This window comes from Hibiscus syriacus, unplaced genomic scaffold, assembly GCF_006381635.1.
Source record: "Hibiscus syriacus cultivar Baekdansim isolate YM2019G1 unplaced genomic scaffold, ASM638163v2 tig00110597_pilon, whole genome shotgun sequence".
Taxonomy (NCBI): Eukaryota; Viridiplantae; Streptophyta; class Magnoliopsida; order Malvales; family Malvaceae; genus Hibiscus; species Hibiscus syriacus.
The window spans coordinates 300836-372924 of NW_024062795.1; the positions used below are offsets into that span (position 1 = coordinate 300836).

General features: G+C 34.1%; 2 protein-coding genes and 4 pseudogenes across 2 annotated transcripts; 2 read left to right on the top strand and 4 right to left on the bottom strand.

Annotated features, from left to right (window-relative positions):
- Window positions 1-1850: 1850 nt before the first annotated feature.
- Window positions 1851-2490, bottom strand: LOC120134163 (annotated as a pseudogene).
- Window positions 2491-7886: 5396 nt separating this feature from the next.
- LOC120134702 (13 kDa ribonucleoprotein-associated protein-like) lies at window positions 7887-10723 on the bottom strand. The gene is made up of 6 exons (XM_039151143.1): window positions 10483-10723; window positions 9470-9481; window positions 9362-9382; window positions 9181-9284; window positions 8263-8391; window positions 7887-8171 (listed from the first exon to the last, which is right to left on the bottom strand). The coding sequence occupies exons 1-6, from the start codon at window positions 10721-10723 to the stop codon at window positions 8145-8147; spliced, it is 534 nt and encodes a 177-aa protein (XP_039007074.1). The 3' UTR covers window positions 7887-8144.
- Window positions 10724-15836: 5113 nt separating this feature from the next.
- LOC120134761 lies at window positions 15837-50388 on the top strand (annotated as a pseudogene).
- A 3759-nt stretch (window positions 50389-54147) lies between these two features.
- On the bottom strand, window positions 54148-56854 carry LOC120134765 (annotated as a pseudogene).
- Window positions 56855-58271: 1417 nt separating this feature from the next.
- LOC120134762 (ABC transporter C family member 3-like) lies at window positions 58272-65099 on the top strand. Its single transcript, XM_039151195.1, has 16 exons — window positions 58272-58366; window positions 58869-58980; window positions 59437-59498; window positions 59620-59707; window positions 59837-59898; window positions 59976-60072; window positions 60268-62094; window positions 62284-62370; window positions 62465-63082; window positions 63159-63323; window positions 63418-63712; window positions 63795-64009; window positions 64085-64390; window positions 64480-64543; window positions 64641-64880; window positions 64964-65099. Exons 2-16 carry the CDS (start codon window positions 58882-58884, stop codon window positions 65059-65061), a joined length of 4323 nt encoding a protein of 1440 aa, XP_039007126.1. The 5' UTR covers window positions 58272-58366; window positions 58869-58881; the 3' UTR covers window positions 65062-65099.
- Window positions 65100-68850: 3751 nt separating this feature from the next.
- Window positions 68851-71553, bottom strand: LOC120134764 (annotated as a pseudogene).
- Window positions 71554-72089: the final 536 nt, after the last annotated feature.

The following is a 72089-nucleotide window of genomic DNA, read 5'->3' on the forward strand; positions in this document are numbered from 1 at the left end:
ACTATTTTCTATTATTTATATCATTTTTAAAAATAATTATAAAATAATATTTACTTAGAATTTTTCAATTAATTAATAATCACATCGACTTACTTACCACAATTTTTTGAACCGTTTCATATAATTTTTCTTATGCCAATTCCAAAGACTATTTTCTGGAAGATGAGTAAAGCTCGATAACAAGGCTGACGGTCCAAATTATTTTGGGATGAAAATTTAATTATAAAGTTTTGGGACTTCAAAATGATTTACTATTTTATATTAACTAAAAAGATTAAACGATGAGTTTACCATTTTTCTAGAGAGACCTACCGTCCTTGCTCGACTATCAGAGGAGGCCAGGAAAACCTTGCCCCCAAACTTTTGGAAAATTTGCATTAAATTCTTAAAATTTTGAAAATTTTAATTAAATCCCCAATTTAAAAACAGAATAAACCCTTCAAAATCTTTGAAAATTTTAATTACACTTTCAAATTATGAAAGCTTAATTAGAACTCAAATAGTTTTATCAAGATTCACCATTATCGAGAATTAATTGAATGATTTCAGTAGTTAAAATGAGTGTTATCCCTTTAGATTTCAAGTTTGAGCACCAACATCTACTAGTTATATGTGCGCGTTATCGATTGTTAAGAAAGATTATGAACAAATACTGAATTATAATCACCTAGAATATTGAAGAAAAAAAAAACACCATCATCAAGAATGACACCATTGTTTTTGCTTCTCTTTGAAATTACACTTTTAAATTGATCTCGTAGATCCAGACAGATACATGAATGTTGAAACACATAGTAATATAAGCGTAAGGGATGAACCACCCACTCCTTCCATCCAATGTCACTGCTAATCTGCCGTGTTCGATAAAATTAACGTCTTTCAGGATAGCTGATAACATATGAAGCAGATCTGTCACACAAAAATGGAAAAAAATACGAATAACAAACACGAGTTAACAGAAACAATCGATATGCTACTTCTAATATTCATTTTCCCTGAAGTATTGTATCCAAAACCCACCTGCAACTCATTTTCAGACATTAGTATTAGATATTATCGTCCATATAGAAAACATAAAGAACGAGCTCATGCACTTGATCAATAGTCACCCTAGCCCAAGTAACATTGTGGCCAAAAAAATGCTTACATATACATAGAATATTAATCAAAATTAACAGCAGTTAAGCAATCGAACATCAAGCGGGTGGAATCAAATCTTCCCAGATTTGAAGTTCAAATTAAAACCCACCAAATCAAACCCAGAATAAATCTAAAATTAGCAACAATTCACAGCTCAAACCCACAAATAAAACCATAACAAAATAAGTAGTTGCTAATAAAATCTTCAAAAATATCATCTTGAGTAACCAAAGGGCAATCAGAGGCACTCAAGTTAATAAACCAATCCCAGTGACCAGCTTCCTTGAACAAAATGGCAGCAGCATGAAGGGTATTGGTAACCATGGTAGGCCCTCTATAAGTCACAAGATTCAATCTACTGATCATCCTGACATTCCCAAATCTCCTAAAAATTGGCTCATTTACCACAAACTCGCCACCTCCGAAATCAATGCGATGTTTACCGGTTCCTGGGATGGTACAAAACTTCCAACGTCCTCAGCAAGCTGATCCCATCACCGGCCGAGCCGGAGATGGGGTAAGCGAGTCAAGGAACCAGGATGGGAGGAGCTGGAGCCACATGAAGCTAGATTCCACGAACTAGGGAAGTGGGGCCTTGGGTTTACGCGAACGGGTGTAGTTTAGAAGACATGAAGTGGAAGAAGTTAAACCAAATAAGTTCCGGGAAATTGATAAAATTATGAAGATTAAACTAATAAATATAAGCCCAATTTGAACCAACTAAACATAAGACCTTAATTAAAATTCCACCATACATCCAGATCTTGCCGAGAAAGCAAATTACACCATACGAAACGAAACCCTAGATTTTTCCTAATTTTATACTAAATCGAGTAGATACAATCAATCTAAGCTCTTTCGCCTCTAATTCTCCTAGCTAGCTGGATATCCTTGGGCATGATTGTAACCCTCTTAGCATGGATAGCACAGATTAGTGTCTTCAAAGAGTCCAACGAGATAAGCTTCAGCCGCTTCTTGCAGAGCAGCGACGGCGCTGCTTTGGAACCTCAGATCGGTCTTGAAATCTTGAGCGATTTCCCTCACCAGCCTCTGAAAGGGAAGCTTCCTGATCAACAATTCTGTACTCTTCTGATACTTACGGATTTCTCTCAAAGCCACGGTTCCTGGCCTGAAACGATGAGGCTTCTTCACTCCGCCAGTAGCCGGAGCCGACTTCCGAGCGGCCTTTGTTGCAAGCTGCTTCCTTGGAGCTTTTCCTCCGGTTGATTTTCTAGCTGTTTGCTTGGTACGAGCCATTGCTACGACGACTTTAAGATGAATTGAGAGCGTTTAATTTGCCAGAAAGTGCGGTATTTTTTAAGAAAGAGTTTTGATGGCGGAGATGGATAGATTATGGGTTATAATATATAGGGGGTAATTGGAAAGCAGCGGGAATAAGTGAAATTTTAAATTTTGTTCTTTTTACTGAATATTCTATCGGAACCGTCGATTAATTGAGCTATGGACGGCTGATGTTTTATTCAATGGATGATCCGTGTGTGATGGGAAATGACAAATAAGATTCGTTCTTTTAATCGGTTTTGTTGAGAACTGCAGGATACGATCTCAGCCGTCCATTGACTGAATCAAAGATGCCGATCCGTGGGATATCCAGCCAACCAATGGGATTCTCCCATTATATTTCAAGTAATTTTTTCTAATTCAATCATTTCACGCAGTAGTTTTATTTATTTTTGAAAGATAAACTTAGTAGATTTCATATCAAAAAGGGCACATTGCCTAAAACGTGACATCAACGTGTAGAAATAGGGATGGACATAGTACCTGAATCTGATGGGTTTCGATACAAACTGATTCGAGTTTGGATCGGGTCATATTTTTTAAAAGAAATGTTCAGGCCAAGTTAGATTTGAATTTAGGGTGAAAAATATATGACCCGACCTAACTCGAAAAAATATAATTTTACATTATATTTAGGAATAATTACAATAACATACCTCTACATTTTATTTTTTTCAATTAAATCACTATTTTTTGAATAAAAATAATATTTTATTATTCAAGTCGGGTCAGATCAGATTGAATTTTATCTCAAAAAATCGGGTTAGGATCGAGTCTGGTGGAGGGTATATATTTAGGTCATGTCGGGTCGGGTTGGTCGAAACCCAACTCATGTCCATCCCTATGTAGAAATAACATAAAATTAGGGTATGTTTATTTTACATAAAATATTTTATGAAAAAAATAGTCGGTGAAAATCATTCTACAAGTTAACGTAGCAATTTTTTTTCAAAAAAATGACTTGTCAATTTATTTCCTATAAATCATTTTAGGGTAATATACTAGTGCCTTTATTTTTGTTCTATTGCATTTTGGTCACCAATTTTTAAAAGTTTTGTTTTGGACACTTAACATTTTCGAATTATAACCTTTTGGTCACTCGGACATTAACATCTGTTAGATTGTTGACATGACAAGTCAACAAAATTGTTAACTTTTTTCACCCTTTCTAAACAAACAAAAACTTGAAATCTTTTTTCTTGAAAATTTCTCCTCCTCTCTAACCTTCTCTTTATTGGTAGTGACGGATCCACGTGTGAATGATGAAGAAGGCAGTGGAGATGTGAGTTGCATCGTTTATGTTTTTTATTCCTAATTTGGAGTATCAAGAAATCAAGTTTAATTTTGATAAGGATTAAATTGTGAACTTTGAAAAAATAGGGGTTGGAGCCCGTGTAACTCGTATTTCTTGTAATATTTTCCTAACATGTTAATTAATTTATTTAACTATTTTTAACAATATTTACTTATCTATTTATCTTGTGTATTATAATATTATTAACACTTTATTGTTTTATTTTGAAAAACGATATCACATTTGACCCAGTTAAAGATATTAATTTTAATCGTTGCGAGGATGCTTTAAACTTTCCCACGTATAATTGATTCCTAAATCTGATTTTAATCATGATGTTAGACGTAGGGCTGTAAATGATACGAAATAGATCGTGAGTTACTCGAGATCGACTCGATCAAGGCTCGATAAATACTCGGATCGTATGGACTCGACTCGAGCTCGAGCTCGACTTGATTTCTTAACGAGCCGAAATGAGCTACTCGATATTCAACTCGAAAAGCTCGTGAGCAGCTCGAAAAATTTATATTTTTAAAAATTACATTATAAAAAATTTATTAAAAATACATTATTGATATTAAAAATTCTATAAAACAACTATTCTCAAATTTTAATTTTTTTAATTAAGCAACTCAAGTCCAATTGTTACATTGTATATTACTAAAACAAAAATAAAAGCTCATTTAATTAACCACATGTTAGATTACATCCTAAACCCTAAACCCTAAATTCTAATCCCTAATCCCTAAGCCCTAAGCTCTTAATCTAATTATGTGATAGGGTTTTAAAAGAAAAATAAAAGCTTATTTAATTAAGCACGTGTTAGATTACACCCTAAACCCAAACCCTAAACCCTAAGCCCTATATCTTAAATCCTAAACCCTAAACTCTTAATATAATTATGTGATAGGGTACTAAAAGAAAAATAAAAGCTCATTTAATTAAACACATGTTAGATTACCCTAAACCTTAAGCCCTAAACCCTAAACACTTAATCTAATTATGTGATAGGGGTTAAGTTATGCACATGAAGGTAGCATACAAATTATGCAAAATGAAATTAATGAAATTAACAAGGGTTATATGTAAATAAACTAATAAATCACACTTGGTCAAATCAATCAATAGGTTCATTATCAAAACAACGGTGATCAAAACATAAAATAAAAATAAATTAACAACTCGAATCATAAAAAAGTAAACTTTGATCAATGACGAAATCAGAAGATTACAAATATAGCAGGTCCTAAAATGCTAATAATTCGTTTTGGTGCTGATTAAAGCTACGTCGTTTTGGTCGCTGGAATATATTGGAAGATTAGGGTGAAACGCTTAACCTAAATCATTTCATCTCTCCTCAACGAGACACAACTCGTCGCTCTCTCATCCCTACCTTCTATCATTTTCGACGCTCAACCCTAACAGAGACCCACAGCCGTGGCTTCAGCCGCCTAGTGCTCCGATGTGGAACTTAAATTTCACCTAAACAGATTCTGGTGACAACCTTCATAAAAAACATCCCCAAAACCTTAAACTTAAACCTAGAATACCCTCGTAAATACCCAACTTCACCACCCCGTAACCCTGCCAGACCACGACCACCGCGACCTTTGCCGTCCCAACAGGCTCTGATGAAGAGCCCTAACGGCCGGACCACTCTTTCTCACTAGCCTAGGCAAGAAACCCAAACTTATTGAACCTCTCCTCTCCCCATAAACCCCAACGACTAACCTAGAAAACCCCTCAAATCCCTAAAACCCACAATTTGAATCCAACATGCACGACTGGAAAACCGTAAAAGATGAAGGGTGTACCTTCCCCTAGATGAGATAGTGGTTCCTAGCGAAGACGACGATAGGTTATGGGTTAGAAAAATAAGTTTCTGTTATGATCTTGGCTCATATTTGGGTCTCAAGATTATAGTTCCGTTTGATCTATTGATTTCCATTTATCCCTTTGAGTTCATATTCTGCTGTTTAACCTTTCATTTTCTCTTGGGTGGGTTCCTGCTTCTCATTAATGTTACATTACCTGAACAGGGGAAGATTTAATAGCCATTGCAGCAGATCAACCCTTCCGATTCCCTGCCACATTCACATTTGTTGTCAGATCATTTTCAGGTAATGCATTAACCTGGTTGCTTCATTTATATTTGTGATGTATTGAACAAGAACTTAAGCACAACGTATTATTTCGCCTGCAATATTAGATGGCATAGGGAAGGGCCTTGATCCTCGGTTTGACATAAATGAGATTACAAAACCGTGAGTGTGGTTTTATCCTTAAGATCCTTATAATTTTACTTACTTTATTATGGTTTAGTCATTCATTCTTTTCTGTATATCTGATTATATTGCTCTTTATTGCTTCTAGCTATGCACTGGAGTTGTTAAGATTCTGTGAAACTGGGGTTGAAGTTGCCTTGAAGGTAATGTTCTAATCTTCGATTCTAGATTTGAGTTGTATTTTTCATGATAAAGTTCTATTTTCATGAAAACCTACATAAATATTTCAGGACTTTAGAAAGAGATGGGACAGATAGAGTTGATATGCTTGCTGAAACCATCCAAAGATTGGTAGGGTTGGAGATTCCTTCTAATATCTTCTGAAAGGTTAAAATAATTGTCGTGTTAAACTGTTGTTGCAAAATGCTGCATATTACAGGAACAAGGTGATATGAAGCTTAGAGTGCGGACTTTGGGAGCTGAAAGGGCTTTCCAACGTGTTGCTGCTGTTCAGAAGACAGTGGGAAGTGTGAGTTAAATTTTATAATTATATATATAATTTTTTTTCTTTTTGTCTAATTTAATAGTTTCATATATGTTTCTAACCATGAAACCATTTAAAATTCCTTTTATCGTTATTTTGCACTGTTGAATTATTGACTATCCCACATTTCCAAGTGAATGCAAGAAGTTTCTTGTTCTTTGGGTAACAATAAGTTCTCATATATGCGAGTAAAGCTAACTGGTTGACATGTTGCAATCTTTTGTAAGTAAACTTGACATGTTGCAATCTCTTGTAAGTAAACTTGACATGTTGATGCCATCTTTTGTAAGTAAGCTTAACTGGTAGAAATCATTTTTTGTATTATTTTTTAAGTAAATATGCAACTATCATGATATTGTTATCTTTTGCAAGGAAAATAGTGTCATCTTGTATAAATTTGGATATGTTGTCATATTTGTCATTTTTATAAATTTAGATGTGTTGCCATGTTTTGTAAACTTTCAATACATTTGAAGTTTTAAAAACTTCAAAGCTTATATTAATTATCCTAAATTTCTTATAATTGTATTTTTATTTTTAGATTTTTTATAGTTCATACATTCATATTATAATGTATTGGTGATGGTTGATTAAAGGGAAAATTATTTATATATTTTAAATGTAATAAAAGATTTTTGTAGGTTCAAATTCGAGTTTGAGTTCGAGCTTGAATCGAGTTCGAGCTTGAATCGAGCTCAAATTCGAGTTCGAGCTTGAATCGAGCTCAAAATCGAGCTTCAATCGAGCTTGAGTCTCGAGCTACAATCGAGCTCTTAAATTTTTTTTGAGTTCGAGCCTTTTCGAGTTCGAGTCGAGTTTCAATATTTTCTTTCGAGTTCGAGTCGAGCTTGAAAATTTTAGGCTCGCGAGTTTTCGAGTCGAGCCTACATTTAAAGTTTTCGAGTTCGAGTCGAGCTCGGCAATACTCGAGCTCGACTCGGCTCGTTTACACCCCTAGTTAGACGTAAACCATATTTATGATAATCCATCGTACCTAACCCAAAATGAAGACTCAACTAAACGCCACAGAGCAATTTCGACAATCATTGATTCAAGTTCATGTGTTTAACAATTGAAGTAAGTTATCAGTTAGTTTAAGGATCAAAGAAGATAACTAAATTTTCAATTTTAATAAAGTAGATGGAATACATTCTTATTGAATGATCATGGAGATTATTAGGAAAATCTTGTTAAAATGGCCACCGGGGAGGAGGGTTGAAGTTTAGCAAACAGTGTCCTTGACCAATGCACCAGACAATACCTTTTTTTGGGTCTTATGGAATACATTTTAATCGATCAGATAAATTAAATAAAAAACCTAAAATCCAAAATTAATTCGATCAATTAAATCGAAAATATGAAACTGCAACAGTACAAACGGAACATATTTAACAAATTCAGACAAACATTAATTCATAACATGATTCATACTTAGTTGAGCTAAACATCAAACTTAAAATTACCCTTTCTTCTCTCAGTTCATAAGAAAACATAATAAGACACAACAATGGCATTTTATAAGATCAAACATTAAAAGACCGGCTCAATAGAGGCTCGACTTCATCAGTCAAAGCCTCTAAAGGAGAAACCACCAAATTCCAAGAGGGCTATCACACCGAATACGAGTTACATAATATCTTTAGATTAGGAGCTTCTCAATGGCATCCTGCATTTCACAAACAAACAGCATAAGCAAGCGCAAAAAGTATGAAGAAACACATGAGCCGTAACATATTCTTTCAGAAAGTAAAGTATACCTTGAGCTGTTGTATTTGTGATTTCAATTGGCTTCCTTCATTTGTTGTGACGGAGCAGGCGATTACAGGTCTCGTCACACCACATGCGCCAAGTGCTTGCTTTGAAGGAACAAATACATATGGCACATTCTGCAAAAGTTTGAATATAGAGATTGTTATTGTGATGTTAAATTGCAATCTTTCAACGACCATGAAAAATAGAAAATTTTAGCTTCCCAAGACATTTCTGCTACATGGAAAGATAGTAAGAGGTGGTAATTGAATTTTGTTTCCATTATAAACTTTACATTGAGCTAAATATATGTCGTATACAACAGAAAGTACCGTAGACATACTAAACATGGATTTTTTTAATAAAAATGAATCAATGAAATATATGTGCCCCAAAACCACGACAATTTGTCAACAACAAAAAAAAACTTGCATGGCTAAATATTTGCGAGGTCCAAACGGCTTATTATTAACAAAAGAGCACAATGTTAGGAGGAACAAAACGTTAGACGACTACCAGATATCAACCATAAACAGCAAAGTTGGTGTATAAATAATAAAAAAAGACAAAAAATGGCTTCAAAATGCTCAGAAGACTCTGTTCACATGGACAGATGCATGATATTCTATGGGCCAAATTTATAAAATTTCAAAGGGGGCGAACTCATAAAATTTGGCAAAAACAAATTATGAATATAGAATACAAAGAAAATAACTATATTATATGAGAATTTGAATTTTTCAGGTTGGACCATTGTTGAAATATATTTTCATTTGCAGTGTATGTTTAGAGCACAAACCTTTTGCTACCTTCTTTACTTATTATGTAACATAACAAATTAAAAAAACAGACTTCCGTTCACATGCACAAGAAAATACAAATAAAGAAACGAAAATATCATGAAGAAATTCCATAAACTAAATTACCTTATCTTCAGCGAGCAAAGGAAGATGCAACAGAATCTCAAGGGGCTCAGTATCGGCAGCCATGACAACGAACTCCGAGATACCCCTGTTCAAGGTCTTAGTAGCTGAATTCCAACAAAATGAAGAAAAACCATATCAGAAATCTCAAAAATTGAAAATTGAAAATGGGTATGTTCCAAACCTTCATTAGCTCCCTTTTGAGCTGCTTGTAGTTAGCAGCTTGTTGAACAAGATCCAAAATGGTGGTGGTTAATTGAGCATCGGCTAAAGGGTATGCTTTGGGATTCACTGGCTCTCCCGTCTGCCAAACAAAAAACCAGAGTCAATTGCAACATAAATGCAAAGAATCAACATTAGAGGAACGTATGGAGAGTGAATGAGTACCATTTTGGTTGAGAGAGACGGCTAGCAAAGAGGAAGATTAAAAAGAGAGGAGAGTCTAGGGTTTTTGTTGGTGTAATAAAATTAGGGTTTAAGAGAAGCAACGCAACGATTACCCGTATGATTTATAGGATGTGCAATTCGGATCGGATCCTAACTTGGGCGATTTGTATTGGACTCATCTTCAATTCAAGTAAAACCCACTCTTAGAAATTTTGAACAAAATTCAAATATTACACAAGTCTATGCTCATATTCTCTCGTTAGTCCATCTACTATGTTTAATTCTTTACTCTCAAACTTTGAAATTTTGAATGATTAAAGTCTATTAAGTCAAATTTTATTATTAGTTTACATATTAAGTCAAATAATTAAAAAAAAAATTAGCATAGAAAAGAATTAATAATATAAGTATAAAATAGTTGAACTCATTGATTGACTTCAAGTCTTCCATGGTAAATGCTTTTTTTTTTCCTTAGAGGACTCGAGTTCAAGCAGTTGTGTTAGTACGTTATCAATAAAAAAGATTTTAGACAGATAATACATGATAATCATCCCAAATTATTAAAAACATTATAAATAATTATAATAAGGATTTTTATATCATATACTAAATTTATAATCTAACATTTAAATTCCAAATCCGACTCTACTCGTCTTGTTTACTATACATCATTTATATTTTATAAATTTTTTAAATCTATAATAATATGAAATATTAGAATGAAAACGTAAAAAAATTCAAATTAATCATTTAAATTTTAATAAAAGAAGTCTTAAATGATAAGATAAAAATAATATAAAACGTTTAAAATGGATTTGGATTAACCATTGAAAATATGAGTAGAAAATTTGACACTACAACCTCTAAACTAAACAATGTAGCATGATCATGGAGGGATGCAAATCTAGTCCCACCCACTGGCAATGATCGATCCATAACCATATGGAGCAGCAACATAGATATTCATGGCACCCGCAACCAAAGAGTTGGCATTACTGGATTTGGTATAGCAGTCACTGCTACTATGAAAAGTTGGGGCATTGACACTTACAGCAGCATTGGCAGGAACAATATAAGTATTATTGCAAGTGCTTGAAGAGCAATACCTTTCCGGAAGTCGTAACCACCAAAATCCACTCATGTCTAACCCTACTACCATCATAGTAATTTTCAGCACGTTGGCTTAACCAAGTTGGGACTTCTGGTTTGATTCCTTCAGTAATTCAGTCAATGAATTTGTAAGGACAAGTTCCTGTCCGGTGCACGTAATTATCTATGTTTTTGGCATGTCAAAGTTAATAACATGAGCAACACAAGGTATATCAAGTCCTCGTGAAGCAACATCTGTAGCAACTTCTAAAGGATCTCAGAGCCTGCTCTCTTTCCTACAAAGTAAACAGATTTTCATTAAAAACAATACTAAACGAATAGATCAAAACAAGCTATTTATTGCACTTCGATTCTTGATTTTCTTGAAATACTCATGTATGAGTCTTGACAGGCTTATAGATATGGAAATTTATAAATGGTAAGCAAATGTACTCATGTTTAGATCGACATTGGAATCTCACAACCTGTAAAAAAATAATTTTAATTAAAACGACAAGTTGAGGTATGCGTTATCAAAAATCGAGTTGAGAGTCCGTTACGTAGGAAGGATTAGCACACCCACAGCACCCTAAATCGGACCTAATCGATTAATTAATGTCTTACAATAAAATTTACAAGTTCAAGTTTAATTTGATTTTTGATCCCATAAAACAACCAAAATGAATTTTTAAATGAAACCTGATAATATTTAATTATTCCTATCGAGAAGAAACAAAACCTCACACCTTGAGGCAATCGATACTTACTTCAATCGAAAAAAGAAATATTACAGTTTCATTAAAATATTCAAATGTTCCCAAAACAAATTAAATTAAAAATTACCAAGCCTTTTTATAAAGATGAAGAATATTCAATTATTTAAAAATATCGATATCAGATCTTAGATAAGTTCTAACAATATTTTCTCGAAAAATTTAAATAACCGAACATTTTTTTCTTTCGTTCCCAAATTTAAAGCGACGAATCATTTTAAGTTTCACTATTATGATACACTTTTAATTTAAAATCATCGAAAACGACTTTAATAAGTAAAGACAAACCACTCAAAACAATTTTAAATTAAAAGGATATTACCCTTAATCCAATTATGTAATTAGGTAGAGTTATGCACATGAGACTATCATGCAAAAATTAATTAAATAAAACATTATCTAATTAATAAATATATGTAGAATTATCATGCAATAATATTTTAATAGAAAAAGCATATGCATAATATTAAAAATAAATATAAACTATATACATAAATTAACATGAATACCTAATATGATTAAAATAAAGAAAAGGAAACATAACACTTAAAAATGCAAAGTTAAGAAACTAAGTAAACTATTTAAACTAGGTACTAAATAATAAAGAACAGAAATTTACCATCTTAACTACAAAATAATAACAACTGAAGTGAAAAACAAACATTACACCATTTCAATTACTAAAACTAAAATAAAACTATTGTACCATAACGGACTAAATCCATAATAAACCCAAACACGCTCAAGACCAAAATGTAACATGCAAAAATTTAAAAGTTAAATGTCTAAACATAAACAATTAAATATAATAATACTGGGACTGGAATTAAATGCGCATAAAATAAAGGAACAAAATTATAAACATGAAAATTTCGACTTAGGGACTAAAATAAATTACTATGTAAAACTAGAATGGCCCAAACAGAAAAAACCCATGCGGGAAACGGTGTAACCTATCTCCCAAACGACGTCGTTCTAATGACCCTATATAAAATACTTTAGGCAAAAAAAAAAAAAAACTCTAGCCCGTTTCATATTTTTCTCTCAGCCGCTTTCTCCTCTCTCTCATCCACTCTTCAACTCTCCTTGCCACCGTGAACCAGAACCCTCTCCCCGTGGCCTTCACCACACTGGCCACCGTAAATCGGTGGCCACTCTTACTCCGCTCGCTACCCAGCATGACCCAAAACCTAAACGACCACCAATCCACTGAAAGCCCTTCCTTCTTTACTCTTTCTTCCCTCTCGATCGAGACCCAAAACACACGAAACCGCCGTGAATCGGTGCTAGCCCAAACTCAAAACCACAGCCAAGACAACCCTAAGTTAACCTCTTAACCAAACTCTCAACACTCTACCCTAACCCCGACCGAGAACCTCTAGACCCACCAATGAAACCTCAAAAGACAATAAAACTTACCCTCGGCGATTCTTTGCCTTTCATCTCCGATGACGTATGGCTCAGGTAAATATTCTCTTTCTCGAGTCAGATTTTTGAAATATTAACCCCAAATGGTCAAACACAGAGGGTCATCCCGTTTCTTTCTTCGGCCAATATCGCACCACCATTGGATCATCGCGGGGAGGAGCTATATTGTTACCCTCGCTATCATCTAGTCCACCGTTGGGATTTACAATCCAACCACCGGAGTCATCGCCATCACCAGCAAATAGGTTCGGCCGAATGGGTAACTTCCTCTCTCTTTTCTTTTTCTTTGTTTCAAATGCTGTTTGTTTGTTGGGTTTCTTCTGGTTATAAAGATGCTTGCTTGGTGTTATTTTTATGAAGTAAAGAGTATAAAATGAAAATGAATTGTGTTGCTCGAAAGAAATAAAAAACAAAAAAAATTCTTGTATTGCTTCGACAATGGTAGGAAGACCCCCTGTTTACACTGCTTTTCCTCGATGGAAAAATAATCCTCGAGACCCCTGTTACATTCCCCCGTCATTGTTAAAGTGCTCTCTAATACAAGAAAATAGCCATTTCCCCCCTACAAAACTGTTTTCCCGGTTTAATGAACCCCTTCCTGTCAAAAACGATAGAGGAGGTTTTTCGTGCATCCCTCTTTTCTGGTTAACTGCTGATGACTAATCCCTCCACCCATAACCGTTCTTTTGCCCAGGGAATCTTCACGTGGACTGGAGGGACCATAAGAGCTGCTGAGGATCCTTGGGCTTGAGATGGGCCTCCAGCGGGTTTGGGTCAGGGAATAATAGGTCTTGTAACATAGTTTGGGATTTGGATCCAAATGGGTATTTGTAATAGCCTACAAAATAACAAAAATAAATTAAATTAATATTTAATATTAATAATTATAATAATAGAAATAAAAATAAAAACAATAAAAATCCCGAACAAGAGTGTCTACAAAACAACAAACATAATCACAATTCGAGTCATATTCATGGTGCGAATAAATACGCAAATGTAATGCACTCATGCACCACACTTCGAAGAGTAGGTTCCCAGAAGGCACAGTCAATTGAATCCGAAGTCAAATTTACCCTTAGGTGAATACATTGAACTTCCCTTATCAATCCCAACGCCATGTGACATGACATAAAATATACATATTTGAATTATGATTTGATCGAATGTGAAAATATTACATAAATTTCAAAATCTGAATGCACAACATAAATTCCAAAGTCAATATATAACATATGTCACATAACATATTTATCCGAATTGAATTTAATACAATAATAATACATAATAGTCATGCTTCAAATAAATTTTCAATCAGGCAAACAATTATCATAATAAATTTGTCACCGATAGAGACACATAGAGATTCAGATACATCACCACAACATCAATTAAAATTTAATTATTTCAGATTTACAGAAAAACTATTAAACAAAATTAAAACGATTGTAGCAAGTAAAACACACTTTAAATCACATAGCAATAATATACTGACGAGCAAATACTTTTGTAGTCAAAATCTTGAGTCGAAAATTTAGTGGAGAGAGGCCACACGATCTTAAAAAAGCTAATTAAATAATAGTCGTGAATTTGAAATGAAATAATAAGAGAAAAGATAATTTTTTCTCTTTATTTCATGACAATATAAGGTTAGGAAAAAATACTTTATAAATTGATAAGATCAAATTCAACTAAAATAAGATTATAGAATTTCTATTTAAAATTAACTCTAAAATAGATAGTTACTAAATATATTTTAAAATTAAAATAAATAAATAATATAAATAAATAATTTAATAATAAGATAATATTATGAGAATAAAGAAAAGAATTTGAAATCAAACAAACATATGAATTACACTTGGAATGGAACTCTAAATAAGAAAATTGAGGAAAATGATTACTAAAAATAAGTTGGTAAAACTACATGATAAGTCAATATCTTTAAAATTAACATTTATTCAATTTATTTCAAAATAAATAATTGAAGCCAATAAAATTACGATTTATCAAGACTAAAATATTAACCCAAATTTTGGGGTGTGACATGGATACCCGTTTTGCATTCGTACTAACTTTTCACGTCGCTCGAGTCTGAGTGATTTGAAAAATTTTAAGCTTTGATGACCAAAATATGAGTAGAAAAATCTCAATGATGAAGTTTATAATGAATCTTGAACTTTATTTGATGGTTAATTTGGTAAAGAATGAAAAATTGGTTGGTTAAGTTGCTTTTTCAAATCGACTGATTACTCTCTAGTCTCTACCCGTACAAGTATTTAACAAATCTGAAAATTTTTGCTCCCCCTAAAAACTTATGGTTCATATCTTAAATTCTATAGATTTATCTTCTAACGTAAAATATTTTAATAGATTATTATGTAATATTTACTCTAAACGTAAAAAATAATTAATTTCAATGTTATTGTATTATCTTGCCAAACATTCTTCAATATGATCATAGAAAATTATAAACTGAAAAATAACAAATTAAAATTATAAAGAAAAACACACGCAGAGTTAAAATTTGATGTGATTCTATTTGTATACCACAAGGGATAAAAAACAAAAATAGATTATTATTATAAACCTAAACATTACGAGGAATAATATACATATCTTATGGATCTTAAAATTCAATATTTATAAAAATACATCAAATCACTCTTTTATATTATCATTATATTTTCATTAAATTTATTCTATAATGTAAACCACAAAAGTTATATATCTCTTCATAAATTTTTTCTCATAATTTTAAATGCTAAGATATGCTTTCCTTTATAGAGTTAAGATATACAATTATGATTAAGATATTTACTATTTTTAACAAAATTAGTGATTTCTATTATAATAAATAAATTAGACTTTAATCGATGTCTAACCCATAACTTAAATTTGCTTAAATATTAAACATAAAATTAAAGTTTAAATTGTTCAACGAAACACTTAGATCAGAATCAAAACGCATGCACAAAAAGAATGAAACTTTTTGGTTCAGAGTTAGCTTTACACATGAGTTCAGATACTATGGATTTTCTCCTAAACCCTTTTCTTCATGCCTTTTCCGCATCATTACATGGTTCGTTGCTTTTCTTGTGGTCTTATGGTAGTGAAGAGGGATGTAGAAGATGGGGAAGGTTCATTGAGAGGTTAAGGCGAAGGAAAGTATCCTGGTATAAACAAACTTTAATTGCTATTTTTGTTTCAGTTTTAACATTGTCTGGGGTTTGCTAAGTTATTTTATTGGTATGAATGAATGGTCGGAGGTATGTTGGAACTCTTTCTGAATATGTGCTAAAATCACTTGCTTGGGGTGCAACATTTGTTCTTTACATGTCAATTCTGTAAACAGAGAAGATTCCGTTTTTGTTGAGGGTTTGGTGGGGTTTTTATTTTCGATTTCTTGTTATTGTCAAGACACTGTTCTTCTCAAGAAATGTTTATTTCCCAGCCTGTATTTAGCATCAGATGTTTTTCTGTTATTACTAGTTTGTTCCTATGTAGTGTGGCGTTCTCTCCTAGAAGTAAGGTTGAAGATGCCCTACTTGAGAAACCTTTTGAATGGAGATTATAGTGTTAGTAACGGTGTCAAGTCGAGTGAGAAAAAAAGCGATGTACTGTAACGCCGTACTCGAATGCTGGTATTTTGATATTCTTACATTTCTTGGAGGACCTCTTATTGGTGCTAGCAATAAGAAAACTTTAGACCTTGAGGATGTTCCTCAGGGATAGCTGTGTCAGCATCTCGGGGCTTTTCCGAAATTCCGAAACAGGCTCGACGTAGCCGACATTGAGGGGACTGGAGTTACCACACTTAAGCTGCTAAAGGCATTATTCTTCACAGATTGGAGAGATTATTTGGACGGGTTTGTTTGTGTTCATGTACATTGTGGTTCATATGTCGGCCCGTATCTCATCGACACTTTTGTTCAGTACCTGAGTGGACAACGGGAGTTTAAAAGTGAAGGTATCTCATGGTTACTGTTTCTTGTTGCAAAGCTTTAGAGTGTATATCTCAGATGTGGTGGGTCTTTAAGTCGCAACATGTTGGAATTAGTGGAGAGGAGTGCTGATTGCATGATTTATAATAAGGGTCTAACCCTTTCATGCCAGTCGAAGCAGAAGACCAGCGGGGAGATCATCAATTATGGCTGTCGATGCGAGAGGGTCGGGACTTTTGTTGGTACATGCACGATACATGGACCATGGCTTTACAGGTTGTTTTGGCTATGGTCTTGTATAAGAACCTTGGGGCAGCAACCTTTGCAGCTTTGTCACAATACTTGTCATGTCGGTGAACATCCTTTGGGGAAGTTGGAAGAGAACTTTCAGGAGAAGTTGATGGAATCAAAAGATAAAGGATGAAGGCACATATGAAACTTTGAGGAATATGAGAATTCTCAACTTCAGGGGAAGTTTCTGTCTAAGATTCTGGGTAAGGAAAGTCGAGGAAGGATGGTTAAAAAGATCAGATGTGGTGGGTCTTTAAGTCGCAACAGTTGAATTAGGTGGAGAGGAGTGCTGATTGCAATGATTATAATAAGGGTAACCCTTTCATGCCAGTCGAAGCAGAGCCAGACCAGCGGGGAGATCATCAATTATATGGCTGTCGATGCGGAGAGGGTCGGTGACTTTTGTTGGTACATGCACGACATGGACCATGGCTTTACAGGTTGTTTTGGCCTTATTGGTCTTGTATAAGAACCTTGGGGCAGCAACCTTTGCAGCTTTTTGTCACAACAATACTTGTCATGTCGGTGAACATTCCTTTGGGGAGTTGGAAGAGAACTTTCAGGAGAAGTTGATGGAATCAAAAGATAAAAGGATGAAGGCCACATATGAAACTTTGAGGAATATGAGAATTCTCAACTTCAGGGGTGGGAAGAAGTTTCTGTCTAAGATTCTGGGGTAAGGAAAGTCGAGGAAGGATGGTTAAAAGATTTATTTATACTAGTGCTATGAGTAGTATTGTTTTGTAGGTTCACCTTCATTTGTTTCGTTAGCCACTTTTGGTGCTTGTATATATTTACACATCCCACTCGAGTCCGGGAAGATATTATCTGCACTTGCAATTCAGGATTCTTCAAGAGTCGATTTACGGTCTTCCCGATTTGATTTCAATGATAGTTTAGACAAAGGTGTCTCTTGATAGAATCGTGTCCTACCTTCAGCTTGATGACTTGCAGCCTGATGTTATGGAGAAGCTTCCAAGAGGTAGTTCTAATATAGTAATCGAAATCGTTGATGGGAATTTCTCATGGGATTTGTCTTCTCCCACACCAACACTTAAGGACTTGAATTTGAAAGTTTTCCATAGTACGAGGGTTGCTGTTTGCGGTACAGTTGGCTCTGGCAAGTCAAGTCTACTTTCCGTATTTTGGGGAATTATCAAAGATATCTGGAGCTCTTAAGTTGTGTGGTACAAAAGCCTATTCCCCAGTCGCCTTGGATACAGAGTGCAAGATTGAAGACAACATATTGTTTGGTAAAGAGATGAAAAGGGAGAGGTACGAAAGAGTGCTCGAAGCATGTAGCCTTACAAGGATCTCGAAATGCTCTCATTCAGTGATCAGACAATTATAGGTGAGAGGCGAATCATTTGAGTGTGGACAGAAGCAAAGAATCAGATTGCTCGAGCTGTATACCAAACGCCGATATATCTTTTTGACGATCCTTTTAGTGCTGTGGATGCTCACACCAGATCGCATTTATTTAAGGTAAAATACATGCAATTTTAAAAGTTCTTTTTAGTTATGCAGTAAGCAATAATGTTGTATTTGAGGTAATCAATTGAAATACTAATATTTGCGTTTGTTCTGTTTAAGGTAAAATCAATTGATGTTTTTCCCTTTTTTTTGGTGTATTGCATAATTATATATGATTTATCTTTGAATGGCAGGAAGTTTTACTTGGCATTTTGAGTTCAAAAACAGTGATTTTTGTCACCCATCAATTGAATTTATACCAGCTGTTGATCTAGTCCTGGTAAGTTATTTATCATTTCAGTGGTTTTTATCCTAATGCCTCAGATTCATGAAACATTATCACTACAAAGTTCAACTTCTACTTCTATCGGGGTCTGATTTTAAGGAACTGGTGGGTGCACATGAGAAAGCTTTGTCAGCCCTTGATCATACTATTGAGGCAGGATCTGTTTCTGAAAAGTGTGTAAGTGAACCAGATGGTGTTATTCGGGAAATGCAGAAAGAAGGTAATGAGATTGGCGAAGTAGATGATGTTGGGCCAAAAGGACAGCTTGTTGAAGAAGAAGAGCGGGAGAAAGGAAAAGTCGGGTTTCGGTCTACTGGAAGTATCACAACAGCATATGGAGGAGCTCTTATACCTTTTATATTACTGGCACAAATTCTCTTTCAGGTTTTTCAAATTGGTAGCAATTACTGGATGGCTTGGGCATCTCCTGCTATTGAACCTCCTGTTTGGGAACGTTACATTAATACTTGTCTATTTAGCTTTGTCCATTGCAAGCGCTTTTTCTGTCTTTGCCAAATCATCCTTCTTAGAATAGCTGGATATAAAACAACCACTCTTTTATTCAAAAAGATGCATTTATGCATTTTTCGTGCCCCTATGTCGTTCTTTGATTCGACACCTAGCGGAAGATTCTAAACAGAGTAAGTATCTAGTATTTTCTGGTCTGGATTTCAAGTATTTTAATTCATGTTTCTTAAATTTTCTTTTCCCGACTCAGGCTTCTACATATCAAAGTGTTGTGGATTTGAACATCCCAAGTCAGGTTGCGGGTGTTGCCGTCTCAGTATCAACTCCTTGGAATCATTGTTGTCATGTCTCAGGTTGCTTGGCAGATCTTTATCATTTTTATACCTGTGATGTTGCGTGCATTTGGTATCAGGTAAATCTTGTTCTACATGTTGTATGCCAAAATTGTGGATATCGAATGCATAAACTTGGAGATACGGATTCTCATAAACTTGTAATCTTGCAGCAATATTACATATCTTCTGCTCGAGAGCTTGCACGGTTGATTGAAGTATGCAAAGCTCCAATAATACAGAATTTTTTTGAAACAATTTCAGGGGCAACAACTATCATGGGCTTCGATCAAGAATCAAGATTCCAGCAGAAGAACATGATACTAATGGATGCATATTCTCGCCCAAAGTTTCATGCTAACGGTGCAATGCAATGGTTGTGCTTCAGCCTCGACATGTTGTGTTCTATTACTTTTGCCTTCTCTTTGTTCTTCTTGATATCTATACCTGATGGAATTATTAACTCAGGTAAGTAATTGCAGATCGGAGTCTTAAATTTAGTTAACTGTAACGGAGAGAATGACTGAATACGTTTATCTTTTGTTTTTAGGTATTGCTGGGTTAGCCGTGACATTCGGGCTTAATCTCAATATGTCGCTATCTATGTTAGTATGGCAAATTTTCAGAATGGAGAAAATAATATCTGTCGAGAGAATTCTTCAGTACAGTAGCATTCCTAGCGAGCCTTCCCTTGTGATAGAGAGTAATTGCCCTGACCTTTCTTGGCCATTTCGCGGAGAAGTCTGTATTCATGATCTGCAGGTAATGCCGTTGTACGATGTTTATGGCTAATTGTAATGTATTATTTTATGAAATTTATGTTTATGGTCGAAATAGGTGCGGTATGCCCCGCACATGCCTCTTGTCCTACGAGGGCTGACATGCACATTTCCCGGAGGGTTGAAAACTGGCATTGTGGGGAGAACAGGCAGTGGCAAAACAACTCTCTTACAGACACTTTTTCGGATTGTTGAACCTGCAGCAGGCCGGATTATTATTGATGGTGTCAATATCTCATCAATCGGACTGCATGATCTGCGGTTACGACTCAGCATCATTCCTCAGGATCCTACCATGTTCGAAGGGACCATACGAAGTAATTTGGTCCCTCTCGAAGAGTACACAGATGAACAGATTTGGGAGGTGGGTTCATTTCAGGTTTTATCCGTACCATTTATTTTCTAATGAAATGCAAATGCAATCGTTTTTACATCTATCGATGTAACATGTAGGCATTGAATAAGTGTCAACTTGGAGATAAGTTAGAAAGAAGGAAGGCAAGCTCGAGTCTTCAGGTCCGATATTCAATAACATAACATACAAATTGTTTAAAATCTAGTCGATTCGATTTTTTAAAGTAAAATTTATGTAATTATGGCATTGCTTCTGCAGTTGGTGAAAACGGAGAGAATTGGAGTATGGGTCAAAGGCAGCTGCTGTGTCTTGGGCGTGTGCTGCTCAAGAAAAAGCAAGATCTTAGTACTCGAGGCTACAGCGTCGGTCGATACGGCTACCGATAATCTGATTCAGACGACCTTAAAGGAGCACTTCTCAGAGTGTACAGTAATAACAATCGCCCATCGAGTAACTTCGGTTGTCGATAGCGATATGGTTATGCTTCTAAGTCAGGGTTAGTATTGCAGTAATTTATGATTTCATTGGAAAAACAACTTGAACTTTATTGCATTCAAACCTTCTTTATAATTGTTGCAGGAGTTATTGAAGAGTATGATTCTGTCGGTAGCTTACTGGAAAACAAGTTTTCATCGTTTGCTCAACTTGTAGCAGAGTACACATGAGATCAAAATGAACCTGCAAGTCATCATTTTAAAAAATGGTTCCAAAACTACAACGTATCACTGTTAAATAATTTTATACTAAGTAAAAAGCATTTATATTCTTCTTTTCTTCTTTCTTCTTTCTTCTTCTTCTTCTTCTCTTTTTTCTTCTTTTCTTTCTTCTTCTTCTTCCTCACACCCCCGTTAACCTCACTCTTCTTCTTCTCTCACACCCTGTTAACTTCACTCTTCTTCTTCTATTCTCCCACTTGACCACCACAAGATTTTGATGCAACTCACGTCCACTGAACCCTCCAAAGTCGTTACTTTGCCCATGGCTTTCGCCACCGTCGAAAATGCAAGAACCGTCAATGCTTGCCCTTGACTTTCCGATTAGCTGCTTTACATCTTTCTCGTAGTATCCGACTCCCACGGAATGATGAAGAATCCGAAAAAAGGCTTTGAAACACCAGTAAATGCTGCAGCTTTAGAACCAGTTGCAATTTTGCAAGGTCACGTTTGCTTAAGCCAAACCAAATTCTGAAAAACGTATTCGTTGTTTTCATCCTTTGCTGTTCAACTTGCTCGGAAGATTTGGTAAGACGTCGATCGAGTTCTCTTGTGTCCTCCTTTGCTCAAGTTTCAATAATATCAACCACATTTCCTTTAAAACAAACCTAGGTTTCAAGTATTCCACTATGTCCACGAAGACCACAATTGACGGTTTCTTTCATCTCCAGTGGAGAACCAACATTTCTATAGCGATTATAGCCGCTTATCCCTTGGCATGGAGGGCCACCACAAATAACATCAACATCCCCTGATTACATTATCTCATTAAAGAAAATATCCCAAGAAACCTCAGCTTAAACACCCACCAGCACATTTGATGAAAGAAAACTTACACAAAGGGGTAAGAGTTTGGACCTGAATCCTTTTATCACAAATTCTTGAATACATTCTTGACAATTTCTGAGAGATTTGAATAAGTAAATAATAACCTAATTCAATAAAGGAATAATGGCAGCAATTATTTTACCTTAAGCCTTCAATTGGTTCCCAGGTATCATCACTTTCACCATAACCCTTCCAGCAAATAGAATTATACGGATGGAACATTTCTGGTTAAAGCAATCGAAGGAAGAAGAAAAAAAAGAAACGAAATAGCAACCTCAAACTCAGGAGGAGCACCATATCTGAGAATAACATCATGAGTAGGAAGTGGAAATTGTGGAAGCTTCTGCAGACATCAAATTACCACACAACACACAATACCCAGAATTAGAGACTAAAGTTGATAACAGTACTTCAAAGTTAGAGAGAGTAACATAATTTTATGCAAAGAACTGGAAAATTAACCTCACTATGATGTGCACCCCACAAAAAACACGCAACCGAAATTGAGAAAGACCATAACAACCAGCCGCAATTATTCCAAGCCTTGTTTGGTATTTCATATGTACCAACCTAGGAAGCACGGTGACGCCATAGTTGTGCCGTTTCAAGTACCCGTTCCCGACACGGGGACGACTGGGGTACGTACCAAGGACGTGCCACGTTGGCAGGGTATGGCTGAACGACGTCGGAACGTTTTATCGAGATCTGGGGACGTTTCGGGGACGGCATGTGACTTTCACATGCATCCCCAGGATCTTAGGAGACTGTGCTACGCATGAACCCCCTTGAAAGTGCTGGTGAGCTATTGGTAAGTGCTGGAAATGGAGACTGTGTGCTACGCATGAACCCCTTGCATCCAAAGGGAACCATTTCTTAAACCTTCCTTCTTATGACAAGTTGCTGACTCCAGTAAATGGAGCATACTTCTTGATTGCAACGTTTTAGTTTTCGGAGGGTCGTGGGCTTGTTGTATGTTTAGCAAGAAGAGACGGCCTGACGGTATACCTACCAAGAGCTAGAAATGGGATTACCAGAATCCATGGCAGCTACTGAAGTAGAACAGCTGAAGGTTGGGACCAGGGTTGGGATAGTGATTGGGACGAGGACAAGACAGTGAAATCACCAATGGGACGACGCAATGTACGGAATATCTCAGCAAATGGCCTAACTACAAGATCATCGAACAGAGATGGCTGGGGAAATGACTGGGATGATTAGACTTTTCGACCAGGGAAAAAGAGAAGGTAAGAAGTGCATCAGTCGAAGTCGTTGGAGAGAAGGAAAAGGAATAGATAATACATAGTAGAACAGGTATCGAAACTGTAAATTGGTCCCACAGTTGTGGTGTTTAGATTTGGTTGTGGAGGAGTGAGTATTAATTTATTTGGTATTTGAAATTGGTCTCTAAAGAGTCAGAATATTATATTGGAAGGTAACACAGTTAGCATAATTGTTGTTTCATGTATTTGCAGGAAAAGGGTTACAGGTTTTTTGGAACAAAGTGAAAAGCTTAGGAGGAATAAGTTAAATCCGAGTCGCGCCGAAGATGTAATTTACATCCACTATAATATTCGTCTTTTAAGGAGTTCTAGTCAATATGATGATAAGAAAACAAGATGTGGGATGTTGGCGGGGATGCTTTTTGATTGAGAGATGTTGGATATTTAGAGTTTGTCGAACTCTAGCTTGATGAGCGGATTAGAAAGTCACTTAATCTCGAAGATGTTAACAATGTTTGATTTGTGCTTAATATTTTTCTAGTCTTAATATTATGGTTTGAGTCTTAAGATTTGACATTAAAACAAACCTAGGTTTCAAGTATTCCACTATGTCCACGAAGACCACGATTTGACGGTTTCTTCCATTTTTTACGATGGCGAAAGCCATGGGCAAAGTAACGACTTTGGAGGGTTCAGTGGACGTGAGTTGCATCAAAATCTTGTGGTGGGCACGAGCGGGAAAATAGAAGAAGAGAAGAAGAGTGGGTTAATAGGGGTATGAGAGAAAGAAGAGTGAGGTTAATGGGGGTGTGAGAAGAAGAAGAAGAAGAAGAAGAAGAAGAAGAAGAAAGAAGAAGAGGAAGAATGAAGAAGAAGAACCGGGGTTTTAACGGAGTTAACGTACCACGTTAGTTAAAACTAACGGAAGATAACGCCAGAGATCTTACTGAAAACGAACTAAAAGTTCGATGGTTGTATTGTAAATTTTAAAAGTTGGGTGACTAAAATACAAATGCCTTAAAAATTTAGAGATTATTTATGTACGTTACCCTTTTAATATTATTATATGGATTTTGACTCGTTTATACATACTTATGTCTTCGTTTTAACATAATAGTATTTAATTAATTTTATGTTATAATATAGATATTTTTTAGATATGCTAAGGGCAATTTTTTTTAGCACTATAAATAAAATTAAAATATGATTACATATAGGATCATTAAATATTTGAATTGTTTTTTTTATATAAGAATAGTTCTAGTGAGAAAGAATTGTTTAAGTAAAAAAATTCTTTTATTAAATCCATAATTAATGTATTATTAAATATATTTATAAAATCTCATCATATGTACATACTATTTAATGTTTCTTGTTGTTTAACTCTCTATATATTCTACTTTTGATCTTTACATTCACCATTAACAATCAACCAACGTGAATGAAATGACTCATAATTGAATAAGACCGCCGACGACAATAATTTTAGTGACATCAATGGTGTATAATTTTTTTAGTTTGAATTTTACAAATTCAATCAAACAAAAAGAAGAAAGATGAAATAGCGACGTTTAGAGTTAATGTTTGAGGAATTGTATAAACGTGTTTGCGATGAAATCTCAATATTTATGTCTAATAATCATTATTTTTCTTTTGAATATGTACAATTTTATATTCCTAATGAATTCGTTAAACGATCCTAGTTGTTAAAAGGTGTTTGTTTTTTCTGAATGTTCTAAGTTTAAGTAAATACATCAGCAGGATATGCATCAATAATTGAAATATTCTAATCATATATTATTTATAATTACTTCATATTATTAAAAAATTAGTCATAATGGCAGGGGACCCTATGTAAATTTTGTTTATTATAACCAATCATGTCTACTGTTTGTTAGCTCACATTAATAATCTGTCTATAGACATGATTTTTCCAGTAGGTGAATTCCTTTCACTGTTGACCTAAAATATTTTTTATTTTTCAAATTCGGGTTTAATTGGATTAGTACGTAATCTCTTCATGTATTTGAATTGACTTTATGCATACTTTTTTGTATATATCAAATATTTGATTCAATGAGCAATGTATGAATTTCAACGCAAATTTTAAAATTTTATACTCTAAATAATATATATAATTTATGTGTTGAGATAAAATTATGGAGTTGAGCAATGCAGATACTCCTTAATGAAGAAGAAATTTGAAATCATCAATTCCTTGGCTTCTTTCTTGCTTCCTATCCAACCAATGTGATAGTTTACTTTTGCATGAGCTTCTAAACATATAGAAATCCAGTGGTGGCATAGCTCTAAGCTTGCATAAGGATATCTGCTGGGGACCCCGAGGATACCAGTGATGATGGGACGCTCATGATGATCACATGCAACTTTGTATAACATTCTGAACTTCCTGCAAATTGCATTGGCGTCTAGAAAAACACCACATTGCAAATTAAAAACACCAATTAGCTTGGAAGACACTAACTGTACCTTACTATGGGGCGTTCCATTGTACCTTTGAGAACGAAGAAGATCCAAAAGATGGTTTCTTTTGTCCATCTCTTGAAGTAGTTCCACTCTTTGGACAATCAAATCAGTGCTTGAATCAACCCTTCCAACTGCCAGAAATACATAGTCCGAAAGGAAATCCGAAGCAAGTCTCTGCATAATAAAATCAAGGAGTTTAAAGGAAGCCAAGAACACTTAAATGCAGTTTGCATGATGTCCACACCGTTTTTTGCCCGGGCGGGGCCGACTCGGGGGTTTCTCTTTGAAAAGAATTTTCAAATGTGAGGAGTCGCTACCAATCATTTAAGGTGCAATTGGGACACCATAAAAGCTGAATGATTTTAATAAAACATTTTATTTTTATCAAAATACAAGTTTGAAGGTCTGCGAAAATCCAGAAATCGGGTTCGGGAGTCAGTTAAGCGTGGGTAAGGATTAACAACCCACAAGCGCCCAAAAATTGGTACCTAGTTGATTATTCTATATTTAAAATTTGAAATTTTGAGTTTGATCTTTATTTAATTTGAAAATCATTACGGATGCAAAAAGTTGAAAAGGGTATCCGTTTATTAAAGCCGATAGCAATCGCCCCTAGCATAAACGCAGGAGATCAACTATTGTGCTCGATAACCGAATATTGCCTCGATATTTTAGAAATCATGATGTGGTTTTAAAAAAGATGTCGACTTATTTCGAGAATCACCAGTAGTCACCCCCTGAGCATACTTGCGGGAGATACACCATTAATTCCCTAATAATCGAACATTTCCTTAGGTTTGAAAATAGAATGCAACCAAACAAATTTTTATTCATATTAATTAAGCTAAGAGTAAATTAAGGCTTTTTATATCTTAAAGTGTCGAATAATGAAATTAAAGAACGCAGGGTCACAAACCTAGAAGTGTATGTTCTAATATTAACCTTATTTGATTTTAAACCAATTATCGAATAGAATAATCGAGATGGTCCCTCGAGCATTTATGCGAGGGCCGATTCGAATTATCCCCTAAATTAAAAGGACTATATTGAAATCTAGCTAAAAACGGAAGCTATATTTAACCTATTTAATTATGCCAATATTAGAGTTCTAATAAAAGTTTGGGGACTAAAAAGTCAAAGGACTAAAATGTTGAGCTCTAAAAGACTAGGAGTTTAAGGACCTAAATCAACAATTCCTAAAGTTGAGGACTAAATAATAACCCAAAAACCTAATTATCTAAATTAACCTATTTAAAGAACTAAGCCTAAAGTTTTTTTAGAAAATATTAATTATAAATAAATTTTAAAATTCGAGCAATCTATTCAAGTAGTCAAACATTTTATGCGAAAACTCGACTCGAATTGTTCTCTAATTAATAAATAAAGTGTCATCCTAATTTCTAAATCCGATTCGAGTGTTAATCTAATTTTAAAAAATCTAAATCTAAAAATTAAATTACGAAACAAAACAATTAATAAAACTTAATTACAATATTTAAAATAACAAATAAAAGTAAAAGTAAAAAAGCAACATAAAATAAAAATAAACATAAACACAAGGACGACACTGAAACAACCTCAGTTTAGAAACCAAATTTTACTGGGAGGCTCGTATCGGGCTCCTCGTCACGGATCTAAGCTCGGTTTCGCACGAAACAACCTCTATCACCGTGAAAACGACCTATATCGTTCGACTTTTCGGACTCTGGTGACTCCTCCTCTGACCAAGGTAAACCCCGATCTACCAACCTTTTATTTTTCATATTTTTTGACTGCGAAATAGTTGGAAGTTGTTAACATTAGATTAAAAATGCTAGATTTTTTTTGTTATTTGAAACATATGCAATTTATATTTTTTCGGGTTTTTTTAAAACTAAACACATTTTTTCGAAAATCAGCTAAAAAAAAAAAGAAGAAAAATCCCCTATTTACAGAGAAAGTAGTAAAAAAATGACAAATTAGCTATTCGAATATAAAAACGATAATAATACCTTAAACCACGTTGTTATTGCTTCAAAAAAGAATTACAATGTTTTTTTCCTGAATTGTCGAGAGCGAGATAGACTTTTACATATTTGCATAGGTTAATATATACCCATTTTACAACAAACACATGATTGAAATTTTGTTTCTTTTATGTTGTTTGATGTTGTGCAGTGGCGTGGGGGAGTGGCTCTGGCAGGGATTGGGGCAGAGGAGGGTGCACATTGATTGGGGGGGGGGGTTGAAAATGGTGGTCTTCGGTTGGGTAAAGTGGGCGGCTACCCAACTAGGTTAGATTAGATTTTTAGGCCGGGTTTGGTTTGTCCCGGGTTAGGTTTTGGGTAGTTAGGTAGTTGGGCTTTGGGTTTGGGCTTGAGACCCCTTTTTATTTTAGGTCCGTAAGAAAAATGGTGCTCACACATGAAAACCAAAAAAAAAAAAACATAGGAGTTATTTCCTTATATTAAACATTTAACACTCACATTTAAATTTAAGCCATATGTACAATAAGTTATTCCCTTCTAGTTATTTGAAAAAATTAATACAAATGTGTTTCCTAGATTTTCACTTTAATTCAGTTTTATCTATTTAAATAAAGAAACTTATTGTAATACGTAAACTAACAAGCACCAGTGTTAGTGATAAAATAATACCTTATTGCGGTATAGACCATAGTTCGATTTCCAGTTGGTACACCTTTACAGCAATGATGAGGTTTGTGTCGGAGAATAGTAGGATTCTTCTTGAAAATTTGAAATTTTGATGATAATTAACGTCGTTTCAGTGTTTCAAATTTATTTAGGTTTATTCTATTCAAAAATTAGAAAATAAATATTTAGGTTTATTTTGTTTTTTACCTTTGATATAAACTTCCATTAAAAGCAAATCAATACAATGTTTCTATCAAATTTCAAAATCCATTAAAAGTTTAGTATAAACAATAACTTAGTATAGCTTTGGTCCATCAAAAGTTTAAATATGATTTAAAGACATATTTCACATGAATGTAAAATCGAAAAAATTATAAATATAATCGTCTTAAATATTTATTTATGTTTAACACAATTTGAAATTTAAGTCATGTGGATAATAAGTTATTTCCTTTTAGTTATTAAAAAAATTGTATAAGTGTATTCTTTAAATTTTCTCTTTAATTCACTTGTCTCTATTTTTAATATAAAAAAACCTATAGTAATTTATTTCTACTTAGACCAATAGACAGTAGAGGTCTAGTGGTAGAATATTACTATGCTACAATATATACTTGGGTTCAATTGCCGGTTGGTACACCTTTGAAACAATGACGAAAGTTGGGTAGTAAAAGAATAGGGTTCTTCCTAAAAATCTGAAATGTGATTTTAATAACAATATTTATAAATTTCAAATTTATTTAGTTCATTTGATTTGATGTAAAGTTTCATGGAAAGCAAATCATTGCAATTTTCTACCAATTTGAAAATCTATCAAGAGTTTATTATAAGTATAGCTTTGGTCCATCAAAAGTTTCAATATGATTTAAAGAGCTATTTCTTATGAACGTGCAGTCAAAAAAATGTTTTAACTATAAACGTATAAATATTTTCTAGAATCAAACGAATGCAATTGCGTTTTCTAGATTTTCTCTTTAATTCAGTTTTTCTATTTTAATAAAAAAAATCTATAGTAATTTAGTTTTATAGACCAACATGCACTAGTGGTCCAGGGGTAAAATAGTACTCTATCACGGTGCAGACCATGTTCGATTCCCAATTAGTACACCTCTAAAGCAATGATGAAATTTGTGTTAGGAATAATAGGGTTATTTTCCGGAATTGTCCAAGGCATATTAATATAAAGTTAACAAATCTGAAAAGATCCTAACAAGATTGGTTTTGTGTGACTGGAAATATTGACTTATACCTAATATATTAATTACAATGGCGTAACCGGTAAACTTATTTGATCGGTAAATATCAATATTTTTTTTTTACAAATATAGATAATTTTGAATTAAAAAAACATAAAAAATGATAAGACTACAAAATATGAATATTTTTTCATAAATATTCATACTTTAATCATGAATTTTAGTATGTGAAGTGCATCTTTATTATATGGATAAGAGTGTTATCACGTAACAAAACTTTAATCATAAAAGATGATAAATGAAGCAAGTTCTTCGCACACCACATTCATGTTTCTTTAAATAAAGTTTGTGGGAAACTACAAATATTATTATTTTCTTCCCATCCTTGTCTTGCTTACATTCTAGTATAAATATAGGGCTACAATATAATTAAACTACATCTCAACCTAAAATATTAGTTGTATCTTTCAGCTTTCTAATAGAGTTTCATATTCTTCCAAACTTTGCTCTAATTTTAATGTCAATGCAGCTTATCCTAATTTCCTTAACAAATGTTCCTTCTCTACAACAAGATCTAGGTTCCCTTGCAAGCCAATGCCAAATATATTGGCAAATCTTTTACTCTCACCTGTTGATGTTGCTGGTTCGTGCCCAATTACTTCTACTTCTTGTTTGAGTTTATTTATAAGCACATCAAACAAGATTTGCCCTTAACTTAAGCTAAGGTTCCCTTGCAAGCCAATGCCAAATATATTGGCAAATCTTTTACTCTCACCTGTTGATGTTGTTGGTTCGTGCCCAATTACTTCTACTTCTTGTTTGAGTTTATTTATAAGCACATCAAACAAGATTTGCCCTTAACTTAAGCTAAGGTGCACCCCCCAACTTACCCTATGTCCTAATCCGATAAGCTTATCAGTTCAATCAGCGAATAAGCCTTCTCTCGCGGCAAGAATTTAGTTTTTCGCTTTGCACCTTCCTTTAGGTGGTGAAGTGCCTTGCATTTGTGTGTGACGAACGATATGAAGGATCTTGTCTCATTTGAAGTTGGTCTAACTGGCACTGCTTTTAAGCTGGTATTCCATTATGCCTTTATCTTGCTCTAAGCCTTCAATGGCTTCCCAATTCTGAGTCGGACTCCTTTGAAAAGGCTAAAATTGGTATATTTCTTATCTCCTGTTATATAGAGTCCGCCTTCAATTCGTTCTCTGAGTCCACCTCTCTATTAGTCCTACATTAGCTTTCGCATCATTCCATCTCTCTCAAAGAGGAACTCACCCTTAACTTAAGCTAAGGCGCACCCCCCCACCTTACCCTAAGTCTTAATTCGATAAGCTTATCAGTTCAGTCAACGAATAAGTCTTCTCCCACGACAAGAACTTAGTTTTTCGCTTTGCACCTTCCTTAAGGTGGTAAAGTGACTTGCATTTGTGTGTGACGAACGATATGCAATATAAAGGATCTTGTCTCATTTGAAGTTGGTCTAACTGGCACTGCTTTTAGGCTGATATTCCATTCTGCCTTTATCTTGACTCATTTGAAAGATTAGAGCAAGATAAAGGTAGAATGGAATACTAGCCTAAAAGCGGTGCCAATTAGACTAACTTCAAATGAGACAAACACATAAATGCAAAGCATTTCACCTCCTGAAGGAAGATGCAAAACGAAAAACAAAGTTCTTGCCACAGGAAAAGACTTATCGCTGACTGAATTAATAAGCTTATCGGATTAGGACTTAAGGTAAGTTGGGGGTGTGCCTTAGCTTAAGGGTGAGTTCCTCCTTGAGAGAGATGGAATGATGCGAAAGCTAATATAGGACTAATAGAGAGGTGGACTCAGAGAATTAATTGAAGGTAGACTCTATATGACCGGGGATGAGAAATACCAATTTTAGCCTTTTCACGGAGTCCGACTCTCTTACTCGTTCCTTGTCACTGTGTGTCTGATTCAATCCTTATATGTGAGCTGCAGCAAAGCGGAGGAAACAAATTATCTACCATCTTTAAAATGGTGCAGTCTCTTTCAACCGACAAAAAAGCAAAAAAGCAAAAGAAAAACCCAGAAAATTAAATATAGAAGTGGTGATTTTTTTTATAACTCTGACGCTATATTAAGTAATAAAATATTAATAAATGCGGAGGAAGATGACAACACCCTTTTCTTTTTTGGTGGTGGTGGTTCCTTGTGTAGTAGTTTGTTTGCTTTTGGGGCCTAAAACCTTCCCCACCTAGATGATGAGATAATTATGTAACCCGAAAAACCTCAGTTTCAAATGCTTGACTCAGTGTGTTAAAAAGGAAAAAAAGAAGAGTTACTTGCCACTTTTTTTAACCAAACTTTGATGATTGATTCCAGTTGGGTTACCTCAAAAACCAGCTGGGGTTAAATGTAAAAAAAAAAACTTGGGTTTCAAGATGAGATTTTAAAGAAAAAGTTGCATTATTGATACCTTCTTTTGATTCTACAGGCTTTGAAGGAAGGTTTGTGGTTACTTAAATTGGAAAAAGCCAAAAAAAAAATGGTTTCATTTTTTGATTCCCTTACATGTTTCCCTAAAAGAACACTGCTGCTGCTTTGGTGTTGTTCCAAGAGGAAAACATTGCATTTGATGGGATAATATGAATTTTCAAGTGGATGGTATGGAGGTTGGACCACTTTGCTTTCTAGGCAAGGTGGATAATTGCAGCTTGTTTTTGTTGAGAAATGAGCTGGACTACCTGCTGCTGAATTTCGGTCTTCGGGTCAGTTTGGAGGTTTTAGTTTCATGAGTTGTTCTTCTGGTACCGGGAATTTTGTGAAGATTTTAAGCTTCTTGGAGAGAAACACAAGTGTCTTTACTCGAGATTTCTATGAACGACAAGCTATCTGGTTCTAATGGATTATATTTATAAATAAATTATCCACATTACTTAAATTTCAAAATGTGTTAAATATAAATAAATATTTAATACGATTATATTTATAATTTTTTCGATTTTACATTCATGTGAAATATCTCTTTAAATCATATTTAAACTTTTGATGGACCAAAGCTATACTAAAGGGTTGTTTGTTTACTTCAGAACGATTATGTAACTCCCTCAGACCGATGCTGATAGCCCGATCCGGTATGGGGCGTCACATTAGGGCCACCGGAGCAACCCACTGTAAAAATAACAGAAAATTTAAAACTTTTATTGAAACGTGTAACTTATAAAATCAGTTGTCACTATTTAAAAATAAAACAGATTTCTAGACTCGTATATAAATCAAAATACAATTACATGCCCCCTAATCACATGTACCATACTCTGCAACGCCGGAAGAACTCCCTTACTGAAGTCGATAGTGATACTGGTACAATTCTTTTAACCTGCAATGATGAGTAATAGAGTGAGCTTCGAAAAGCTCAGTAATACAGAATTACCAGATGATGCTACATGACATGCAGATAATTGGAAAATCATAATTTCCTTATTGAATCATACTTATACCAGTGGGCGGAATAATTTGGGGTTCCCTTAGAAGTTCATCGAGTAGAAGCCATGAATCTCAGTTCATAAGAAACCTTTCATACTATCACGTTTTCATGAGGTCGAATAGGATGTCTAGTGTGTTCCATCAGTACGATAAAACCATAATAGGTACACTAATCAAATGATAGTTCAGTAAAATCCCATAAACCATACTGTAGTGGAGCTTTTTAAACTCGTATTTTAAACCATCTTACAAAGAGTTAACCTAAAGGAACATCTTAGGGCCTGAGAGCCTACCCAAGATAGATTCCGGGGCCGTGGGGCCTACCTAAGAACACATCTTAGGACCGCAGAGCCTACCCGAGAATGATCTCAGGGCCGCAGAGCCTACTTAAGAGTCATATTAGGTCCATAAAAATTTTCCAGCTTGATCAGAGCTGTACTTTACAAATCTCTATTTCCAAGATACAGTTTATACAATATTACAAATCCATAAGCCATCACCGTTAAGTCGGTGCATCCATAAAACAATAACCATAGATTTCAGTGTACCACATGTTAAAACAATAAAACAATTTTTCAAAATATAAGGAACACACTAGAGAATCCAATTATTTTTCAGATGCATTTTGTAGCTATCAATATGGATAACATGAACTTGTGCAATTTGATCGGATTCCAATAATAAGATCTTATTGAAGAGAATCGATTTCTAACCGATCTAATCAGACATTTCAGATTGATACTTTTAGAATTCCACTAAGTTTCTATATGCATCAGGAAAACGTTCAGGAACCTTTATACCGAATAATTCTAAATTCAGATTTACTGCGAGTGATTCCATTACCCAAACAATCAGAGGTATTCAGGAATATACTTTGAATTCATAGGATTTCAGCCCAATTGAACCAAATGAGGTATTCAGAATCTTTTCATTCTGCGTTACTTGCGTTTTCAAACATGACCGAAGTGATTTTAGCTGAAAATAAAGAATCAAAGATTCAAGTCATTTACAATCTATGACTATCGACCGTATTATCAAACAACTTGAGTTACACAACTCTCAAACTGATGCATGTCAACAAGTCAATTCATTATCCTTCTAGTGTATTCACTCTTTAATACCATAATGCAGATCCATAGATCATCCCCATAATCATCGCTGAATATATCTCCCAACTGTCTTTATTTCATTTCCATGTTTCAACGATATCAAGAAATACGGACGTACTTGATTCATGGTTTATAACCCATAAAGACAATTTATCATGTAAGTTCAACAATGTTTCCAGACTCATCCAAATCACTTATTTAATCCTCATTCATTGAGGTTATTTAGTTCATTTAACAATCATGTTTATTCTTGTTACTTTAGAGTTTATCAGAGTAATTCAGACGTTTCTGAATTCCAAATACATATTGTATTTCCATTCAGTTTAATTTGGTCTTCGTAGTTTATTTGTCGAACAAACGTCCAATTCTTAATACTGAATGCGATCTAGAGTTGAGCTGAGCTGAATACTTCCAAAATTATCATCGAGCTAAACTTGAGTAGACGAACACGCATTCAAGTAATATCTATGCCGTTCAGGTACTGACATTTCATTAAAGTTGATCAGCTTACGTAAGTTGTGTTCCATAACTTTTTAATGGTAGTCCAATACCTATGCTTATTTGGATTCCTTAATTAATCCAAGGTATTTACTTAGAATATGACACAAGGGTATTTTTGTAATTTTGGTATTCATTTTTATTCCATTTATTTCATAGCTCGAAGATATCCAATCATTTTTGAGCTTGGTGGTATTCTTGGGTTATTTCCATTACAGGGGTATTCTGGTCATTCTACAGATTCGATGTATTTCAATCATTTTCTTCCATAATTTCTTATTATTTAATACCAATTTATCATCTATTTTAGTCCATTCGAACAATTCTGATAAAAGAGCACCCCGATAAATTGTTCTTCAGGTATTTACTCGTAACTCGGATATTTTCGGGTCAAGTGCCTTCTCAAATTTTTACCAACTCAATATCAAGAATTTTTCTGCACTAAGTCAGGATCTTAATAATCAAATTCGTACTTAATCGAGTTAAGTACAAATCCTCAAAGTACTTTCTCATTCAGGGTCAACTCAAACTATTTTTACCTCTCAAGGGCATTTTTGTAATTTCTTAACCAGATAATTTCGATATTAGCTCTTAACGAAAATAATTATAATTTAAAGATCCTATGGTTAATTTCTTTCCCGAACATTCTCTGATCTTGAAATGATTCCTTAACAGACTTCTAGCATCTTGCTCAAACCCTCTTGGGGTTAAAAACCGGTTATCCGCATTTCCTAATCAAAACTAACATTTCTTATGCACATCAGTAATTTTTACCGGATCAATATGTCTTTTCAGAGTTATTAACCAACTTCTAGGGACAATTCTTGTCATCTTACAATATAAGGGTATTTTCATAATTTTACCCTATCAGAATATTCTCATAATTTTTCATCCAAGTATCTTTGATGAAATAAATTATATGTTACAAATCTAAGCTGATTCCTTTAACACTAAACACAAAACTTATAATTTTAATTCTAACAATCCATCAATTTCTTATAAAAGTAATCTGAACCATAATCATTTACCGATTTTTCATCGTATTCTGATCAAGTGTAGAAATTAATTAGCTACACATATGAGACCAATAATATCTTATTCATGCATTTACCAATATTCACATGATCCATAAAGCATAAAGAGGTAGTAAAATATTACCTCAATTTCCGTGCAATACTGATTGACCATAAAAATTCCATTCAAACGCCTTTGATCTTCAATTCAACTTCCAATAATTCCTTAGATACATATTAACATAAATTATATCAAAAACGGAGTTTAATTACGATAAACGGATTGAATCGGGTGATAAATCAGTGAAAAACAACTTACCGGGTTCGAATTTGGCAAAACGGACTTCGGATTCAGATTCAGGACGTCAAAAACATAAAATATGACTTTTCAGAAATTTGAAATTTTCGGTCAAAATCAACGTCAAAGGGTTTGACCGGAAATTTCGAGGTCTTTGAGTTCGAATTTCGAAAAACGGACAGCGGAATCGGATTTAGAACGTCGAAAAATGTCAGGATAGGTATACTCGGTCAAAGTCAAAGGTCGTTTAATGCCCGGTCAAAACTAGTCAAAGTTTTGGTCAACAGTGGTCAACACCGGTCAATGGTCAACGGGTCGAGTCAACGGGTCGGGTCGGGTTGTGACCGGTCAAACCAGTCAACTCTGCTCCAAAACCGGTCAAACCGATCATTTGGACCATCCCCACGCGCAGTGGCGGCACGTGGGGGGCGTGAACAGTGCTAAATTTCCGGAAAAATTCTTAAAAATTATTTTAAGCGATTTCGAGATACTTACAAAGCTCGGTTCACAATTTTCAACGGTGGAAAGCTCGATTTCAACAAATCGGAAACTTTGACCGCTTCACCTCCTCACGCGCCGCCGTCGACGGAGACCAAGGATGACACCGGCAGACTCGGAACGATGCAAGGAACACGATGGTGCGGGAGGTGTCGTAAAAGGATGACCGGATCGTCGTGAATCGATGAAAAACCAACTAAAACCGAGTTATTACCGACGATGCTTCCGACTGAAATTAACGACGAACGGTGACGATTCTCGACGAAAGGTTTGAGGGGTTTTGTTCCTCGCTCGACAACGAACACAATGGTTATTTCGGCTCGTCGATCGGAGGTCGGACGGCGAGTAGATCGGAGTTGAAAGTTGGGTCAACGAAAGAGAAAAACTGAAAAAATAAATTTTCTCATAAAGGAAAATGGCTAAATTATGAATTTAGTCACTGAACTTCTTGTACTTCTTAAAATGGTATGCCAACTTTACAATTTTACAATTTAATCCCCAATCTCTTCCAAAAATACCAATTAAATTCACCACTTTATAATTTCTAAATTTTAGCCCCTAAATTGGGGTGTTACAGATTAAGCGCTAAATGATTCAAATGTTAAATGATTCAGAGGCTCTGTATGAATTAGCTCTGAATGTGACATGCTGTTTGATAATGACTCTGAATCATTCAGAATGTACTTATGTGTTGAATCATTCAACACTGTTTTGTTGAATCAGTCAGCACTGAATCATTCAGAGGTACGAAACAAACGCGTTGAATACTGAACGGTTCAGCATTCAGCGCTAAATGATTCTATTAAGAGGCAAACAAACAAAATTAAGCGCTGAATACTAAACTTTTAATGAATTTTGAAATTTGATAGAAAAAATTGTATTGATTTGATTTTCATGAAAGTTTGATATAAAGGTAAAAAAAAAAACAAAATAAACCTAAATATTTATTTTTTAATTTTTGAATAGAATAAACCTAAGTAAATTTGAAACACCGAAACCACGTTAATTATCATCAATTTTTCAAAATTTGAAGAAGATCCCCTATTATTCTCCAACACAAACATCATCATTGCTTCAAAGGTGCACCAACTGGGAATCGAACCATGGTCTATACCGCAATAGGGTATTATTCTTTCACTAGACACTGGTGCTTGTTAGTTTACGTAGAACTAAATTACTATAAGTTTTTATTTTATTTAAATAGATAAAACTGAATTAAAGTGAAAATCTAGGAAACACACTTATATTATTTTTTTCAGATAGCTAGAAGGGAATAACTTATTGTCCATGGCTTAAATTTAAAAGTGAGTGTTAAATATTTAAGATAAGGAAATAACTGCAATTGTCGAAACGATTTTTGAAAGGTGCCTCGTTTCGAATAATTTAGTGACCTTTTAATAATAAAACGGGACGAAAACGGTTGTCAACACCTATGTTTTGTATTCATGCAAACTGCATTTCAGTGTTCTTGGCTTCCTTTATACTCCATTTTATTATGCAGACTTGCTTCGGATTTCCTTTCGGACAATGTATTTCTGGCTGTTGGAAGGGTTGGTTCAAACACTGATTTGATTGTCCAAAGAGTGGAACTAGTTCAAGAGATGGACAAAAGAAACAATCTTTTGGATCTTCTTCGTTCTCAAAGGTCCAATGGAGCGCCCCATAGTAAGGTACAGTCAGCGTCTTCCAATTTAATTGGTGTTTTAATTTGCAATGTGGTGTTTCTAGACGCCAATGCAATTTGCAGGAATTTCAGAATGTTATACAAAGTTGCATGTCATCATCATGAGCGTCCCACCATCACTGGCATCCTCGGGGTGCCCAGCAGATATCCTTATGCAAGCTTAGAGCTATGCCACCACTGGATTTCTATATGTTTAGAAGCTCATGCAAAAGTACAACTATCACATTGGTTGGATAGGAAGCAAGAAAGAAGCCAAGGAATTGAGGATTTCAAATTTCTTCTTCATTAAGGAGTATCTGCATTGCTCAATTCCATAATATCCTTATCTCAAAACATAAATTATATATTATTTAGAGTATAAAATTTTAAAATTGCGTTGAAATTCATACATTACTCATTGAATCAAATATTTGATATAAACAAAAAATTAGCTAGTATGTAGAAATTCAAAATTCAAATACACGAAGAGATTATGTACTAATCCAATTAAACCCGAATATGAAAAATAATTAGGCCAACAGAGAAAGGAATTCACCTATTGGAAAAATCATGTCTATAGACATATTATTAAATGTGAGCTATCAAGCGGTAGACATGTTTGGTTATAATAAAGAAAATTTACTTATGATCCCCTGCCATTATGAATAATTTTTTTTAATAATATGAAGTAATTATAAAGTAATATATGATTAGAATATTTCTTAATTATTGATGACGTACACATATCCTGTTGATGCATTTGCTCAAACATAGAGCATCCGGAAAAAAAAAGATCACTTAATGGATTCATTATGAATATAAAATTGTATATATTCTAATATATATATATATATATATATATATATATATATAAATTAGAGTTTAATGATATAAAAAAGTCGTTATGGTATATAGTTATAAAATTAGATTTGGATATGCATCATGCGTTCAAGTTTTTTTAATAAGTTTTCACATTTTCATTGTAGATTAGGATTCATTTATTATCCCATTAATCTTCTTTATTTTGGACTCTTGAATTAGATTTGGATACTCAATATGTGTTTGTAGATAGTTTTCTCACGATGTTTGGCTTTAATTTGGATTTACCGATGGTCTTTCAATAGTTAAATTGTAATACCCCAAATTTTGTCTAGTGACTAAAATATAAGTTTTGAAAGTTTAGTGATTAAAGTATAAACTTTGAAAAGTATAGGGACCGAAATTATAATTTTTAAAAGTTATATTTTTAGCCCGTAAATGAACAGTTTGACTTAAAACAAGGATTTTCGTGGGAATCAGATTTCTGGTACGAGATTTGTGTTAAAAACTAAAAAGAGGTAAAGCTTGGTATTGAAAGCGGATAATCAAATCAAACCGGAATTTTACGAAAAATATGAAGGATGTTTGGAAATTGTTGGAATTATTATTTTCATATTTTATATCAGAGAAATTTGGCTCAGAACAGTGTAAATTTTCAGATTTGACCGAACATTGGAAATTTAGTGATTAAAATGCAATTTTTGAAAGTTACATGGCTAAGTTAAAAGTCAAAGCTAGGTTGATTCATATTTGACCAATGAATATTTTAATAAAAAATAATACAATAAAATTTGGTAATTTTCAAGTTTTTAAGGGTATTTTTAAGATTTTTCATAAATTGAATATTAAATTCAATTAATTAGAAAATGTCATGTGTTTTATCTTTTAAAATACTAGAATACCTAGATAATTAAGCCATTTTCAGCTTCTTTCTTCTCCAAGGTTGAACCTCCATTTTTGTAAGATTTTTATTTTGATTTTCAAGTTATATGATTAATTTTTGGATTAAGCTATTAGATATATAATTAATTTACATGAAATTCTTTATCATTTGGTACCAATATTTCATGGTGAATATGATTGTGTTATGAGATTTCTCAATTATGGTTTAAGGAGAGTTTAGTGATCTTGAAGAATTGATGGAAGATTTTTTATGTTTTTGATGTTAGTGATTATTTCTAAAATATGTATGATGATTAAAATTAATTGTACATGCATATATATAAGGTTTGACTTAATTAGGGTTTATGGGAATATGGATCTCCAATACACTTCTTGTTGTAGAGAAGGATCATTTGTTGAAGAAAATAGAATAAGTTACATTGACAGTAAAGCTAGAGCAAATATTGAAAGGATGTGAAACTCCATTAGAAACTGAAAGATTCCACAAAGTTGAGATGTAGTTTAAGGGATTGTTTGTTTGTTTCTTAATAGAATCATTCAGCGTTGAATGTTGAACCGTTCAACATTCGGCGCATTTGTTTTGCACCTCTGAATGATTCAGTGCTGACTGATTCAGCAAAACAGTGTTGAATGATTCAGCACAGAAATACATTCTGAATCATTCAGAACCAGTTATCAAACAACATGTAACATTCAGAGCTAAATCATTCAGAGTCTCTGAATCATTCAATATTTGAATCATTCAGCACTTAATCATTCTGAAATAAACAAACAACCCTAAGTATATTTTAACCCTACATTTATACTAAAATGTAAACCGTTTGCCCCCACCCTGCCGCCTCCCAACAAGAAGTTATAGAGCAAAAAGCCTACCCCTAAATAACCTAAACATTATTTTGGTGCATAATATAATGTGTCATCACCCCTTTCCCTATGCAGAATAAAATTTACGGTCATTGTCATTAAAACAAAAATGATTTATTTACATAAAACAAGACAAGGGTAGTAGATTGTAGAGTTTTCAAACTGGAGTTTGAACTCAGAATTGGGAAGCGGACCGGATCGGATCGGATCGATCGGTTCAACTGGTTCAATTGGAACTCGTTGTCTAGTCCAGTTCAATCTACACCGGTTGAGCCGCTACTAGTGAATCGTTCGAAACTGCTGAACTGTTCAAAACCGCTGAACTATTCGAACCGAACCGGCTGAAAATCGGAAACAATCAGAAAAAATCGCCAACTTTATTTTTTTTTAAATTAAACCAAACGACGTCGTTTGTTAAACGAGTCAAGTCGAACTCGAGTATTGCTGAGCTCGACTCGAACTTAAAAACTTTAAAAGTAAGCTCAACTCGACTCAAACTCACGCGCTAAAAATTATCAAGTTCAACTCGAACTCGAAATATAATATTGAAACTTGAACTCGAAAAGGCTTAAACTCAAAAAAATTGAAGTGAAAAAATAATTCACTCAATGCTCACCAAAAGGCTCTATGATTTTGAATGTCAAATTACCTCTATTATTTATAGAAGTTAATTGGGATGCTCTTCTATGTTTCTTAGCCATGTGAGATTGTTTTGTTCTCATATTTTTTCTCTTTAGATTTTTGGGATGCTCTTCTATGTTTCTTAGCCATGTGATTTTGTTTTTTAAGAAAAAATTAAACCAAACAATATCATTTTGTTATGATTTTTTTAGCTCCAAATTTATTTTTTTAATTATAGTTATATAATTATATTTATTATTTAATATGTTTTACCTTAAATATTTTGTTGTAGTTAATTTGAATAATTTTGTTTCACTTGATTTTATGGTTTTTAACTTATATATGTTATGACTTGCTTTGAATATGACTTATGATATAAAAAATTATTTTTTATTAAATATTTTTAGTATTTTTATTTAATTTTTTAAATAATTATGACGTCGTCCGATTCTTCTGACCGATCGAACCGATTCGACCGGTTGAACTAGTGAATCGATAGTATAGCCGGTTCGGTTTTAAAAACCATAGAAGCCATGGATAGCTGACGTGGACTCTATATAACAGGGGATGTGAAATACCAATTTTAGCCTTTTCACAGAGTCCGACTCTCTGACTCGTTCTTGTCACTGCGTGTTCTGATTCAATCCGTACATGTGAGCTGCAGCACAGCAGAGGAAACAAATTATCTCCCATCTTTAAAATGGTGCAGTTTCTTTAAGCTAACAAAAAAGCAAAAGAAAAACCCAGAAAATTAAATATGGGAGTGGTGAAAAAGTTTACAGTTCTGTTGTTATGTTAAGTAATAAAATATTAATAAATGCGGAGGAAGATGACAACACCCTTTTCTTTTTTTGTGTTGGTGTTGGAAGGGTGGTTCCTTGTGTAGTAGTTTGTTTGCTTTTGGGGCCTAAAACCTTCCCCACCTAGAGGGTGAGATAATTATGTAACCCCAAAAACCTCGGTTTCAAATGCTTGACTCAGTGAGTGTGGTAAAAAGGGAAAAAAGAGAGTTACTTGCCTCTTTTTTTTTAATCCAAAGTTTGATGATTGATTCCAGTTGGGTTACCTCAAAAACCAGCTGGGGTTAAATGTAAAAAAATCATGGGTTTCAAGATGAGATTTTAATCAAAAAGTTGCATTATTGATACCTTCTTTTGATTCTACAGGCTTTGAAGGAAGGCTTAGAACTAGAGTATCGAAGTAGTGTTGCATTAGTTTAAGAATTAACTCATTTGAATTTATTCATCCTCGTAGCTTGCTATTATTGATTTTCTGTGTAACATTTTTATTCATGTTTCCTCTTTTTAAATTTAGCTGGTTCTTACATTTTCAGTCTATATGCAGAGATTTCTATGTAGGGAATTATTTGCAGGGAATTATTTACAGGGATTACTCCCCATTACAGACGCACATATCAAGACTGCATATGAAGACTGTTCATCTATGTATTTATTTATTTATTTATACACGCATTTGCATCTTATCTTTATTTTTAATTTTCTGACTGCCGGAGGTCTTCCACGGAAGCTGCTCTTAACCTGGCGTTGGGGTCAGCCTACTACCCTACCTCCCCCTTACCCCATTGTATATGGGAAACAGGGTTTTGTTGTTGTGAAATAGGAAAAAGCCAAAAAAAATTGGTTTCATTTTTTTATTCCCTTACATGTTTCCCTAAAAGAACACTATTGTTGTTTTGGCGTTGTTCCAAGTGGAAAACATTGCGTTTGGTGGGATAATATGAATTTTCAAGTGGATTGTATGGAGGTTGGACCACTTTTTTTGAATAAATTAAATTTTATTACCCAAAGAAGCAGATTATGTTACAAATCAAATAAATGTGATGAGATCCAATCCGATCTAATAAAATAACCGAAAATCAATCCAAAAAATGATTATCGAAAAAAACTGAAATCGATAAAAACCGAATTGAGCCGATAGATGACGTACCCACGCTTTAACTGAAGACTTCTTGTGCTATAGCTCAGGATGAATAAACCATGCCCACGCCTTAGCTCAAGTTGGACCACTTTGCTTTCTAGGTAAGGTGGACAATTGCAGCTTGTTTTTGTTGAGAAATGAGTTGGACTACCTGCTGCTGAATTTCGGTCTTCGGGCCAACTTGGAGGTTTTAGTTTCATGAGTTGTTCTTCTGGTGCCGGGAATTTTGTGAAGATTTTAAGCTTCTTGGAGAGAAACATAAGTGTGCTTTACTCAAGATGTCTATGAAGGACAAGCTATCTGGTTCTAATCGATTATATTTATAAATAAACTTATTATCCACATGACTTATATAGACGCCCGTTTTTTTTTAGAGTTTTAATTATTATTATTATTATTATTATTATTATTATTATTTTATTAATAATATTTATTTACATATTTTGTAGGTCAGAAACTGAAGACCAAAATATAAATCCAACACCCCAGCCAATAAGTGACCCAGCATCCAAGCCCACCTGGTTTGGGCCCCAAGATCCGACTCGTTTACAAATAGCAGACCCAACTGGAGCCTAGATTATAACGAACCAAAATACATAAGCCCAAACCCAACTAGGGTTTTCACCCTTAACCCCAACTGCCCCAATTTCCAGCCGTTAGATCTGTTGGAGATCCAACAGTCCACAAATCCATTAGTAATTAGGGTTTAACCCTAAATGTGTAAGCCACTGCCACTGCCAGTGATAACCAGCTACCTCACCGGCGCGTGAACATCACTGATCGTTGCCCCAGATACGTGAGTCGCAGAGAAAGACTCTCATGTCGTCGTCATCAGTTATCTGTATGGAACAGTGACCGAACCTGCATCAATCAACCCATCAGTCAAAACAAGCAAATCAAAGTCAGAAAAACCCAATAAAAAATATGAACAAATGCAAAACATTATCCCGAGGAAATTTGGCTTTGTCACAAGCTGAAAATAAGGTAATCAGACCCTATCTTCTTGGTAGCAGCACAAATATTCATCAAACCATCACATGCAAGCAGATAAAAGGAGAGAGGCAAGCAACATACAAGAGGAGTTTTCAGGGAAAGAAGAGGAGAAACAGAGAGAGAATCTTCAGGAAAATGAGAAAAGAAAAAAAAGAGAAACAGGGAGAGAACCAAACAAAAAAAGGTTCGAACATGGAGAAAAAAAGAAAAAAAAAAGAGGAAAAGGAAATCTGAGAGGGAGAATAGGATGTTTACATACCTATGCGTTTGTCGGTCATCTCGAGAGTCAATAGAGTCATGGAAGTCGAAGAGATCTCCTTATATCTACTGTTTTTGAGACACCTTTTGGTTAAATGAAGCATGTATTCTTAATCAGGGCGAGAAGAAGATTCGAACAACGTTTTCTACTATCTTCTTCTACGCCGGCAGATGACGGTTGTCGCCAGCCAACAATGGCCGGCGCAGTGGCAGCTCGTCAGATTCTGGAGATCTTAAGTTTCTGGTTGAAGATTTTGAGAGCTTTCTTTTTCTCTCTCTCTCTCTTATTCGGGCAAAAGGGGAAAATAAAGGTTGATGGTTGATTTTAGCTTGGTTTTCAAAAATATATATAGACGTGACATCGAACGACGCCGTTTCAATGGGGTAAGTGTGCATTTTGGTGTTTGTGTTAATCCCATTCGAGGCCCTTTGCACTTTGTAAGCTTTCCATTTTAGTCACTAAATGCAAATTTCTAATTTATATTTCGAGTTTCAAATCTTGTTATTCATGCATTTCGGTCACTGAAAAGACTCCAAATCTTTTTATTTGAGCATTGGTTTTGTTATATTTCCATTTTAATCCTAGTTCTTCTATCCTCCTATCTTTATTAATATTTGACATTGAGTACGATACTTATTATTTTTATATTTTAGTCATTGTTCTGATTATTTCTTCTAGGTTAAATATCCTTATATACCTGCTGAATTATATTACATTTCATTTTAGTCATTAAATGGAACTTTTGTATGCTTTACTTTAAGATCCAAAATTTGTTATACTTATATGTTGGTCACTACTCGTTTATTATTTATCTTGGGGTAAATAACTTTTATGTTTAGTCATTTTTGATTTAATGCATATTGGTCCATATTTGCTTCTTGATTAGTACATTAGATTAATCTTTGATTTTAGTTGATGTTTGTTACAAGAGTTCATTCTAATCCTCTTCCTTGTATGTTTACATAATGTTCACCTTTATGATTTCATTCTACCTTATTTATTTTAGTAATATTTATGAAATATTCTTTTGGCAATATTATGTGTATCTTTTATATTTGATATTTTGTGTGTGGTTTATTCAAACATTTTAAAGAAGAATTTTTTGTCGAATGAGCGTGAAAAGCATTGCTTGGTCGAAGTAGTGCGCTTTGATACGACGTTCGAACAAAATGTGAACTTAAAATAAATTGAATTTATTTATTTAATTAATTCATTTTTTTATTTTAAGTCAAATAATGTAATGCATGTTTCTTTAGATAACTATTTATTTTATTTTATGTAAATGACGATTTTTAAATTTATTTTTTATTCGCGCTCTTTATCGTGGAGGGAATATTCTTTTTAGACAATAAATAAGAAGAGATAGCTTTCCCGTCGGGGGATGAGTAAATCTCGATATTTCTTTTCGAATTAAAGGATTTTCCCTAATAAATAATTCGAAGCAAATTAATTAAATTTTAATAAATGGATCATATTTTAACTTTATATTCGATTTATAATTTCCACCATTTGCGATAATATATAAACGATTAAGTACCAATTTTGGGCGCTGTGAGGTGTTTATCCTTCCCCACGCATAATCGACTCCTGGACCCGTTAAGTTGAGTTTTTGGTAAACGCAAACCAATTTTTGTCTTAAAAACGATTTTCCTTACAATTATTTTAAAAAATATTTTTATGTATTCGACCTACCTAGTTCAAAGGTCGATGGCGACTCCTTTTTAATTTAATTCAAATTAATTTAAAATCGCCAAATTTTCAATTCAAAATCATAATTATTTTTTAAACATTAATTGTTTTCCAAAAAAATGGTTATGACAGTTTGGCGACTACGATGTGAACTTTTTTTAGGGAGTCAGACTGTAAGTTGCTTATACATTGTAGTTGTGGTGTAAATTATGGGTTTGAGTATATAGTTAGATTATGATCCATTTATTGAAGCTTCTCTAATTTATTTATTTCTTTGAATTATCGTACTGACATTTTAATTTATGTTTTCAGCTTTGTCAAGTTTTTTCGTTTTTCTTTTGAATCAAATGTTTGTATGTTCCTTCTCACACACATCAAGATCATTTACATAATATAAGTTCTATACCCGGGCTTTTTTCCAAGTAAGTGGGGGTAAACGCTTTACTCTCATAAGAATTTATTCTTCGTATGAGTTTTAGCAAATAACCCATGGGGTACACATACCTTATACATTTGTAGGAATTTATTCCTCATATGGGTATAAGGAAATGAATCCCCTCAAATTGAACTCGATCTGTATACGCCTGTAATGGGTTAGGATTGAGGGTTTGGTAGCCCAAGGGGCATCGACAACAAGGACAATTATAGTACATTTCCCTATGGCATCTCCGCCGAGTTAATGCCCTGTTTACAAGGTACAAGAAGACTATTTCCCTTTCATCACCTTACTTTCTAGCTTTAGATTGTTGTTGAAATATTTATACTTATTGTTGCTTTGAACAGATATGAGAAAGACAAGAACTACAGCTACTTTTGGGTCCGGTATTCCAAACTTATTTGTGTGAGTACAAGAAGAAACAATTGAACAACTTTATCTGATAATTTATTGTTAGTAATGCAGCTCTATTGATAAAACTCTGGATGGTTTTTTTTTGTAGGTTACGCTTTTTGTTGTTCATAATGCCGAATGCTTCATTTACCTTTTAACTGCAAAATTTCACGATCCTGGAAGAACATGGATTGAAGTAGTTATGGGACTCGATTTCAAAGAAAAACAGACTTTGTTGAGTCGATATGTGACATCAATTTACTAGGCTATCACTATATTACTACTGTGAGATATGGGGTTGTTCATCCTATGAATACAGGGGAGATGGCATTTGATGTTTTCTACATGCTCATTAATGCCAGATTGTTTGTGTATTTGATAGGGAATATGACGAACTTGGTTGTCCATTAAGCCACCCGAACTAGATTATTTGTGAGTGAATTTTTTTTAGCTTTGATGTTGGAGGTTAGCAAGAGACCCTCAATTCACTTCCTAAAGTCATCCGATCAAGAATTTCAAACTATCTTTTTAACTGTCATTGAAAGTGTATACTTGTTTCACGGTGTTAGCAATATGAAGCAAGTCCTGCTTTCCACGTTGAATGTTCCATGCTGGCAGTAGCTGTTGAGAAGTTAGGTAGTTAGGAAGCTGTTGAGAAGTTAGGCGGTTAGGGAGCTGTTGAGCTTCTGTTAAGAATTGTTATTCAACTGAATTACTTGTGTTGTATAAAACCAATATTAGGATGAGTAAAGAAAGCAGAGAAATACAAAAAGTGATTCTTCATAAAAATGCACCAATTACAATACATGAGTTCTGGTTTTATACAACACAAGTAATTCAGCTGAATAACCGTTCTTAACAGAAGCTCAACAGCTCCCTAACCGCCTAACTTCTCAACAGCTTCCTAACCCCCTAACTTTTCAACAGCTACTTCCAGCATGGAACATTCAACGTGGAAAGTAAAATCCCAAATATGCCAATGCAGCCATAATTGAAGAAGCAACGGAGCCTGAGACGTTCGAAGAAGAATCGAAGAGTTCTGAGTGGATGACAGCTATGAAAGAAGAGATCGATGCACTTCAGCAAAATCAAACTTGGGATATTGTACCAAAGATAAAAGATGTGAAACCCATATCTTGCAAATGGGTTTACAAGATAAAGCGTCGTCCAGATGGGTCAATCGAGAGGTACAAAGCGCGATTGGTAGCTCGTGGTTTCTCTCAACAGTATGGACTAGACTATGATGAAACATTTAGTCCAGTGGCGAAACTTACAACCGTACGAGTCTTACTTGCACTTGCAGCCAACAAAGACTGGAACTTGTGGCAGATGGATGTGAAAAATGCTTTTCTTCATGGAGAACTAGATCAAGAGATCTACATGACCCAACCAATGGGTTTTCAGAGTCAAGATCGTCCTGAATATCTGTGTAAGCTGCGAAAAACACTCTACGGATTGAAACAAGCACCTAGGGCGTGGTATGGTAAGATTGCTGAATTTCTAACGAAAAGTGGTTATTCAGTAACACCTGCAGATTCTAGCTTGTTTGTCAAAGCCAATGAAGGTAAGCTAGCTAACGTGCTAGTGTACGTGGATGACTTAATCATAACCGGTGATGATGAGGCAGAAATTCTTCAAACGAAGGAGAATTTATCAGTTCGTTTCCAGATGAAGGAACTTGGACAACTTAAGCACTTCCTTGGTCTAGAGGTTGATCGCACACACGAAGGAATATTTCTATGTCAACAGAAATATGCTAAAGATTTGTTGAAGAGGTTTGGAATGCTCGAATGCAAGTCAACTTCAACGCCAATGGAACCAAATATCAAAATGTGTGCATATGAAGGAAAATATTTGGAAGATGCAACAATGTATCGACAATTGGTAGGTAGTCTGATCTACTTAACCTTGACCCGACCTGACATTTCTTATGCAGTTGGTGTGATGAGTCGGTATATGCAAAATCTAAAGAAGCCTCATTTGGAAGCAGTTCGACGAATACTGAGATATGTGAAGAAAACAATTGACTATGGTCTTTTGTACAAGAAAGGTGAAGACTGCAAGTTAGTTGGTTATTGTGATGCTGATTATGCAGGAGATCATGACACCAGGAGATCAACAACTGGATATGTGTTTAAGCTTGGCTCCGGAACAATTTCTTGGTGTAGCAAAAGACAACCAATGGTATCATTGTCAACCACTGAAGCTGAGTATCGAGCAGCAGCAATGGCAGCTCAAGAGAGTACATGGTTGATACAGTTGATGAATAATCTACATCAACCAGTAAATTATGCAATTTCGTTGTATTGTGACAACCAATCGGCAATTCGGCTGGCGGAGAATCTTGTCTTTCATGAAAAAACTAAACATGTGGAAGTACATTACCACTTTGTTAGGGAAAAAGTTTTGCAAGAAGAGATTGAGATGAGGCAAATCAAGACGGATGAGCAAATTGCTGACTTGTTTACAAAAAGCTTGAGTGTTGGAAAGTTTGAACATTTCCGTCGTCAGCATGGCGTGATTCAAAGAATGGAGGCTAACATTGAGGGGGAGTGTTGAAAATTCAATATTAGCCTAAATAAGTTCACACCTAAATTAATTTGATGACATTGCTTACATCAATTTAGTTTTGATGTCATTGCTTACATCAATTTAGTTAGGAGTACTTCTCAGAGTGTACTGCTCAAGAAAAGCAAGATCTTAGTACTCGACGAAGCTACATCGTCAGTCGATACGGCTACTGATAATATGATTCAGACGACCTTAAAGGAGCACTTCTCAGAGTGTACAGTAATAACAATCGCCCATCGAGTAACTTCAGTTGTCGATAGCGATATGGTTATGCTTCTAAGTCAGGGTTAGTATTGCAGTAATTTATGATTTCATTGGAAAAAACAATTTGAACTTCGTTGCATTCTAACCTTCTTTATAATTTTGCAGGAGTTATTGAAGAGTATGATTCTCCCGCTAGCTTACTGGAAAACAAGTTTTCATCATTTGCGCAACTTGTAGCAGAGTACACTATGAGATCAAAATGAACCTGTAAGTTCACCATTTTTTTAAAAAAAATGGTTCCAAAACTACAACGTATCACTGTTAAAATAATTTTATACTTAAACTCAAGTAAAAATAGCATTTATTATTAATTAGCAATTCCCAGCTTGAATTCGGGAAAAAATATCATATGGTATTTAAAATGTTGCATATTTTTAATAACTATTATATGGATTTTGACTCGTTTATACATACTTATGTCTTCTTCGTTTTAACATAATATTATTTAATTAATTTTATGTTATAATACAGATAATTTTTAGATATGCTAAGGGCAATTTTTTAACTCTATAAATAAAATTAAAATATGATTACATATATGATCATTAAAATATTTGAATTGTTTTTTATGTAAATCAAACAAAAAGAAGAAAGAGGAAGAATCATTAAGCAAAGATAATGATTGGAAAAAGTATCTAAAATAACGACGACTAGAGTTATTTAACGATAATCTCCATAGAAAAAAGTATATGAAATAGCGACGTTTAGAGTTAATGTTTGAGGAATTGCATAAATGTGTTTGTGATAAAATCTTAATATTTATGTAAAATTATCATTATTTTTCTATTGAAATAAAAGCAGTTAATTTATTAAGAAATAAAAAATATTTAAAACTAAAATAAGGGGTCGTCTGACATAGAGTATAAAATTAGCTTTGAGAATAAAATTACTGGAATATAGTATTACTTGATATAGTACTGGGAATGTTATATTACCTTGTTTGGTTTGTTTTACATGAATGTAAGATTACAATATTTGGTTAAATTAATATGAGATTACTAGAATATATATTTTACTAAATTAACCTTGTGATATATATTTTTTAAAAACTAAATTATTAATATTATAATAAAAATTTATATAAAAAATTATAAAAAATATATTATTTCATTATTTTTAATTTATATATTTTTATTTATAGAATCTAAATTTCTAGAATTTATATATTTTCTTTTATAATTTTTTTTAAAAAATAAGTAGAACAAAAGATCCAAAGTAGTATCTGAACTTATGTGTAAAGCTAACTCTGAACCAAAAGTTTCATTTTTTTTTGTACTTGCGTTATGGATTATGATCTAAGGTTTTGTTTCGTGGAACAATTTAAACTTGAAATTTTATGTTTAATATATTAAGCAAATTTAAGTTATGGGACAGATATCGATTAAAATTCTATTTTATTTTATTTGGATAGAAATCACAAATTTTATTAAAATAGAAAATATCCTAAATCATAATTGTAAATTAAGCAAATAATTAGAATGATATCCTATAATTATTGAGACAAAACTAGCAGCTTAAAATCATATAAGGACCATACAAGGAAAGATTAAAACCTAATTAAAAAAACTCGAATAAAGATAGATACAAACATATCTGACCGCATAACAGGTATTCAAATTAAACTCGAGCGATGTGAAAAGTTATATACGAACGCGTAACGGGTATCCATGTCACGCCCCCAAAACTCGGGTTAATATTTTAGTCTTGATAAATCAGAATTTTTATTGGCTTCAATTATTTAATTTTGAAATAAATTGAATAAATGCTAATTTTAAAGATATTAACTTATCTTATAGTTTTACCAATTTATTTAGTAATCAATTTTCCTCAAATTTTCGGTTTTAGAATTCAGTTTACTTTTAGTAATCAATTTTATTATAATATTATATGTAGAAGATTATTTAATAATCAAATATTTGACTCTATAAATGGGAAGTATATCTTAACATTTAAAATTATGAGAAAAAAATATTATGAAGAGACCCATTTAACTTTTGTGATTTACATTATACAATAAATTTTATGGAAATGTTAAAAAAGTGGTTTGATATATTTATATAAATATTAAATTTTAAGACACATAAGATATTATGTATATATATTCCTCGTGATGTTTAGGTTTATATAATAGTCTATTTTTATCACTTGTGGTATACAAAATAAGATCACATCAAATTTTAACTCTGCGGGTGTTTTTCTTTATATTAATTTTAATTTGTTATTTTTCAGTTTATAATTTTCTATGATCATGTTTAAAGAATGTTTGGCAAGATAATACAAAATAATACGACCGGAATAAGGTTAATTACTCTCTCTCCCTTTGCGCTGTGGTGATGGTAAGCCATTTCCTTTTTGTTAGCTCCTGCGATGGGACCACCATACTCCGGCAAGTGGTCATTCAATGCCGTAGCGACTTTGAGAAGTTGAGACGATGCCATGGTAGGCGGCGGCAAGTTGATGAAGAACTCGTCGGAAATCAATCGGTTGTTGCTCGATGACGATGATGATCTGTGCATGTTCTTCACCCTTGAGAAGATTAAAATGAAACAAAGAAAGTGTGGACTGAATTCAAGAAGAAAAGATGTTATATATATATTGTTCAAAGCCTTGATTTCAGCTGGAAATTGGAAACTGAAATTGCCATTTTGGCATTGCTTCAAGAGTCAACCAAAAAAAGTTGTGATTTTTTTTTGGTTCAACGGTTCCAGGATTTCGCTTGGATGAAAAGCAGCTTGAAATGTGATTGAAGGGAGCAATGCATGTGCATGTGATGGACAGAAACGTTTAATGCAAGAGAATGGAAGTCTTTGCTTGGAGATCTGCAATATCATAATTTTCAATCGCGGTCGTGAATTTCAAGTTGTTAAATACTATATGTTAGAAGATAAATCTATAGAATTTTAAGATATGAACTATAAGATTTTAGGGGAAAAAAACAAATTTCCGATTTGTTAAATACTTCGTACGGGTAGAGACTAAAGAGTAATCAGTCGATTTTAAAAACCAACTTAACCGACCAAATTTTCATTCTTTAACCAAATTAACCAATCAAATAAAGTTCAATATTAATTATAAACTTCATCATTGAGCTTTTTTCTTACTCATATTTTGCTCATCAAACCTTAAAAATTTTCAAATTATTCATTAAACTTTTGGTTTACTCTTATTTGATTAGTTGAGTGTTAAACCATAAATGGAAGAGAGACGTGACAATTATGTGTGCTGATATAGATTACTACGTTTTCATTAATATAAAATCTATGTATTGTCTATGTCATTCTTTTTTTTTTATCTTCTTCCTCCAAATATGAAAATTTTATAATTTTATCCAAACTATAATTGTATAATTATTTTAAAAAATGTTTTATAATTTTATCTTTGTTTCTTGTTAATGTTACAATTATCACCCTTTGACGTCTTCTTCAACCACTCAAAATATCGACGAACTTGCTTTAATCTTTTATCACTATATTAGCCTAAATTTTACCTAAATCATTTTAAAACTCATAAAACTCAACCGTAAACCCAAAACTCATAAAACTCTAAATCACTCTAATTTATAATATTCGTCATTCGATTAATGTGAAATCAAGATATTCAGTTCACTTCACATTCCTCCACTTTTCCACTGTTAAGATTAAAAAATGTTTTATCATCAAGAAATCAGAAGGAATTCGAAACTAGAATTTTATTTAGAAAAATTTGGAATCATTTCATTATTTTTTTTAAATAATGTTTAATTATAAAATCGTTTCAGTCGAATAATCATTTAAACATCGGTCGGTTCAGTCTATTGGTTAAACTGGAATTGTCTTCTCTTCTCTTATCCCAAGTACCTTCCAAGTATACGATGGTTTTGTTTCTAGTTAAAAATTTGCATACTATATTATTATCGTATGGTATTATAAATAGATATTATTTAGATGAGAAAAAAAAAACATTATTCAACTGCTGTTGAATGAAAAACTTACCAGACAACTACAAGATGTAGATTACGGGAAACACAGGAAACTGAAACTTTGATGTTCGGACAAAAAAAGATCTCCTTAAAGATACATATTCATGGTTGATTGTCACGAGTTGTCCGTCTCGTTACACGGCGCCCCCAGTAAATCGAACCACTGTCTGAAGAAGACTCGTCCTCGTCTCGAGTGGATCCAGTTTCCCCCTCATAGCTTTCTCCCCAATTGTCTTGTAGATCTCCTAATACTCGATTGAGTTCTCATCCCTGATGTGCCGGACCAACTAGACCCTGGTCGAAACACTAAAACGAGGAAAAAGACGGTGAGCCAACTTCCATCATCAATGGGTAAAATGCTGTTATCATCAGTCCCCTCCTCTGCAAATGAAGATTGCAGTGAGCCAACCAAGTCTCCGAGGTCTCTCTGCCGTTCCAACCTCCTCCAATTTTGTTGTCGCTCGGGATCAGCCTCCGATGGCCGCACAGTAGGGTGCTCAAGCCTTGCATGCTTCCTCAAGTCTTTATAAGCACCAGAAAAATTACATGTGTCAGAGGCACAGCTTCTAGGTTTGGCATTCATGATACGGCGAGCTCGCTCAACAACGATCCAATCTTTAATCTCAGCACAACATAGAGGACACACTAGTTTTGAAAGTTGTGAAATTGATGGAGCGGAGGGCCCTTGCTCGGTTCTTTCTTCCGGCAAATCTGTTACAGTTGATTCTGAAGTTGCCGCTGGTGATAAGTTTGTCATAACAAGTTGAACTCCATCTTGTTGAGGATTTTGTGGTGTTGAGGCATGCACAAATGATTTGCGAAATTGATCAAAACAGTAAGAGTGGCGATAACTTGTATCGCACATGAATGGACGGCAACCCTTCTCGTGGGAAGAACATATGAGGAGAATTGCATTGTGTGGATGCTCCATGCAGACAGGGCACCTGGCTTCTTCCCATTCCTTCAGAATTTCCTCAGTTTCTGAAGAGAGCTTTGCAGATTGATGACTACAGCTGGAGCTGCATGGTAACGGCCATCTCTGATACCCATCAAAAGACACGGAACGATCTCTTCTCTCCTTTGGCATGTTGGAACCTATAATGTATATTCCAAATGACCAGATCTTTGAGGAAAGCAGAAACTGGATACTTGAAAGCACAAATGAAATAACATCGACATTAGTTAGTTTTTCCCCATACAAAGGATAAAATTCAACAGAAAATAAATCGAGTCAAGGAGTACGACTTAGAAATGGGTAAAAACAATATTTCGCAAATACATCATAGATGTTCAAGGGGGGAAAAAGAGGAGGATATCGTATATTTAAAAATTAATCTGAACAACATTGTAAAAGCTCTGGAAATAGAAGATAGATGTCACACAAAACAAACTCTATGGGCCAAGTATCTGACATTCAACAGCTCTACAAAAAAAAAAAGGACAGCTCAATAAGCAGAGATGATTTTAAGAGTTCATTATAATTCCAGGAAATGTAGGGGTTAGTTCATAATTAGATCTAAGTAGTGAACATTCTCATGGCATCATCCTTACAAAACTGTCATTTTAAGAACCGGAAAGCTAAGAAGAAAATCACGATTGTCTGTCTGTGGATAAGCAACAAAATTAAGCTGACAGCAGCATTGCTGCTTCGATTTGCTCCCAACATCAAAATCATTCTTTTTTATTGCAACGATAAATCAAACCAATGTTAGTCTTCTATATAATGTGGGAAAATGTTCTTAACCATGTACAAATTCTTCGGTTGATTCAAGAAAAACCCTTCCTGATTTAAACAACTCAAAACAGCCTAAAGCACTACAATCAAATGCCACACTCCGCCCCCTAACCAAACCAATCTTACTTTCGAAAGCAGCATATATTATCACCAAATCTCAAGCTAGCTTCGTGTCCTTAAAACATCTCATTCGGCAACTGACGTTCACCGGGTCTTAAACCAAGTTCAGAAAATAGCTCTCAACTGAAAATAGCAACTCAAAATCAATTTGAGAAACTAAATGCTGTTTTTGATCATTTTGATTCTTCGGGTTAGTCATGCTACTGTCTGAGACTGCAACACGACCAAATTATACATAAACAAAGCCACTACATAAACCCCAAAAATGCATTACATCTAATATATCTTTATTATTTCAAGCCAAACAAAATTAAACTGACATGTAGAATTTATCAATTCTCAACACTGAAACTAAACCATAGTATCATCTCAAGCCAACAATAGCACTGAACATTGAAAGAATTAACTTCACAGTTCACAATATAACTATAAGCTCTTCAATTCGACCAACTTTCCACGTCAAATTAATCCCACATGAAAAAAAAGGGAAATCGAAACACGAGGAATAAAAGATCTCTGAGTTCCAATGAACGAATTAAATTAATTTCGAATACAACAAAAATATAAGCTCAAAATCCCCAGCCTCAACCAAAAAAAAAAAGTCTTTCACAATCGAACCAAATGAAACGAATCAGAAAATCTTAAGAACCCGATCCAGGGAAGAACATGATAGGGTGCAAAAATCAGACCATTCGAAGTGCGAAATAAAACGAAAATTAAGAGATTTTTGGAATTGAGTATTTACCAGCAACTTCGAGCTTCGACTTGGAGGCTTAGATCCTTTCAACAAAATTCAATCTTTTTTGCGATTTTCAATATACTGATGGATTATAAATTTGGTGGTTAGGGATTTGAAATGCGAGGCAGATGCCTCTTTCTTGTTTGAGCTCTCGAAAGTTGAAAGAGAAATAAATATGTCGGCTCTTCGGATGAAATAAATACATAAATAAGGGAATCTCGAGTCGGGACAAGGCAGAAGCTGACGTGGCTACCTTGTGTTCGCAGCTGTTAGTAAATGGTTATTTTGAAGTGGACGGCAGTTGGCAGTTTTGTATTGGAGTGGCTGAGGGACGTGAACCCTTCATCAGCGAGCGGCGGTCTCGGCGTTTGTTGAGGCCACTATTCACTTTTTCTTCCTTTCATTTTCTAGAGTTCAATTACACAGACGCCTCCAATTAATTCATGCACTATTGTCGATTTTATTATATAACAATTAACCGATCGTTTAAGTTAAACTACAATTATTATTGGAGATAAGGCCGACATTGTTACTGGCATTGCAAACTGCCATTCCAACTGTAAGTAAATATAAGTATATATATATATATATGAAAACGCAGATTTCATGGTTTGCTAAGGCAACCATTGTTGCATACACTTGACATGCTTGCATATACATACGCAGATGGCTAGAGTAAGGATGCTGTTATGGGCAAAAGCAAATCTGAATCATACGGCTCAAGCTCTCATAATCTCCACAGGTAGTTTCCACCATCATATTCTTCAATTACCAACATCTATGTAAATGAAGATATTGTTCTATTACTGACTTTCGTTTGGGATTATACAGGTTCAGCGGCTTGCTTATTTTACAGTTGCAGACAAGATTGTGTTAGCAAAAGAACGCATTCGAGGCTTTAATCTATACTCTGTAGTGATAATCATGAACTTAAATTGCAAACAATTGATATATATATCATAATTATATACATAATAGATTTTATTATGATCGTTAAGAATATTGTAGTGTGTAACAACAATTTCAAATAATACCGTTATGATTATTATTCATAATGGACCACTATTTGAATCTACGGTGATAATAAAAATATTGGGTTATACTCCATAGCCGTTACTCTTCTTCACTTTCTAAAAGAAAATAGACTGGATTAACGTTTAGCTTTCATAATTACATTAAATTAACACCCAAATATATATTTGGATTAACGTTGTTGCCCTTAATACCAAATTAAAGTGTATCCAATTATACGGTTTAATGGTAAATGATTCTTATCTTTCCAATTATGTTAATTTTATCTTTAAAGGTACTGAATTTACTCTCCTGCTTCCACGAGGATTAGGGTTTAAAAATTCGTTTTGTTCCTGAATTAGGATTTTGTTTAAGGCGGCTAAGGCATTGCTTTGGCATTTCACTCTATATATACAATTTTATATTGCCTTCTTTTTCAAGTTTTTTTTTCTCTCATTACAAATACTTCAAAAACTCTAGCAAGTTTCCCCACTTCCTCTAGTCAATTCCCATTCTTCAACTTCCAAATTTCTTAGTTTTTCTCTTTAAACTCGTTCTTTGATCTGAAATCTCATCTGGGTATCTTTTATTCATCCCTGAACATTGAGCATTCATCATCTCCATTCTCAAGTTATTCGTTTTCTGGAAACATACTGGTAAGTTTTTTTTCTTGTGGGGTGGGGGTTGTTTTTTTTCTTCATCAAATACCCATCTCATGTATTTATTGCTTTCTGTTTATATTCTGATTGGCCTCCATTCTCATTTAATTCAATATAGTTTTATTTGCCCATCTTTCTTTCATATATAATTATCGGTTTCTTTGATTGTTATCTGATTGAGTTTTTGTTGTTCTGCGTCTTTGATTGTTTACTTTTGCTTAAGCAGTGTAGGAAAGTTAAGGTTTAATCTTCGTCTTATTCTTTTTTGGGTGGTAATAGTGTAGAAGCAAATTTTATTAGTATTTTGAAATTAATGGGTGGTAATAGTGTAGAAGCAAATTTGATTAGTATTTTGAAATTAATTAATATTTTGTGTCTTTTTTGTTGATTAATGATCATTTGGAGAAATTCTTGTCGACTGAATTATTTTTTTAAAACTATTTGATAATTTTTTTAAAAAGAGTTTATATTTTGTTCTTTGCTATTTTGATATATGAAGGTTATCACTTATCATGGCGAGTCGAGTGATTGAAGATAAGAAAAATGAGCAGACAATTCGGGGCCTTCTCAAAAAACTGGAGAATCGAAGATGTATTAATTGCAACAGTCTGGTATCATTTTCTTTTTCTTTTTATTGTTTTCTTGTTTATGTTTTCATCCCATGATTGTAGTTAGAGAAATGACATGGAGTATTTGGTGATCATGTCGCCTTGTCCTGCGTTAGATTGATGGAATATTACTGTGTGAATTGTTCGTCAAGCATATTTGGTTCTGCTTAGGTTTGTTGTTATGACTACTGAGATAGGTTGTATTGTATGAATATTGATATGAATTTTGCAAAATTAGGATGTCTGATAAATGTTATGATGATTGCTTGAATCTTCACTCAACCTTTTGGGGAGTGTTTGTTCGGATACCCTTGCTTTTGAAATTTCATAATTGGAATATGATTTTTGCAGCATTTTGCTTATGCCAAATTGAGTTCGGTATCCTATAATTTTTAAAATATGGAGTGCATATACTTTCTCTATCACAGTGTTGCTATTTGCTAACTTGCACCTGATCAGGGGCCTCAATATGTTTGCACAAACTTCTGGACATTTGTTTGCACCATCTGTAGTGGAATACAGTAAGTATTAAGGTTTATTTACATTTTGGCTGCTGATTAGATTATATTTGAAACTTTAATGCCTTTCTAATTATAATTCATAGGTTTACTAAAACTGGCCCCTGGCTTTAATTGTTTCCAGCCAGGAATTCACACACAGAGTTAAATCGGTGTCAATGGCTAAGTTCACTTCTCAGGAAGTGACTGCTCTTCAAGAAGGCGGAAACCAGGTAGAGATAAAATCCTCTCCTTCTTTTGAGTTCTGATGGTAAAAAGGAAAAAGAATTGTGTGTAGTTTTCCTCTCATTCTGATGTTCCAGTTTCTCATTTCCCCCTTCATTCCTTTCACTTACATACAGCGTGCAAAAGAAATCTATTTTAAAGAATGGGATCCTCGGCGTGATTCTGCTCCTAACAACAGGTTATCACTCAAATATCCAATTTTTATTTTGTACTTTTATTAGCTTCTATGTTTCTGAGTTAAAATTTTATTACCAGCAATGTGGAGAGGCTTCGAGGATTCATTAAGCATGTCTACGTGGATAGAAGATACAGTGGTGAGAGAAACTATGACAAGCCTCCTCGAGGAAAGATGGTAAGATTCAGTTTCCCATTCCTATGTTCCATAGATTGCCAATCAGTTATGAAGTTGTGAGTTACGATGTGACAAATGGTGACATTATAGGTTATGTCCCTGTTTCCTTAAGAGGGAGTTTTAGATATCTTGATATTATTGAATCAGCAGCTGAAGAGCGCCGTGTAACGATTTTCTGAATTGTGCATTATGCAGGGTGACAAGGAAGACTTCTATGAGAACAAGAGGATAGATGGATATCAGGTTGAAGATACCCTACTTGAGGAGCCCCTTTTGAATGGAAATTCTAGTGTTAGTAACGGTGTCGAGTCGAGTGAGAAAAAAAGCGATGCTACTGTAACGCCGTACTCGAATGTTGGTATTTTCGACCTTCTTACATTTTCTTGGATGGGACCTCTTATTGCTACTGGCAATAAGAAAATTTTAGACCTTGAGGATGTTCCTCAGCTGGATAGCAGTGTCAGCGTCAGCGGGGCTTTTTCGAAATTCCGAAACAGGCTAGAGGCAGCCGACAGCGAGGGGACTGGAGTTACCACACTTAAGCTGCTAAAGGTATTGTTCTTCTCAGATTGGAAAGATATTCTTTGGACTGGTTTGTTCGTGTTCATGTACAGTGTGGCTTCATATGTCGGCCCGTATCTCATCGACACTTTTGTTCAGTACCTGAGTGGACAACGGGAGTTTAAAAATGAAGGGTATCTATTGGTTACTGCTTTCTTTGTTGCAAAGCTTGTAGAGTGTATATCTCAGATGTGGTGGGTCTTTAAGTCACAGCATGTTGGAATTAGGTGGAGAGGAGTACTGATTGCAATGATTTATAATAAGGGTCTAACCCTTTCATGCCAGTCGAAGCAGAGCCAGACCAGCGGGGAGATCATCAATTATATGGCTGTCGATGCAGAGAGGGTCGGTGACTTTTGTTGGTACATGCACGATACATGGACCATAGTTTTACAGGTTGCTTTGGCCTTATTGGTCTTGTATAAGAACCTTGGGGCAGCAACCTTTGCAGCTTTTGTCACAACAATACTTGTTATGTCGGTGAACATTCCTTTGGGGAAAATGGAAGAGAACTTTCAAGAGAAGTTGATGGAATCAAAAGATAAAAGGATGAAGGCCACATATGAAACTTTAAAGAATATGAGAATTCTCAAACTTCAGGGGTGGGAAATAAAGTTTCTATCTAAGATTTTGGGGTTAAGGAAAGTCGAGGAAGGATGGTTAAAAAGATTTGTTTATACTAGTGCTATGAGTAGCATTGTTTTGTGGGTTTCACCTTCATTTGTTTCATTGGCCACTTTTAGTGCTTGTATATATTTACGCATCCCACTCGAGTCCGGGAAGATATTATCTGCACTTGCAACATTCAGGATTCTTCAAGAGTCGATTTACGGTCTTCCTGATATGATTTCAATGATAGTTCAGACAAAGGTGTCTCTTGATAGAATCGTGTCCTACCTTCGGCTTGATGACTTGCAGCCTGATGTTATGGAGAAGCTTCCAAGGGGTAGTTCTGATATAGCAATTGAAATCGTTGATGGGAATTTCTCATGGGACTTGTATTCTCCCACACCAACACTTAAGGACTTGAATTTGAAGGTTTTCTATGGTATGAGTATTGCTGTTTGTGGTACAATTGGCTCCGGCAAATCGAGTCTACTTTCCTGTATTTTGGGGGAATTATCAAAGATATCTGGAACTCTTAAGTTGTGTGGTACAAAAGCCTATGTTCCTCAATCACCTTGGATACAGAGTGGCAAGATTGAAGACAACATATTGTTTGGTAAAGAGATGAGAAGGGAGAGGTACGAAAGAGTGCTCGAAGCTTGTAACCTTAACAAGGATCTCGAAATGCTCTCATTCGGTGATCAGACAATTATAGGTGAGAGGGGAATCAATTTGAGTGGTGGACAGAAACAAAGAATACAGATTGCTCGAGCTTTATACCAAGATGCTGATATATATCTTTTTGATGATCCTTTTAGTGCTGTGGATGCTCACACCGGATCACATTTATTTAAGGTAAAATAACATGCAATTTTAAAAGTTATTTACTCTTTAGTTTATATAGTAAGCAATAATGATGTATCTGAGATAATCAATTGAAATACTAATATTTGCATTTTGTTCTGACTAAGGTAAAATCAATTGATGTTTTCCCTTTTTTTTGGTGCATTGCCTAATTATATATGGTTTATCTTTGAATGACAGGAAGTTTTACTTGGCATTTTGAGTTCAAAAACAGTGATTTTTGTCACTCATCAACTTGAATTTATACCAGCTGCTGATCTAGTCCTGGTAAGTTATTTATCATTTCAGTGGTTTTTATCTTAATGCCTCAAATTCATGAAACAATATCGTTACAAAGTTCAACTTCTATTTCTTTTAACAGGTGATGAAAAACGGGAGGATTACAGAAGCTGGAAAGTATAATGACATTATCGATTCGGGATCTGATTTTAAGGAACTGGTGGGTGCACATGAGAAAGCTTTGTCAGCCCTTGATCATACTATTGAGGTAGGATCTGTTTATGAAAAGTGTGTAAGTGAAGCAAATGGTGTTATTCGGGAAATGTATAAAGAAGGTAATGAGATTAGCGAAGTAGATGATGTTGGGCCAAAAGGACAGCTTGTTGAAGAAGAAGAGCGGGAGAAAGGAAAAGTTGGGTTTTCGGTCTACTGGAAGTATATCACAACAGCATATGGAGGAGCTCTTATACCTTTTATATTGCTGGCACAAATTCTCTTTCAAGTTTTTCAAATCGGTAGCAATTACTGGATGGCTTGGGCATCTCCTGCTGTTGAACCTCCAGTTGGGAACGTTACACTAATACTTGTCTATTTAGCTTTGGTCATTGCAAGTGCTTTTTCTGTCTTTGCCAAATCCATCCTTCTTAAAATAGCTGGATATAAAACAGCTACTCTTCTATTCAAAAAGATGCATTTATGCATTTTTCGTGCCCCTATGTCATTCTTTGATTCGACACCTAGCGGAAGAATTCTAAACAGAGTAAGTATATAGTATTTTTGGTATGGATTTCAAGTATTTTAATTCATGTTTCTTAAATTTTCTTTTCTCGACTCAGGCTTCTACAGATCAAAGTGCTGTGGATTTGAACATCCCAAATCAGGTTGCGGGTGTTGCCGTCTCAGTTATCCAACTCCTTGGAATCATTGTTGTCATGTCACAGGTTGCTTGGCAGATCTTTATCATTTTTATTCCTGTGATCGCTGCGTGCATTTGGTATCAGGTAAATCTTGTTCTACCATGTTGTATGACAAATGATGGATATCGAATGCATAAAACTTAGAGATATGGATTCTCACGAACTTGTAATCTTGCAGCAATATTACATATCTTCTGCTCGAGAGCTTACACGGTTGATTGGAGTATGCAAAGCTCCAGTAATACAGAATTTTTCTGAAACAATTTCAGGGGCAACGACTATCAGGGGCTTCGATCAAGAATCAAGATTCCAGCAGAAGAACATGATACTAATGGATGCGTATTCTCGCCCAAAGTTTCATGCTAACGGTGCAATGCAATGGTTGTGCTTCCGCCTCGACATGTTGTATTCTATTACTTTTGCCTTCTCTTTGTTCTTCTTGATATTTATACCTGATGAAATTATTAATCCAGGTAAGTAATTGCATATCAAAGTCTTAAATTTAGTTAATTGTAACGGAGATAACGGTTGAATACGTTTATCTTTTGTTTTTAGGCATTGCTGGGCTAGCTGTGACATACGGGCTCAATCTAAATATGTTGCTATCTATGTTAGTATGGCAAATTTGCAGAATGGAGAACAAAATAATATCTGTTGAGAGGATTCTTCAATATAGTAGCATTCCTAGCGAGCCTTGCCTTGTGATTGAAACTAATTGTCCTGACCTTTCTTGGCCATTTCGCGGAGAAGTTTGTATTCATGATCTGCAGGTAATGTCGTTGTACGATGTTTATAGCTAATTGTAATGTATTATTTTTTGAAATTTATGTTTATGGTCGAAATAGGTGCGATATGCCCCGCACATGCCGCTTGTCCTACGAGGGCTGACATGCACATTTCCCGGAGGGTTGAAAACTGGCATTGTGGGGAGAACAGGCAGTGGCAAAACAACTCTCATACAGACACTTTTCCGAATTGTTGAACCTACAACAGGCTGGATTATTATTGATGGTGTCAATATCTCATCAATCGGACTGCATGATCTGCGGTTACGACTCAGCATAATTCCTCAGGATCCTACCATGTTCGAAGGGACCATACGAAGTAATTTGGACCCTCTCGAAGAGTACACAGATGAACAGATTTGGGAGGTGGGTTCATTTCAGGTTTTATCCGTACCATTTCTTTTCTAATTAAATGCAAAGGCAATCTTTTTTACATCTATCGATGTAACATGTAGGCATTGGATAAGTGCCAACTTGGAGATCAAGTTAGAAAGAATGAAGGCAAGCTTGAGTCTATAGGTTCGATATTCAATAACATAACATACAAATTGTTTAAAATCTAGTCGATTCGATTTTTGAAAGCAAAATTTATGTAATTATGGCATTGCTTCTGCAGTTGGTGAAAACGGAGATAATTGGAGTATGGGTCAAAGGCAGCTGGTATGTCTTGGGCGTGTGCTGCTCAAGAAAAGCAAGATCTTAGTACTCGACGAAGCTACATCGTCAGTCGATACGGCTACCGATAATCTGATTCAGACGACCTTAAAGGAGCACTTCTCAGAGTGTACAGTAATAACAATCGCCCATCGAGTAACTTCAGTTGTCGATAGCGATATGGTTATGCTTCTAAGTCAGGGTTAGTATTGCAGTAATTTATGATTTCATTGGAAAAAACAATTTGAACTTCGTTGCATTCTAACCTTCTTTATAATTTTGCAGGAGTTATTGAAGAGTATGATTCTCCCGCTAGCTTACTGGAAAACAAGTTTTCATCATTTGCGCAACTTGTAGCAGAGTACACTATGAGATCAAAATGAACCTGTAAGTTCACCATTTTTTTAAAAAAAATGGTTCCAAAACTACAACGTATCACTGTTAAAATAATTTTATACTTAAACTCAAGTAAAAATAGCATTTATTATTAATTAGCAATTCCCAGCTTGAATTCGGGAAAAAATGTCATATGGTATTTAAAATGTTGCATATTTTTAATAACTATTATATGGATTTTGACTCGTTTATACATACTTATGTCTTCTTCGTTTTAACATAATATTATCTAATTAATTTTATGTTATAATACAGATAATTTTTAGATATGCTAAGGGCAATTTTTTAACTCTATAAATAAAATTAAAATATGATTAAATATATGATCATTAAAATATTTAAATTGTTTTTTATGTAAATCAAACAAAAAGAAGAAAGAGGAAGAATCATTAAGCAAAGATAATGATTGGAAAAAGTATCTAAAATAACGACGACTAGAGTTATTTAACGATAATCTCCATAGAAAAAAGTATATGAAATAGCGACGTTTAGAGTTAATGTTCGAGGAATTACATAAATGTGTTTGTGATAAAATATTAATATTTATGTAAAATTATCATTATTTTTCTTTTGAAATAAAAGCAGTTAATTTATTAAGAAATAAAAAATATTTAAAACTAAAATAAGGGGTCATCTGACATAGAGTATAAAATTAGCTTTGAGAATAAAATTACTGGAATGTAGTATTACTTGATATAGTACTGGGAATGTTATATTACCTTGTTTGGTTTGTTTTACATGAATGTAAGATTACAATATTTGGTTAAATTAATATGAGATTACTAGAATATATATTTTACTAAATTAACCTTGTGATATATATTTTTTAAAAACTAAATTATTAATATTATAATAAAAATTTATATAAAAAATATATTATTTCATTATTTTTAATTTATATATTTTTATTTATAGAATCTAAATTTCTAGAATTTATATATTTTCTTTTATAATTTTTTAAAAAAAATAAGTAGAACAAAAGATCCAAAGTAGTATCTGAACTTATGTGTAAAGCTAACTCTGAACCAAAAGTTTCATTTTTTTTTTTTGTACTTGCGTTATGGATTATGATCTAAGGTTTTGTTTCGTGGAACAATTTAAACTTGAAATTTTATGTTTAATATATTAAGCAAATTTAAGTTATGGGGCAAATATCGATTAAAATTCTATTTTATTTTATTTGGATAGAAATCACAAATTTTATTAAAATAGAAAATATCCTAAATCATAATTGTAAATTAAGCAAATAATTAGAATGATATCCTATAATTATTGAGACAAAACTAGCAGCTTAAAATCATATAAGGACCATACAAGGAAAGATTAAAACCTAATTAAAAAAACTCGAATAAAGATAGATACAAACATATCTGACCGCATAACAGGTATTCAAATTAAACTCGAGCGATGTGAAAAGTTATATACGAACGCATAACGGGTATCCATGTCACGCCCCCAAAACTCGGGTTAATATTTTAGTCTGGATAAATCAGAATTTTTATTGGCTTCAATTATTTAATTTTGAAATAAATTGAATAAATGCTAATTTTAAAGATATTAACTTATCTTATAGTTTTACCAATTTATTTAGTAATCAATTTTCCTCAAATTTTCGGTTTTAGAATTCAGTTTACTTTTAGTAATCAATTTTATTATAATATTATATGTAGAAGATTATTTAATAATCAAATATTTGACTCTATAAATGGGAAGTATATCTTAACATTTAAAATTATGAGAAAAAAATATTATGAAGAGACCCATTTAACTTTTGTGATTTACATTATACAATAAATTTTATGGAAATGTTAAAAAAGTGGTTTGATATATTTATATAAATATTAAATTTTAAGACACATAAGATATTATGTATATATATTCCTCGTGATGTTTAGGTTTATATAATAGTCTATTTTTATCACTTGTGGTATACAAAATAAGATCACATCAAATTTTAACTCTGCGGGTGTTTTTCTTTATATTAATTTTAATTTGTTATTTTTCAGTTTATAATTTTCTATGATCATGTTTAAAGAATGTTTGGCAAGATAATACAAAATAATACGACCGGAATAAGGTTAATTACTCTCTCTCCCTTTGCGCTGTGGTGATGGTAAGCCATTTCCTTTTTGTTAGCTCCTGCGATGGGACCACCATACTCCGGCAAGTGGTCATTCAATGCCGTAGCGACTTTGAGAAGTTGAGACGATGCCATGGTAGGCGGCGGCAAGTTGATGAAGAACTCGTCGGAAATCAATCGGTTGTTGCTCGATGACGATGATGATCTGTGCATGTTCTTCACCCTTGAGAAGATTAAAATGAAACAAAGAAAGTGTGGACTGAATTCAAGAAGAAAAGATGTTATATATATATTGTTCAAAGCCTTGATTTCAGCTGGAAATTGGAAACTGAAATTGCCATTTTGGCATTGCTTCAAGAGTCAACCAAAAAAAGTTGTGATTTTTTTTTGGTTCAACGGTTCCAGGATTTCGCTTGGATGAAAAGCAGCTTGAAATGTGATTGAAGGGAGCAATGCATGTGCATGTGATGGACAGAAACGTTTAATGCAAGAGAATGGAAGTCTTTGCTTGGAGATCTGCAATATCATAATTTTCAATCGCGGTCGTGAATTTCAAGTTGTTAAATACTATATGTTAGAAGATAAATCTATAGAATTTTAAGATATGAACTATAAGATTTTAGGGGAAAAAAACAAATTTCCGATTTGTTAAATACTTCGTACGGGTAGAGACTAAAGAGTAATCAGTCGATTTTAAAAACCAACTTAACCGACCAAATTTTCATTCTTTAACCAAATTAACCAATCAAATAAAGTTCAATATTAATTATAAACTTCATCATTGAGCTTTTTTCTTACTCATATTTTGCTCATCAAACCTTAAAAATTTTCAAATTATTCATTAAACTTTTGGTTTACTCTTATTTGATTAGTTGAGTGTTAAACCATAAATGGAAGAGAGACGTGACAATTATGTGTGCTGATATAGATTACTACGTTTTCATTAATATAAAATCTATGTATTGTCTATGTCATTCTTTTTTTTTTATCTTCTTCCTCCAAATATGAAAATTTTATAATTTTATCCAAACTATAATTGTATAATTATTTTAAAAAATGTTTTATAATTTTATCTTTGTTTCTTGTTAATGTTACAATTATCACCCTTTGACGTCTTCTTCAACCACTCAAAATATCGACGAACTTGCTTTAATCTTTTATCACTATATTAGCCTAAATTTTACCTAAATCATTTTAAAACTCATAAAACTCAACCGTAAACCCAAAACTCATAAAACTCTAAATCACTCTAATTTATAATATTCGTCATTCGATTAATGTGAAATCAAGATATTCAGTTCACTTCACATTCCTCCACTTTTCCACTGTTAAGATTAAAAAATGTTTTATCATCAAGAAATCAGAAGGAATTCGAAACTAGAATTTTATTTAGAAAAATTTGGAATCATTTCATTATTTTTTTAAATAATGTTTAATTATAAAATCGTTTCAGTCGAATAATCATTTAAACATCGGTCGGTTCAGTCTATTGGTTAAACTGGAATTGTCTTCTCTTCTCTTATCCCAAGTACCTTCCAAGTATACGATGGTTTTGTTTCTAGTTAAAAATTTGCATACTATATTATTATCGTATGGTATTATAAATAGATATTATTTAGATGAGAAAAAAAAAACATTATTCAACTGCTGTTGAATGAAAAACTTACCAGACAACTACAAGATGTAGATTACGGGAAACACAGGAAACTGAAACTTTGATGTTCGGACAAAAAAAGATCTCCTTAAAGATACATATTCATGGTTGATTGTCACGAGTTGTCCGTCTCGTTACACGGCGCCCCCAGTAAATCGAACCACTGTCTGAAGAAGACTCGTCCTCGTCTCGAGTGGATCCAGTTTCCCCCTCATAGCTTTCTCCCCAATTGTCTTGTAGATCTCCTAATACTCGATTGAGTTCTCATCCCTGATGTGCCGGACCAACTAGACCCTGGTCGAAACACTAAAACGAGGAAAAAGACGGTGAGCCAACTTCCATCATCAATGGGTAAAATGCTGTTATCATCAGTCCCCTCCTCTGCAAATGAAGATTGCAGTGAGCCAACCAAGTCTCCGAGGTCTCTCTGCCGTTCCAACCTCCTCCAATTTTGTTGTCGCTCGGGATCAGCCTCCGATGGCCGCACAGTAGGGTGCTCAAGCCTTGCATGCTTCCTCAAGTCTTTATAAGCACCAGAAAAATTACATGTGTCAGAGGCACAGCTTCTAGGTTTGGCATTCATGATACGGCGAGCTCGCTCAACAACGATCCAATCTTTAATCTCAGCACAACATAGAGGACACACTAGTTTTGAAAGTTGTGAAATTGATGGAGCGGAGGGCCCTTGCTCGGTTCTTTCTTCCGGCAAATCTGTTACAGTTGATTCTGAAGTTGCCGCTGGTGATAAGTTTGTCATAACAAGTTGAACTCCATCTTGTTGAGGATTTTGTGGTGTTGAGGCATGCACAAATGATTTGCGAAATTGATCAAAACAGTAAGAGTGGCGATAACTTGTATCGCACATGAATGGACGGCAACCCTTCTCGTGGGAAGAACATATGAGGAGAATTGCATTGTGTGGATGCTCCATGCAGACAGGGCACCTGGCTTCTTCCCATTCCTTCAGAATTTCCTCAGTTTCTGAAGAGAGCTTTGCAGATTGATGACTACAGCTGGAGCTGCATGGTAACGGCCATCTCTGATACCCATCAAAAGACACGGAACGATCTCTTCTCTCCTTTGGCATGTTGGAACCTATAATGTATATTCCAAATGACCAGATCTTTGAGGAAAGCAGAAACTGGATACTTGAAAGCACAAATGAAATAACATCGACATTAGTTAGTTTTTCCCCATACAAAGGATAAAATTCAACAGAAAATAAATCGAGTCAAGGAGTACGACTTAGAAATGGGTAAAAACAATATTTCGCAAATACATCATAGATGTTCAAGGGGGGAAAAAGAGGAGGATATCGTATATTTAAAAATTAATCTGAACAACATTGTAAAAGCTCTGGAAATAGAAGATAGATGTCACACAAAACAAACTCTATGGGCCAAGTATCTGACATTCAACAGCTCTACAAAAAAAAAAAGGACAGCTCAATAAGCAGAGATGATTTTAAGAGTTCATTATAATTCCAGGAAATGTAGGGGTTAGTTCATAATTAGATCTAAGTAGTGAACATTCTCATGGCATCATCCTTACAAAACTGTCATTTTAAGAACCGGAAAGCTAAGAAGAAAATCACGATTGTCTGTCTGTGGATAAGCAACAAAATTAAGCTGACAGCAGCATTGCTGCTTCGATTTGCTCCCAACATCAAAATCATTCTTTTTATTGCAACGATAAATCAAACCAATGTTAGTCTTCTATATAATGTGGGAAAATGTTCTTAACCATGTACAAATTCTTCGGTTGATTCAAGAAAAACCCTTCCTGATTTAAACAACTCAAAACAGCCTAAAGCACTACAATCAAATGCCACACTCCGCCCCCTAACCAAACCAATCTTACTTTCGAAAGCAGCATATATTATCACCAAATCTCAAGCTAGCTTCGTGTCCTTAAACATCTCATTCGGCAACTGACGTTCACCGGGTCTTAAACCAAGTTCAGAAAATAGCTCTCAACTGAAAATAGCAACTCAAAATCAATTTGAGAAACTAAATGCTGTTTTTGATCATTTTGATTCTTCGGGTTAGTCATGCTACTGTCTGAGACTGCAACACGACCAAATTATACATAAACAAAGCCACTACATAAACCCCAAAAATGCATTACATCTAATATATCTTTATTATTTCAAGCCAAACAAAATTAAACTGACATGTAGAATTTATCAATTCTCAACACTGAAACTAAACCATAGTATCATCTCAAGCCAACAATAGCACTGAACATTGAAAGAATTAACTTCACATTTCACAATATAACTATAAGCTCTTCAATTCGACCAACTTTCCACGTCAAATTAATCCCACATGAAAAAAAGGGAAATCGAAACACGAGGAATAAAAGATCTCTGAGTTCCAATGAACGAATTAAATTAATTTCGAATACAACAAAATATAAGCTCAAAATCCCCAGCCTCAACCAAAAAAAAAAAGTCTTTCACAATCGAACCAAATGAAACGAATCAGAAAATCTTAAGAACCCGATCCAGGGAAGAACATGATAGGGTGCAAAAATCAGACCATTCGAAGTGCGAAATAAAACGAAAATTAAGAGATTTTTGGAATTGAGTATTTACCAGCAACTTCGAGCTTCGACTTGGAGGCTTAGATCCTTTCAACAAAATTCAATCTTTTTTGCGATTTTCAATATACTGATGGATTATAAATTTGGTGGTTAGGGATTTGAAATGCGAGGCAGATGCCTCTTTCTTGTTTGAGCTCTCGAAAGTTGAAAGAGAAATAAATATGTCGGCTCTTCGGATGAAATAAATACATAAATAAGGGAATCTGGAGTCGGGACAAGGCAGAAGCTGACGTGGCTACCTTGTGTTCGCAGCTGTTAGTAAATGGTTATTTTGAAGTGGACGGCAGTTGGCAGTTTTGTATTGGAGTGGCTGAGGGACGTGAACCCTTCATCAGCGAGCGGCGGTCTCGGCGTTTGTTGAGGCCACTATTCACTTTTTCTTCCTTTCATTTTCTAGAGTTCAATTACACAGACGCCTCCAATTACAATTATTATTGGAGCTAAGGCCGCAATTGTTGCTGGCATTGCAAACTGCCATTCCAACTGTAAGTATATATATATATATATATGAAAACACAGATTTCATGGTTAGCTAAGGCAACCATTGTTGCATACACTTGACATGCTTGCAGATATATACGCAGATGGCTAGAGTAAGGATGCTGCCATGGGCAAAAGAAAATCTGAATCATACGGCTCAAGCTCTCATCTCCACAGGTAGTTTCCACCATCATATT

Coding starts and splice junctions, on each gene's coding strand:
- LOC120134762 (XM_039151195.1), top strand. CDS start 58,882: ATGGCGAGTCGAGTGATTGAAGATAAGAAAAATGAGCAGACAATTCGG. Junction 59,708..59,836: donor TTCAAGAAGGCGGAAACCAG/GTAGAGATAAAA, acceptor ACTTACATACAG/CGTGCAAAAGAAATCTATTT. Junction 63,083..63,158: donor GCGGAAGAATTCTAAACAGA/GTAAGTATATAG, acceptor TTCTCGACTCAG/GCTTCTACAGATCAAAGTGC.
- LOC120134702 (XM_039151143.1), bottom strand. CDS start 10,723: ATGGTAGTAGGGTTAGACATGAGTGGATTTTGGTGGTTACGACTTCCG. Junction 9,285..9,361: donor TCAAAAGGGAGCTAATGAAG/GTTTGGAACATA, acceptor GTTGGAATTCAG/CTACTAAGACCTTGAACAGG. Junction 8,172..8,262: donor CACAAATACAACAGCTCAAG/GTATACTTTACT, acceptor TGTGAAATGCAG/GATGCCATTGAGAAGCTCCT.